This window comes from Arvicanthis niloticus, chromosome 20, assembly GCF_011762505.2.
Source record: "Arvicanthis niloticus isolate mArvNil1 chromosome 20, mArvNil1.pat.X, whole genome shotgun sequence".
Lineage (NCBI taxonomy): Eukaryota > Metazoa > Chordata > Mammalia > Rodentia > Muridae > Arvicanthis > Arvicanthis niloticus.
The window spans coordinates 45,738,196-45,799,143 of NC_047677.1; the positions used below are offsets into that span (position 1 = coordinate 45,738,196).

Consider the following 60,948-nt stretch of genomic DNA (forward strand, 5'->3'; position numbering starts at 1 on the left):
TGCCCCGGGCATGCTGGGTGTGGCCACTCTCGGGGAGTCACTGTGTACCCCGCCTTTACAGGGTACCTGAGGCAGAAGGGAAGACAGAAACTGGCAGCTGAGCACGAAACGCAAGGGTGACTCACTGGCTCCCCAAGGAGGACATGCACAGGCCTGAGATACCCAGGAGTCAGGATGAGGACACCCAGGCCGGTGTGTGTGCCTTGGGAGTATACTATGCTTTTATTGAGAAATTCAAACACTTCTTATTTCCTATTTATGTCTTCTGTGTGAGTGTACATGCGTGTGCGTGTGGGTGACTGTGGAGGCCAGGAAGGGGTGTTGCTGGAGTCTTCTGCAAGAGCACCAACCGCTCCTAAGGATCGAGCCACCACTCCTCTGTCTTGGTTTTTTTTTTTTTTTTTTTTTTTTTTTGAGACAGGGTTTCTCTGTATAGCCTTGGCTGTCCTGGAACTCACTCGGTAGACCAGGCTGGCCTCGAACTCAGAAATCCGCCTGCCTCTGCCTCCCAAGTGCTGGGATTAAAGGCGTGCGCCACCACCGCCCGGCCTCCTCTGTCTTTATTGAGAAAATTGTTTCAAATAATTACTAGATACTTATTTTCTCTTTATCAATCTCATTTGTTTTTCTGAGGCAGGGTATCATGTAGCCATGTTCCAGGCTGACCCAGAACTCACTATGTAGCCCAAGCTGACCCAGAACTCACTATGTAGCCCAGGCCGACCCAGAACTCACTATGTAGCCCAAGCTGACCCAGAACTCACTATGTAGCCCAGGCTGATCCAGAACTCACTATGTAGCCCAGGCTGATCCAGAACTCACTATGTAGCCCAGGCTGACCCAGAACTCACTATGTAGCCCAGGCTGACCCAGAACTCACTATGTAGCCCAAGCTGATCCAGAACTCACTATGTAGCCCAGACTGACCCAGAATTCACTATGTAGCCCAAGCTGACCCAGAACTCACTATGTAGCCCAGGCTGACCCAGAACTCACTATGTAGCCCAGGCTAAACTTCTGATCCTATTTCCTCCTTCCTCCTTCCTTCCTTCCATGTGCTGAGATTACACATATATACCAGTACATTTGGTGAGCATGTACAAGAATGTACGTACACACACATACACACACACACACACACACACACACACACGTATTATGGTATAGATGTGGAAGTTGGGATAACCTTAGAGGAATCAGGGCTTTTCCTTCCACTATATGAGTTCCAGGGGTTGAATCACTACCACCCCTGAGCCCTCTAGATGGCTCTTCATTGTACTTAAACGACTTTGAATGCTGGGCGCTTGCTCTGTAGCTCAAGCTGCCAATGACCTCATGGCCCTCCTGCTCCCATCTCACAAGATTATACTTTAGGACTCAGGAGGGAAACTGAGGCCTGCCCAAGAATCTGGAGTTTGCAACACATATAAGAAGAAGGGAGAGGGGATTAGCCAGGTACATACCAGGTAGTGGGGCTAGCAAATTTCAGGTGGGGGGTGAGTGCCCACCTGAGGATAGAGACCCTCTCCCTCAGCTCTGGGCAGGTGAACAGGAAGATCATGGAGGGAGGCTTCAGAGGCTGGTTCACTCCCTGAACACACCTCCCATCCCTGAAGCAGGAAGCTTCGTCACAGGTGGGAAATGTAAGGATGGTGGACACACCCAGGCCAGAGAGTCAGTCAGGACCAGGATCCAGCTTGAGCCTGATATTGGAGGCAGGAATGTCCTGAGCAAAGGTAGGTCCTGGGTCCACAGTCTCTGCACACATGTGTACTCACATAGCCGCAAGCCCGGCAGTGGTGGCGCCGTCGAGTCAGGGCATTGAAGGGCTCCTGGCAGCGCATACACATGGTCACCATCTTGTCTCGGACCCACTGAGGCGCTCGGAGACCCAGTTCCTCTACCTGTGGCTGAAGGAGGGGAGCAGCTGGCTGGGTAGGCAGTTCAAGGCATCTTGTATCTCTTGGAGGCCCTCCAGCCTCTGCTTAAGGTAGCTTACTGGCTACTATTCTTACTGTACAGGTGAGGAGACAGGCCTAGAGAGGTCACAAAACTGGGGAGCATCACCTAGAAAGTCTAGTTCAGAGCTGAGATCCGTAAGCCCACCTTCAACTCTCCCTGCCTCTCTGATCCGTTCAGATCCACTGGTCTAGCCTGGGCTATGCAGGGGGTCCTCCCTGGTCTTCACCCAGCTCCCCTCAAGGCTCCAATGGCAGAAATTTTTGCTTTATTTGTTTGTTTTGAAACAGAGACTCACTACATAGCTAAGGCTGGCCTGGAACTCACTATGTAGACTAGGCTGGCCTAGAACTCACTCTGTAGACCAGGCTGGCCTTGAACTCAGAGAGCTGGGATTAAAAGACCTGATGCCATGCTTAGCCAAAGGCAAAACATTTTGTTTCTATTTTTGGGGGTTCTTTTTGAGCTAGGATCTCATGAAGCCCCAGCTTGCCTTGAACTCACTAAATATCAGAGGGTGACCTTGAACTTCTGATCCTCCTGCCTCCACCCCCTGCGTGCTAGATCACAACACAAGACAGATACCGCTAACTAGGAAACTCTGGCCCTAGGTGACCCTAGGGTAATGTTGGGTGGAACAGCTTTCTTGGGTCCTTCAAGTAATGTCAGTCCTGGTTAGGGGACACGCTCTGTTCCTGAATCAGCCTTGGGGTGCAGAAGGGTCTATTACCTTGGGCTCCTGTGTGTCCGCGTGAGGTCCCTGGACAGCAGCCTTGAAGGTCTCATTCCGCTTCTCGACCTGGTCAATCGCTGCCTGACAGGCCTGCATGAAGGGGGAGGTTGGGGAGGTGGGGGGAGGTACCCAAGGCATCTTGCCCACATCCAATACAATTGGCTAAGTGTGGCCTGGAATCTTAAGGAAGTTGCAAGAGTTGCTCCAGACCATCCCACAACGCAGTGGGGCATAGCAGGATTCGAAGTCAGGGCTGGCTTCAAACTCTACAGAAAGACGAGGCAGCCAGGCACACTCTGGTATTGGAGCACTCACGTGCGCGCATGCGCAACCCCCATCCCCCGGCCCCCCCCCCCCCATCCTCTCACTCCTTCCTTTCAAGTAGGCTAGGCTCAGACTCCCCTGGAGTGTCCATACCTGCAGCCAGGAAACCATTTCCTCTCGGGACCTGCTCGGAAGGAAAGAGAACCGGATGCTGAGGACAGTACCAGCTGGTTGGCTCACCTGCTGGTGTCCCGCAGCCCCAGCCGGGTCAGCACCTACCGAGCCTGTAGCTCCAGCGTGCGCTGCTTTCCCGACACCAGGAAGGAGTGTGGGAACTCAGCGTCAGTCAGCTCCCTCACCTGCCATGGAGGAAGGAGCCATCAGACTCACACCCCAGCACCGAGGGCAGGGGCAGTCCTTCCCCGCCAGTCAGGTACCCACGCATCCAGCTCTGCACAAACGGGACTGAAGGCTTTGGAACCATGTCAGGAGCACCGACTCTGACCCGGTGTGAGGCGGAGGGATGGTTATGAAGAGGCACCAGAAATAGAAACTGGACCTCGAAATAACTTGAGTCTATGCAATCTTTTGGGGTTCTTTTCGTAGCTTAAGTGTTTCCATAGTAAGAAGCGCGGCCACTCTCACGGGAGTCCTGGGAAGTGGGCCTCATCACTGGATCTGGAAGCTCAGAACGGGCTTGAGACCTGCCTGAGGTCACATAGCTTTTAAGGGGCAAAATGAGGCACCTTGCATTGGGTTTCTGCCATTAAGACTGAGGTCGGAGTGCTGGAGAGATGGCTCAGCTGGTTAAGAGCACTGATTGCTCTTCCAGAGGTCCTGAGTTCAATTCCCAGCACCCACATGGTGGCTCATAACCATCTATAATGAGATCTGGTGCCCTCTTCTGGCCTGCAGGCATATATGCAAGCAGACTGCTGTATAAATAAATAAGTGAATCTTAAAAAAAAAAAAAAAAAAAAAAAAAAAAAGAATGAGGTTGAAGACTGTACTGTGTGCATAGAGACTGGCCCAAGGAACCTGGGACAGACCTTAAGCCCTAGACCCTTCCCCCTGAGGACTCTGCTTCTACAACCCTCAGTGGGCCCAGCTTCACACAGACTCATGTCAGGAAGGGCTGGGTGTGGTCTGGACCCAGTATCCAGCCGGGGGAGGGGGAGGCCTGTGAATGGTGGACGATGTGTGCAGCCACAGTGCACACGGAATGACAGGCAGAGCCTAGGTGACGTGGAGAGGAGCCGCCCAGGCCTGTGGGGCCTGCTGCAAAGGAAAGATGCCCTGGGAAGAGAGGGAGGACACTGAGGGAACAGCGTGGGGGACCTGGATGGACCGTTACCACCCCTGTCAGAGGAGGGATCGGAAAAAGCAGGCCGAGGCCTAAAGCTTGCAGGAGTTCAGACAGGAAGGGTGAGAGAGCTTTGAGAGGAAAAGGGAACCCCAGGGTGTCCCTGGCCTAAGTCAAGATACCCTGGGATCTCATTAGAGCCTCCAGGTTTTGGATCCCTGCTGAGCCGCTTCAACCACACTCTGCAGGCCTGGCTCAGTTCAGGGTCTTTCTATCCCACACAGTTCTTTGTGTTCATCACCGAAGGGTCCCCTGCTATAGAAGGCTCTCCTGACATCTGTGGCCAGCTGGCACATCTCCAGATCTTGTCAGAGATATTTGACTGCCACCTGCTGGCCAGCTCTCTCTGTAAATCTCTCTGTAAATCTGAAATCTGTGATATATCACAGTTAGCTACTGATGGCACACCTCTCTGCCATGAGGTACCCTCGTGCAGGGTACAACCCTCTGGGTTATATGTGAGGTTCCTGGGCAGCGTGCCTCTGTAACCTCTCCTTCTTTTTTTAGGCTGGGAAACACAAGGACCAGCTCAGACCACAGACACAATCGCCTCGTGCGGATGACGTGCTCCCAAGTGACGTGCTCCTAGCACCAGGTCATAGGTCATAGGCCGGTAGAACAACCAAGGTTGTTCAAGCCCCATTGTCCCTCAAACGTGACTCAAAAAAAATGGTTTCCATTTGTTGTAGACAGCTCTTCACCTGCCATGCCCAGCAATGTCCAGCAGAGGGTGCTATGGGGCCACCAGCAAGTGAGACAGGCTTGCCAAATGGTGGCAGCCAAGAACAGACACAGAAATGACATTAGTGGTCTTCTCACCTGGTCTCAGCTGGCGTTAACCTCACTATGTAGCCAAAGATGGTCTGGAACTACTGACACTTGCCAAGTGCTGAGATTATAGGTGTGTGCCACCACCTATTGGGTACTAGGGGTCTAATCCAGGCTCAGTAAGTGTTAAGCAAACCCTCTATCAAAGGAGTTACATTAGAAACCCTGGTGTGTGTGTGTGTGTGTGTGTGTGTGTGTGTGTGTGTGTGTGTGTGTGTTTGAGATGGTCTTTCTGTATATTCCCAGGCCGGCTCAGAATTCACTTCAATCCAGACTGTCCTGAATTTGCAGCAATCCTCCTGTCTCAGCCTCCTAAGCCAGGCTATGAATCAATCTTCTTTGGTTTATGTATATCATTTGTTTCCTCCTATCCTTCCCCTACTTCTGAGACAGAGTTGCACTCTGTGGCCCTGGCTAGCCTGTAACTCACTATATAGACCCGTCTAGCCTGAAACTCACTATGTAGAACCGTCTAGATTCAGGCTCACAGAGGTCTGCCTGCTTCCGCCTCCCAAGTACTGAGATCAAACTCACGCACCATCACATCCAGCCTTGGTTGTCTAATCTCTGCTATGGGCTGAGTCTGTTCTCCCAATGTCTTCTTCTCACCCATAGTTAGCTCTACCTCCTCCCTCAGTCTTGCTCACGAAGGGCCCCTCTCAGACACACCTGCTTACTCTCCGGCCTCTGGGACTCTCTGGCCATCTCAGGATGGAGGCTAGAAGTTGCACTGGTAAAACACTCCAGCTAACTCGAGCGAGACCCTACAAACTCACTCAGGTGGTATTCACACTCTGGAGACCTTCATGGGGTGTGGATGGGGGCTAGATCCTGGGCTCCAGCCTTCAGCGTAGTAGCCTTGAGCTTTTGCCTCTGGCTTGCGTACTCTTGCCAGGATCTGCCACCTGACTTCCAGGGTTCTCAGGGCTGGGATTGATGACAGGTGTGCCCCGCCCCGTGCGGTTTGTGCAGCGTCGGGGATGGAACCCAGGGCTTCATGCACGCTAGGCAAGTGCTCTACCGACTGAGATATATTCACAGCCCTACAACTGTCCTTGGAAAACAAAAACGACTAATGCAGGGATGACTGACAATACCCTGCAGCAGAGGGATGCGGAGAGGTTCTGCTGGGAGACCGCAGGGCTGGTCCCACTCATTTGAGCTCCACTCTAGGTGAAGACACAACCAGCCAGGGCCTGGACTAGCCTTGCTCTCCAGTCCTGTTCACATATTAGCACGTGGGCAGGAGTATCAGGGTCCCTTGGGGTTGCCTAGAAATGCAGAAGTCCAGGGACTGGTTAAGGCTCAACAGAGTGCTTGCAATGGGTCTATCCCCAGCAACATTGTAGAGGAACCCTTCATGGAAGAGCAAACTGGGGCTCCCCTCAACTGCTCCCCAACAACCCCCCCCAGCTGCTAGGCCCACCTGGACCTGCCGGCTTAGAACACTGACCACACATTACCATTTAAACCACAATGGTGCCAACAGCAAAGAAAGCACTGTGAGGTTGCCAGGGACGAGAACTGCTCCCGAGGAAGCCATGCCACCCTTGCAAGGACCTGCTCTGCCCCCTGCTGTCACCCACCCTAAGGCCTCTTTGGGGGATAGCTCACCTTCATGCCAGCCACATCGATACGGGTCCGCACCTGGAACTGGGCACCCACTTGGAGGACACGGGGTACACAATACAGAAGCATGTTGTTGAACTGGGAGGACACGGGGTGGTATGGGTGGCAGCTCAGGGTCCTTCCTGAGACCTGGCCACCACCCATCCCCCTCCCTTCTGGTTACATTCTAGGCTGGCTCACAGGTGATCTGGGATGAGGTGAGGATGTGGTTGTCTAACCCCCCCCCCACTTCAGTGATGGGCCCTAAAGGCGTTCCCAGGGTCAGCCCAGCAGATCTCCCAGGCATCTAACTTAATTCCCTCCTGCTACGATGTCTTTAGAGCACACAGAAGCAGCACACACTTTAAAATCAACCTGAGCTCAGACTCTGATTTCTGCTTCGGGGGGGGGGGGCCACACCTGTCTACAAAGGTGGCCCCTCAGCCACCAGCTGCCCGGCCACCCAGCGGCCCCTACCAAAAACAGGTAGCGCTCCATTGGATCGTTGCGACGGAAAGAGATCTTGAGAACAGGGCCCTCTCGGAGCAGCGTGTTGGAGGGGTCCACAATGTCGTCCTCCAGGCCCAGGCGCTGGTACACATCCCACAGGTCCTGCAGCCGCTCCTGGAGATGGGGCACACCTTCAGCCTAGGCTGGGCAGGGTCCCAGCTTCTTGATACTGTGCCTGAGGGAATGGGATGAGGGATCCAAAGGCAAGGAGGTAGCATGGGGCGGGTACCCTGGGCAGGATCAGTGGATACAAGGACCAAGAGACAGGGCGTGTCCAGGGATGCTCCCACGCCCATTCCCAGGGCAGGGTGCTCACCATCTCTGCGATGGCTTCGTTGGAGTGCTTTGCAGCTGAGAAGATCATGTCCAGCGCTCCTAGCAAGGGAGCAGAGCCCCAGTTACTCCTGAAGACCTGCAGCCTGGGGCTGGGCTCCACAATAGGACCTGGTGGGGGAGGGGGGACCCACCATAACTACCACTAGGCACAGCTCTGCCCATGCAGACCAGCATAGTGAGTGTCTAGAAGGTGGAAGCCACCCAGGATGGGGGTCACTGAAGCCACTGGGAAGCTGTGTAATCGATTAGACCTATGATTTCAGTGATTTTCTCTACTCCCAGAGCAAAGCCAGACCTAGAGTGTATGCCCTACAGGTGTAGGTTCAAATCCCAGTTCTGCTCTTCTCTGGACTGTGTGACCATGGGCAAGTCACTTAACGTCTCTGGGCTTCGCTCTCTTGTCTCATCTGTGGCTGTGATGTGGATACCATGGATCAAGGGCCAACGACTGATCAGCGTCAATCAATCAATCTTTGATCGGGTCATCAGAACCATTTTAGTAGGTCTGCAAGCCAGCCCTCCCCGGCTCCCTGGGCCCCAGGGTGTCCTCACTTTGGGCATCTTCGAGGTCTGGGGCCTGGGCTGGCAGCTTCTGCACATATTCTTTGAGCAGCAGTTCATACCGCGGGATTCTTTGCACAGGCTCCAACATGTGATGCTGCAGGGTCAGGCTGCCTGAGGCCTCGCTGCGCTTGGGGAGCAGGGAGCAGGGGCGGAAGTGTGAGAGCAGAGAAAACAGGGTGCCAGGCCTGAGGATGTCTAAACCACTTGGGGGGGGGGATGAGGCAGGCTCACCAGGTGGTTGTGCAGACTCCTCCCCTGTGCCCCTCACCTGGATGCGGGTGACCACCTCCTGGAAGGGCTGAGACTTGTCCATCCAGGTGGCCAGCAGATCCGCGGCCCGTTCAAAGTTCTTCACGTACTCGCTGTACATTTTCAGAAAGGGAGCCAGCTTCTGGATCACATCCCCAATGCGGGGTGTGGCTGTCCTGAGTTAGGAGGGGATGCTCTCAGTCTGGCCACCTCCTGTCTCAGCTCCCAACAGCCTTTCCAATACCTTTGGGGTAAATGTAGGAGAGCAGTATCCGGAAGGTCTACCTCCTCCTTACTCTGAGCCCCTGGTCCCTGGCTAGCCTCCCTGTGAGGCCCATTGAGGCCTGGCTGGCGAGACGGCAATGTGTAGCCGACAGTACTGGTTTTATGAAAGTATTACCCATAATGGCTGCCTGTCTCCGCTCTCATTATTCTAGCTGTGTGTCCTTGTGGAAGCTTCTCCGGAGTCTTGGTTTTCTCCTCAGAAAAGGTCGGTGTGATGTTGGGTGATCTTACAGGCTGGCGCCCCATCCCCACCTTGCTTCTTTTTGTTTGAGACAGGCCTTTTTGTAGCCCTGGCAGACTATTCCAGGCCCATGCAGACCAGACTGGCCTCTAACCCGCTCTGTCTCTTGTTTTTTTTTAAATTTCAGTTTACTTATTACCATTATGTGTGAGTGTGCATGTGTGTGTGCACTCCTGTGTTTGTGTGTGTGTGTGTGGGGGGGGGTGCTTGTAACATAGCACACATGTAGAGGTCAGAGGACAGTTTGGGGAGCTGATTCTCCTCTGTCACTGTGAGTCCCAACAATTAAAGCCGGGTCTGTGGGCTTGTCCAACAGGACTTTACTGACTGAGCCATCTCCCCTGCCCGCTGTCCCGTCTCTCTTTAGATTTGTTCATGTGTATCAATGTTTTGCCTGCACATATGTATGTATGTGCTCATGTGCCTGCCTGGTGTCCGCAGAGGCCACAAGAAGGCTATTGGACCCCTTCTAACTGAAGCTACACGTGGTTGGGAGCCAGCATGTGGGCGTTGGGATCGGGGCTTCTCATATAACAGTGACGTGAACATCACACCACCAGCTAGAAAACCAGCCTGTTAACAGATGCCAAGATCAAGGCCAGGGACCCACCCAGTCAGTACCATGACATCCCTGATCTCTTAAGTCACAGGGCCTAGGATGGCCCCGTCTTCCTCAGCTGTGCAAGAGGTAGAGGCCTGCAGGAGACAGCCACACGGCCAGAATTAAGCTCAAGCACACGAGCCTTACAGGCCCCTCCCCCTAGGTCCGTGACTATGACCTCACCAGTCATCCACGCGCCTCTGCAGCTCTGGAAGGAAGAACTGTGCGTGGAAACAGTAGATGGAGGAGATGTTGGAGAAGATGAGTTTTACTACGTCCTCAGGGAAGGCCTTGCTGCGGCCTGCCTCCCTCAGCAGCTCCTGGAAGAACACCTGCACAGGAAACCAGCGCCTACTCACACCCTACTCAAGAGGAAGCCACCGCCTGCCAGCCCTGCAGCCCCAGGGGGACAACACAACCCCAGCAGAGTCAGGCCTGCATCCTTGTCACACCGCTGGCAGAGATGACCAGGGAAGACTAGATTCAGGCCACCTTACAGATAGGCAGACAAGCCAGGAGTCCCTAGGGCTTGGCCAAGGGAACAAGGGAACAGCCTCATCTGTGTCCTCCTAGGCGTTGGCTGAAGTAAAGGGCAACCAGTGAGAAAGCCAAATGCGGCTGCCATATATAAAGCTGGCCAGGACTAATGGCAATGCATGAGGCTTTAAGGGGCTCAGTTCCGATGCTGCCCCAAAGCCACCCAATGATGTCCTGGGCTGGTGTCGGCACTCCTGATATGGTGGGTGTTGAGGAGTCCCAACTGGCCTGGTCAAGCAGGTGCAGGCGAGCCACATAGGCCTGCTCTGTCTCCAGAAGCTCCAGCACGACCCTCTTCTCCTCAGGTTCCTACAGGGGTTGAGGAGAAATGTGGACAACTTGGCTTGCCACTCCTCGGAAGACAACGTTGCTCAGCCTGGTGAGCATACCCTCTGGCATCCCTGCCTTCCTGGTATACCAGGTCTGGCACTGGACCAGCTTTCATAGAATACAGCCTAAAGAGATGCCCTGCTCCAGGGCTGAGCCTTAAGGTTAATCAGTCTCCACCCGGGGTTTCATGGAAACAGGGACCAAGAAGCCATTGTGGAAGAGACCTGGCTGCCTGACAGGGAGCTTCCCTAGGGACACACACACACACACACACACACACACACACACACGGGAAGACACATGGAGAAGAAAGGGTCTAGCATCCCAGCTGAGCCATTCTCTGGCCCCTCAGAGCTGGGGGAGCATCAAGGTTTCATGAGATCATAAGGATGGGGCCACAAATCAATGTGGTTGGCAACCTTATAAGGAGAGTTAGAGCGACTCTGTGACCCCAGCACTGGGGACATGGAAGCAGGTGAGTTTAAGGCCAATCCGGGCTACACTATAGGATTCTGTCTTGAATAGGAGGAAGAGGGAGAGGAGAGAAAAAGAGGAAGAGAGATGGAAGGCTGAAGGGTCCTCCAACCCAGTCCCCAGTCAGAGTCAGCAGTCCTGAGATCAAACCCTCACCTGAGTCTCTGGCCCTGGGCTGGCCCCAGGCTGGCAGGATTTCCTCCAAGCCCCACTTGATAGCTTATTCTTGAGGGAACTCAGATATGTCCTGCTGACTGGCCGGAACTCAGACTTCGAGGCCTCCCCGACAGGGGGTGCCTCCCAAGGCTCTGAGGACAGGGACAGCTTGTGTTCAGGGCTATGGGGCTGGTCCTCAAGGTTATGGGGTCCAGGTGCTGCTCCCGGAGTCCTGCTGTGAACAGACCACACTTGAGGGTCCCCTCGGGGTAACAGGTGTGAGCCACTGGGTGTTCATGGGCTCCCAAGTGCCTGGCACAGTGTAGAAACTTGTCATAACTTCTGAATCTTCCTCAGACCTCCTCCTCTTCCCTCTTTTTGAGCCAAGGTCTCACATACCACAGGCTAGCCCTGATCCCCTTTATAGTGGAAGATGACCTTAGACTTCTGGTGCTAGGATTACGTGCATGAACCACTATGTCTGGTTTACATGGTGTGTGTTGGGGGGTGGCAGGGTTTTGTGCATGCTAAGCAAGCCCTCTACCAGCTGAGACATGTCCCTGGTACCACCATCATCCTTCTGAGTCTCCTCTGGGAGGGAACTCCATCAGACCCTACAATCTCTAAATGAGTCATTATGGCCTATTTTATTCTCTGGGGAACTGTATACTTCCCTGTTTCAAATGCAAACTTATCTAGAGAGAACCCCTCCTTTGGCACACAGATTTTTCAGGGGCTCCTTCAGGATCACCCCCACTTTTGGTCTTCAGCCCTGCTTTCATGTCTGAGTCTCTCCTGATACATCAAGGGGAGGTGGGAGCCATAGAGTCATTCAGAACAGGGACACAGATGCTGAAGCTGGGGCTTTTCAGGGACACCTATGCCCTTTACGCCATTACGAGGGGGACAAAGTCAGCCTGGGGAGCAGGGTCCCTCTTCCCCAGGTTCAGCCCTCACAGATCAGTTTTGTTGTGTTGCATTTACCAGTCTTATAGGCCAGAGAAACACACTGGCAGAGCTATCCCTGCCAGGCAGGTGCAGGGAAATAGCCAGGGCGACAGTGCTGGGTAGGCATCCCCATGAGAAAGACAGACAAACAAACGGAGGCCAGACAGGTACCAAGCCTCCAAACCGAAGAGAAAGAATGTCCCTGTGTTCATGCTGCAGATGTGGAAACTGAGGCAGAAAGGATGGGAACCTGAAAGTGGGGCGGGTTGGAGGAGGCTGAGGTCCAGACCTCCATGCTAAGCTGTCTTTTCTCTTGATGTCAAGAACAGAGAGACCCAGAGAGCTAAGGCGATTGCTCTAGTCATGGGGCCTGGTGGGGAGAGAAGGAATATGGGGGCCAATTCCAGACACAGAAAATGGAGTGCCTTGGCCTCAGGGCCTGCAGCCAGGGAGGTGGGGGTGGGGTGGGGGTGGGGTGAGAGGGTGCTGAGTCTCAGGTTTTCTTCTGTACATTTGGTTTCAGCTTCTGCATTTCTAAGCACTCGGGCCTGTGCCTGTTTCCTCTCTAGCCCTCTGTTTCAGATCAGATAGGTGCCAAGGGCCCTACAGAGAGAAGCCTGCATGGTACCCCTCTCTCTGAATCTGACTCTCACATTCCTGATCATGCTTCTTGTGACTCCTCTGTATGGTTTCTCTACCTGCAAGGTGCATCCAGACACAGCTCAGTACCCCAAGGGCTGGCTGGCATCCACAAGAGGCTACCCGCCTTCCAGCACTCTGGGTATGGTGGCCCCCAGCATCTGGGGTGGTGGGCCAAGAAGGTGGCGTCAAAGAGCTGTCCCGGGTGCTGAACAGGATGTGCTCCTGGAGAGGCAGAATCAGGCTGCTCAGCTCCGGAAGTCTGCTGGGGTGAATGTGGGGTTCCACATGAAGGCCCCAGGCACTTCCCTTGTGTGGCCTGCAGGTCCACAACACAGTGTGGAGTCCTTCTCAGGGCATCTAAAGCCTTGTGTCTCAGAAGGATGGAACTTTGTGTCATAAGTAGAAATCTACACACGACGCCCCCCCCCCCATCCCCCAGCACATTCTCCACAGGCCCCTAGACACTTCACTGTGTTCTTGTGGCTCCCTAGGGTTGGGGACACTGGTGGCCGAGGGTTATTTATTGGCAGAGTCCCTTCTCTGGGAACTTCCCTTCAGGTAAGAGAGCTGCTAGAGCCAGCATCTAGCAGCTGGAGGCATGAGTACTCAGCTAGAACCACTGTGGTGTACCCAGATTCTGGAACTTTCTAGCACAAGCCAGGGCTCAGCCCCTCCCTCCACCCACCCCTCCACCTCCCCCCAACTCCCAGGTCCTCACAGCTCCCCCTAAGCCTCCTGAGGCCAACCTCTATCTGGCACGTGCTTCCAGAGGACAGTACCAAAGACACTCCCAAATCGCAGGCCTGCAGAGTGGCTTCACGTCTCACACTGACGCCCATCTAAGACCACCCAGGACCCCTTCCACCCTTGGTTTTGTCTTTTCCCTTCAGACACAAACCTCAGCACAGCCCCAAAGCCATGAAACTCAAAGGACCTAGTCCCTATGCCCCCTCTTTCTTCCCTATGATGGGAACAGAACAAGACACACCCTAGGGCCATCAGGGTAAGACCTGAGGTATAGAAGGGAACTTAGGAGAATGGTCTGGTGAGCATGGCTCTGCTTTGTCTGCGTCCTGCCCTCTTGTTCCCATTTGTATCCTGGTGTGAGTGGGATGTGTGTGCATGTATCGGAGATCTCCCCAATGCATGCTGCTTGCTCACCCTTGTCCAGCTTACTACCCAAGAGCAGTAGTCGCCTGTACTGCCAGGCACCCATGATGGAGGGACGGGGGAGGGGGGCTTCCCAAAGTACCAGGCCAGATAGAAGGGTTCGACCCCTCCCCCACCATCTGTACCTGCTGTTCTCAAACACAGCCACCAGGTTGCACACTGAGTCCTGCTTCTCACAGGCTTGCTCCATCCTGCTAGCCTTCAAGGTGGTCCTCAGCTACCCCAGAAGCAAGGACGGAGGCGACCGGCCAGCGCCCTCAGCACTCCCTGACCTGCAGGTGAAGCGGGGCTACCACAGCCTGGAGTCTGCCCATCTCTTCTGACCGCCCTAGGGCAGTTCCTATCTTCAGAGTGAAAAAAGAGGAAGTGGTCCCACTGGCATGGAAGAGAGGCTAGCACTCCTCCTTACAGTGGGAGGAGCCTGTCAAGCTCTCCCTCCTGTGGGAGGAGTCTGTAAAGTTCTGCCCTGCCCTCTTGGCATCCGACCTTTACCTCCCGAAGATGATGTCTACCCTACCCTGTTAGAAGAGGCACCAGCAGTGGCAACAAGGGCCGCAGGACGTTTCTGGAGCCAGATCCTGGTCTGAGCAGCTTCGTTGCACAGCCAATTCTCTGCACGGGTGCTCAGGGATTATTTTCCTTGGTACCATTCTCAGCATCTTCCCTGCATCTGGCGCTGTACACTGCTAAAGGAAACAGCTTCTAAGTTAAAAATGGACCCCAGGGCTGGGGATGTAGCTCAGCTGGTAGAGAATGTTTGCCCGGGAAGCGGAAAGCCCGGGGTTTTATTCTCAGCATCGTAGACCTGGGTATGGTGGTGCATGCCCGTGGCACCCACTTGAGAGGTGGAGGGAGAAGGAGCAGAGTCCAAGTTCTTCCTTGACAATGAAATGAGTGTAAGACCAGCCTGGGCTACATGAGACCTTGTCTCAAAAACCAGGTAGGTTGTGGTGGGTTTTGAGATGGTTCAGGGGTAAGAGTACTTGTAGCCAAGCCTGGCAGCTTGTCTAACCCTGGAGCCTCACATGGAGAACGGGGGGGGGGGGGGGGGAGACTTTTTCTTTCTTTTTGTTAGCTTTTATTTTTATGTGTATGAGTGTTTGGCCTGTGTGAGTCTATTATACCACATTGGTGCCTGGTGCCCACAGAGGTCAGAAGAGTGTGTTGTGGGTACGGAACCTAGGTCCTTTGTAAGTTCTAACCGCTGAACCAACTCTCCAGCCAAGAGCAGACTCAGGTTGCCTCTGGGCTCCGACCAACACACACTCTGTGTCTCCTGTCTCTAAAAAATTAAATGTTAAAAAAAAAAAAAAAATCAGAGGCAGGCAGATTTCTGAGTTCAAGGCCAGCCTGGTCTACAGAGTGAGTTTCAGGACAGCCAGGACTACACAGAGAAACCCTGTCTCGAAAAACCAAAAAAAAAAAAATCACAAGCTGGGCCAATGGTGGCACACACCTTTAATCCCAGCACTTGGGAGACAGAGGCAGACGGGTCTCTGAGTTTGAGGCCAGCCTGATCTACAGAGCAACCGCCATGACAGCTGGGGCTATACAAAGAAACCCTGTCTGGGAAAAAAACAAAAGCAAGCAAACAGATAAAACAAAAAACCCCCACAGTCCGTGAGGATATGCAAGGAGGGGGCCTGTGATCCCCTCATCTCTTCTTCTTCTTCTTCTTCTTCTTCTTCTTCTTCTTCTTCTTCTTCTTCTTCTTCTTCTTCTTCTTCTTCTTCTTCTTCTTTTTGTTGTTGTTGTTGTTTTTCGAGACAGGGTTTCTCTGTGTAGCCCTGGCTGTCCTGGACTCACTCTGTAGACCAGGCTGGCCTCGAACTCAGAAATCCGCCTGCCTCTGCCTCCCAAGTGCTGGGATTAAAGGTGTGTGCCACCACCGCCTGGCCCCTCATCTCTTTGGATGCTTTTATCTTAATGATGTTGATATCTCTAGTACCCCAGTGGGAGCAGCTGAAGAGGGCAACCACAAGCTCCAGGGTTAGAGCTAACAAGTCTCTTTCTTCTCTTTTCCCCCCAAAGCTGTGTTAAGCAGTGTGTCCCTTACTAGAAATGGAGGATCCTGGAGGTCACCCAGGAAGAACAGGGAAAGAATTGCCATTTCTGAAGCCCAGGTATGACTCCGGCAAAGACCTGGGGAACCTGGAGGATAACCTTCATGGGCTCAACCCTCCAGCACCCTAGAGAAATCTGTCTAGTCCTGAGCCTCTTGGTCACTCAGTGTTTCTAGAACATGTAACCAGAGCCTTTGCTCTGCTCATTGAAGCTAGAGGGCCATTCATTCATCATTCTCCCATGCATCCTGAGCCAGGACCCTCCACTGAAGTTAGTCTTTGTCCTAGGATCGAGTGTGAACCATCCTGGAGCCCAAAGCGCCTGGCACGGTTTCTGCTGTGGCAACTGTGAGCCTGGAGCCTCCTGTCCAGCAACCCTGCATCCCTGAGTTTCCCTCATCTGTGTTTTCCACCAGAGGCCAGCCCAGTCCTGAGGACTAAGTGTCACTGTACCTTCCCCCCCACCATGAGCAAGCCTGAAGAGACCTTGGTTACCACAACAAGGTCAAGTGACGGGATCTAGGTGGAGCTACCCACCTTGGCTGCCCGGAACACAGAAGCGGAACTGCCCCTGGGGCTTGCCCTAAGACATCTCCGGCCATGACCTGGAATGGACTATGGATTATCCCACCCATCTGGAACCAGGAGGGGTTGTGGGTTGGGTCTTCCCCTTTAAATTGAGAGCTGAACATTAAAGCTTTGGGCCTTGATCAGAGAACTTTGTCTTGGCCTCATCTCTTCTCGCCCTCCTTCCCCTTTCATTCCCAGCCCCCCTTTCAGGTGAATCCAGTTGACTTGTGGCCGCGGGCGGCTACAGATTGGCGCGCCATCGTGGGACTTGAAAACGGGGACCAGCTGAGGAAACACTGTCTTAGGTGGGGCCCCACGGGAAAAAGGTAATAAAAGAATGTATCCCGCGCACTTAGGAAGTAGCAAACAATATTGAATCTAGCGCTAGGTAAGTTTAGGAGGCCATGTTTGCAGGAAGTGCGTTGTGAGGGATACGGTATAGGTCTAGGTCAAATAGGTGTTGACCCGATGCCTACTTTGCCTAGGGGTGACAGTGAATTCGGGATAGGAGACCGGCAGATGCCCGCAGCCTTCAAGAGCTGCCTCAGACGAGAAAGAGCAGGGTTAGAAGAAATTGGAAAACTAAAAAAGCAGCCACAGCTACATACATCTCCTAAAGAAAGGGATAAAGTGTTAGATCCTAAACTTCAGAGAGAGAACGGGTTTTGAAAAGCAGTTGTTTTCTCTCTGGGTTATGCCAGCAAAAAGAATGGAAAGGCTGTTTCAGAGCTCTCCTAGGAACAAGAGAAAATTCAGGAGACGTTTTAGACTAAGAGAAACTAAGAGAAATCCTTAGTTCTGCTTTCTTTGTTTATTGTCTTGTCCTTGGTGCACCAATGTCCACGTGTGTCTCATTGTGTTTTCTGTCCACATGTCTCGTTGTATGAATGATTGGTCGTCTATGTTTTATGTTCTATGTTTAATGTTTAAAAGATTGTTAAAATTGCTTGATTCAACACTTGGTCTAGTTTAACTTGGTTTTCAAAGGCAGTTTTAATATGCAGAGCAGCAGCTAAGTTTGCTTAACACCTGTAGCTAAAAGTTTGGGAGCTGAGCTGAGCTGGAAAGGCTGCCTTTTTAAGGGACAGGCAGGTTTCTTGGATTAAATAAGGAAGTTAAGAGTTGTTTGTCCTGGAAGAATCTCTGTGACAAGGTGCTTTTATTTTAGAATTGTGGCTAGAAAAAGCGAGAAATTTTGTTTCGTTTAAATATATAAGATGTGTTGTTACTTCATTTTTGTTTGTAATTGTTTTTAAGGTACAAATATGTTCATGTCTTGGTTATAAATTATTGGCCTATAAGTTATTGGGTTTGATTAAAAATTTACAACTTTGGTAACAAAAAGTTGGCTCAAAACTGGTAACACAGGGTTAGTCATTCAAAGACCAGATGTATAAAAGATATCAAAGCAATGTCTATTTAGTGAGATATTAAAGACTGCACTATCGTGCATTCATATATAAGAACTGCAGCCAAACTTTGTAAGGTAATCCACTTGGTGTTGATTTTAGAGAAAATAGATTGCTTACATTGTTAAAAATTGGTTTTGTTTCCAAAAATTATGGTTATATACTAATATTGCAAAGGAAACTTAAAAATGTCGTTAACTGCCAACATTCCTTTGGCTACAGCTGACAGGCAGTTGAATCGTGAGCTTGAAATTTTTTGACTTGGTTATGTTTATAGTAGAAAGGCTATAGCAGGTAGAGTTAAATAAAAGAGTTAAAAAACAATTGTGGCACAATATGGGTCTAATGACCCCTTCACACAAGCTTTATTGGATACTGTGATAGAAGCAAATTTAATGCTCAAATATTGGAAAACTATATGTAAGGCTACTTTGTCAGGAGGAGATTACTTGCTTTGGAGCTCAAAATGGTGTGATACCAGTAAGAAAACCACCATGATGATTGCCCAGGTAGGCAATGCAGATTGGGATCTTAACATGCTTCTAGGAGAAGGTTAATGTGAAGGTAATGCTAAATCAGGTTAAACTGCCTACAGGATTGCATACATAGGTTGCAATGGTTGCCTGCTGTGCTTGAAACCTACTAAAGGGGATCTTAGTGGAAACTTATTCAGTATTAACCAGGGTTCTGAGGAACCATTCCAGAAATTCGTAGACAGGCTGCTGAAAGCAGCTGGTAGAATTTTTGGAGATCCTCAAACAGGAATTCCTTTTGTTACTCATTTGGCTTATGAGAATGCTAATGCAGCCTGTTGCACAAAGCAAAGACAGACTTACATGGATACTTTCGTCTTTGCGCTAAAATTGGGCCCTCTTACCATCAGGGTCTGTCTGCCTTACAAGGGACCACTGTACAAGCAATGCTTGCACAGAACCGATAAAAGATGTTTTTAAATGTGGAGATTCAAGTCATTTTTAATATGACTGTCCCAAAAACAGGCACCAGCAAATAATCCGGTCACATGACACATTTGTCCTTGGTGCAGGAAAGATAATCTCTGGGCCAGGCCTCAGGATATAGGCCAAGATTAAAAACATTTACATTTGAATTAAGTTGATATACAATGGGTGCAGCAGAAGTTTGTGTGACAAATACTCTTTTTGCCTAGGTCATCCTGACCAGCCCCTTGAAGGGTGTTTTCTGGAATTTGTTTATTGCCTTGTTTGTTCCTTGGAAGGGTCAGCTTCAGGGCCAAGAGTTGTAATGATTATGCTGGAGAAATTTAAATAATGGCTGCTCCGCCCATGGCATTGTAACTACCTGCTGGAAAAAGAATTGTTCAACTTGTTTTTTTGTTCCTTTGCATCTAGTTCCTTCCAAATTGTTAAGAAAGAGAAAGGACAAGATGGCTTTGGTTCCTCTAATATATATTGGGTTCAGTCTATCACTAGCAAGAGACCTAATCTTAAGTTCAGTAACAATTAGAAGATTGCCTTCAGCTTGACATTCATCTGATACTCTCACTCAGCTAAAAAAGATTGGTTATTGAATTAATCCAAAACAAAGTTTAAACTTAAGATTCATAAGACTAATGGGGCATTACAGCCTGACTTGCCTACTCCAGCTGCCATTTCAGTAAATATGTATATATTTATTATAGATCTAGAAGATTGTTTTTATACCATTCCTTTACATTTCTGGTAAGGCGTTAGGTTTGCATTTAGTAGATTTTCTGGTAATTGAGAATCCATGGTCCTCATCATTGGAAAGGTTTGCTTTTAATTTCATTTGCATTTAATGATTTTCAAAAGTTGTTAAGAGATATTATTTGGCTAAAACCTCATCTTAAGCTTACCGTAAGAGGATTTGAACCTATGTTTGATATTCTCAAGGGACATACAAGTCCTAATTCCCCTTGACAATTAACTAAAGGAAAAATAGCTTTGCGGAAAGTAGAGTAAGCTGTTAGTTATCAACAGATAAATTATATAGAGTATGAAAAACTGTTGGCTGTTTGTGTTATTATTACTCATGCCCACAGCAGCCCTTTGGCAAAAGAAACCATTTATGTAGATTCATCCTTCTTCATCTACAAGTAAAGTTTGTGTTAATAAAAGATTGTAAGATAGAATCCTAAAAACATTTTCAATAAAATGTTTATTCCTTATTCCAAATAGCAATTAAATTGGTTATTGAAAAATGATATTTGGCCTATTATGGCAAACATTTTAAGCAAATTTGGTGATCACTATCCAAAAGATAAGTTGTTACAGTTTTTCTCTGCATGCTTTTATATTTCCTGAAATTTACTACGCATGCAGCTCATAGAAAAGACATTTACTGTATTTACAGATGCCTCATCTATTGAGAAGGCAGTATATGTAATTAGATCACATATTTAGATCACATGTTTATTTTCTTGAGTTTTCTCTACTTGAGCACAAATAATTAAATTATGTGTTGTAGTCACTGTTTAAAATACTAGAAAATCAAGCTTTCAATTTATATACTTATAGCCAGTAAATGGCTCATAATTTATAATTGCTTAAAATTGTTCCTTTTTTAGGTATTGCTAATTCTCAAATTTTATAGTTATTTATAAAAATACAGCTTAACTTTTAAAACATGTACTGTCTCTGAACTTTTTAAGACATTTAAAAGCTCATTGGATTGCCTGAGCCCCAGGGCAATGCCAGAGCAGATTTGTATAATAGACAGATTATAGGCCTTGCAAATAATTGGCCATACTATCTTATTCTTTACAGCATCTTGATACAATAATTTGGCATTTCTAAAAAGTGTGCAAGTTAAATTGCAAAAACTTGTTTTTAGTATTTTTAATTTTTTTTTTTTCATAATGGTGTTAAACCTTGAGGACTTATGTAATTAATTTTGGCAAATAGATGTTACTCATTTTGATTTTTAAAAATTAAAATATGTACATGTGACTTGACACTTTTTAGACCTTTTAGTTGCAACTACTTTAACAAGAGAAGCAACTAAAAATATAATTAGTTATTACCTATATTATTTCCCTGTGCTTGGTGTTCCATACCAGACTAAGATAGGTAATGGAACTGGCTATTGCAGTTATTTGACTACAGTCAAACATTTGAGATGTTTTGTTGACAATTTAATATTGAAATTCCTTATTATCCTCAAAATTGTAAAAGAGAGGTTATGAGACTTTAATATCTTTATAACTCTCTGAGTGTGGGAAAAACAGCTATTGGTGCTTCTTCCCTGATTTTACAAATACTCTAAAAGGTTGGCTTTTTAAACTAAAAAGGGGGGGAGAATTATACCCTCCAAGATCACCAAAAGCACATCTTGCTTTTGTGTTATTTGTCTTAAATTTTCTGCAAACTGATGTTAAAGGTCAGTCTGCAGCAGATTGCCACTGGCATCCAGTCACTTCCAGGGTCTAATGGAGAGACCCCCTAACTAATTCTTGGAATGGTCCTGACCCTGTTTTAATTTGGGGTCGTGGATCAGTCTGTATTTTTTCAGAAAAAGAAAATGGAGCCCGATGGCTGCCTGAAAGATTGGTCCGTCAAGTAGACACAGATCTTGAGCCTAATAATTATGATTCTGATAATGAAGAATCTGATGACAAAATTTAGTCAGACACATTATCATGTGTTAGCCATGGAGGACCCAAGACTCTAGATAAGGTTGTTACTCTATCCAGGGTGTTCCCAAGTCTCATCTCCATCCAACCTAAAAGAGGGGGCTTCCGCCCCTAGACCAAGCAGAGAGGGGCCACCCAGAACCCCTCTGTCTGGCAATCTGAATTCTTGCTAAGGCTGCGAGGCTAAGCACTGCAAGGGAATATAAATAAAAGTTAAAAATATGTTTCTGGGTTCCCTGAGGGACAAGCCTGACTGCATAGGGGTTGATGTCGAAAGTATCCCCTCTCCAGGAAAAAGACATCAGGACGGGTATGACCTTCAGGCCTTACTGGACAACGACAGGAGGACTGGAGCCATTACAAGGTTCCCTTTAATTACTGGAGGTCAGGCCTCTATCCCCGCCTGGGTAAGATGAGAATTGCCACGGTCCTTCTATACTTGGAAAAGAGAGGAGACTTCAGGGACAGCCCTGCTTAACTCTGAAGGCCTAAAATCAGCTATAAGCCTAAAATTCAGCAATAGGCCTGGCTTATTTGCCCGCTCAAAGTCTTAGGTCTCCATGGAAAAACACTGAAACAGAGGGCTATAAAGTATTGTAAACAGACAGCTTTTGTTGAAATCTACCAGCCTGAGTAGTCATAGACTTTGTGTCTGATCCCTGTCAACCAGCAGTTGGATGAGATACTAAAACAGTTCCATTTTCAACCTTATTTCCTACTCGGCTTGGATAATTATATTGCTGTTAACGTTTGAACCTTGTGTCTCAAGCAGATAAGTTGCCTTCACACAAAGATCTCTCCCAACAAGCCCGGCTACTCGGTACCTCAGATGGGATGAAGTCGTGTACCCCACACAGCTGCTTCTACTGGACCCGTTCCTCCTGACCTATCCTCAGATGGGCTCCATAAACCCTGGACAGCAGGACACAGCCGACTCTCCTGCATCCTCCATACTCATTCTTCTAGGTTCCCCCTAGAGATACGTCGCCCCCAATGTCAGCAGGAAGTAGCCAGATATCACGACGACGACCCTATTCCTGTTTCACCTCTCTCTTTTCTTTTTAAGTTAACTAAAACGGGGGAAACTGTACCTTCCCCCCCACCATGAGCAAGCCTGAAGAGACCTTGGTTACCACAACAAGGTCAAGTGACGGGATCTAGGTGGAGCTACCCACCTTGGCTGCCCGGAACACAGAAGCGGAACTGCCCCTGGGGCTTGCCCTAAGACATCTCCGGCCATGACCTGGAATGGACTATGGATTATCCCACCCATCTGGAACCAGGAGGGGTTGTGGGTTGGGTCTTCCCCTTTAAATTGAGAGCTGAACATTAAAGCTTTGGGCCTTGATCAGAGAACTTTGTCTTGGCCTCATCTCTTCTCGCCCTCCTTCCCCTTTCATTCCCAGCCCCCCTTTCAGGTGAATCCAGTTGACTTGTGGCCGCGGGCGGCTACATGTCACTAATCCCAAACGCAGGTCCTCTGCAAGAGCAGCAAGTGCTCTTAACCACTGAACAACCTCTCCATTCCTTACGATGCCATTTATATTTTAAAGATTTATTTTATTTATTTTCTGTATATGAGTACACTGTAGCTGTCTTCAGATACACCAGAAGAAGGCATCAGAGCCCATTACAGATGGTCGTGAGCCACCATGTGGGTGCTGGGAATTGAACTCAGAACCTCTGGAAGAGCAGTCAGTGCTCTTAACCGTGAGCCATCTCACCAGCCCCCATTTATATTTTAAAAGATTTATTTATTTATTTTATGTATGAGTACCCTTGTAGCTATCTTCAGACACACCAGAAAAGGGCGTCAGATCCCATTACAGATGATTGTGAGCCACTGTATGGGTGCTGGGAATCGAACTCGTAACCATTGGAAGAACAGCCAGTGCTCTTAACCGCTGGGCTATCTCTCCAGCCCCACAATGCCAGTTTGAGGTCACGCTGAGGACACAGAGTGGCCAAGGTCTCTACCAACTGAACAGCATCCTTAGACCCGCTTGCATTTTTGTCATAAAAAACTTAGAACATACACTGGAGTAGACAGAATAGAATAATTCACCCCCATGAGCCCTTGAGCTCACACCCAAGTTCAGTCCCTAGCCAGTCCCAGCCTGTGTATGATTCTCTCCGTTTCCCATCTGTGTCCTGATTAAGCAAACCCAAAGGCCAGATGACATTATCTCTGTATGTATCTAAAAGCCAAGGGGACTCCTAGGTATCAACACACACCCATGTAAATGGACACATTTACATGTGTGTCTACACAATTACTATAGTAATATTGTTTTATTGACATGGATGTCTACACAATTACTATTGTGTAGACATCCATGTCAATAAAACAATATATAAAACAATATATAAAACTATAGTAATATTGTTTTATTGACATGGATGTTTATACAGGTGTGCATACCTATGAAACAAGGTTGCCACTGTTGAATCTCAAGAGATTGGCAACAATCTCTCTGTGTAACTGAGTATCCATTCAGTAAGCACAGGGCCAATAACAATTAACAAAAAGCATATGTGGGGGGAGGGGCGGGGCGGGACATTGAGGTACAGCTTGACACCCTGAGTTCCGTTCCTAGAACCCACCCATGGTGGAAGGAGAGAATTGGTTCCTCAATGTTGTCCTCTGACCGCCACCTGTATACCATGGAATATGTGTACATGCATACATACATGCATATGTACACACAAGAGGGTTGTTTTTTTTTTTAAAAAAGCCCTCTTGCTGCTCCCTGAGATGCTCCCTGGAACTGATAGTCACCAAGGGAGTGAGTGTTACTTTCTTTAAAGATGTAGCCAGTGACAAGCTGTCCACCCTCCAGTGAGTTCTCACTTCTGCTCCCACAAGCTACCCTAATTAAGCTCGGTGGGTCACATATATTCCTGAGATCCTAGTACTCAGGGGTTCAAGGTTATCCTTGGCTACATAGTCAGTTGAGGCCAGCCTGGGCTACATGAGACCCTATCTCCAAAAAACAGTAACAGAACAGAAAAATCCAGGTACAAGTCTGTTCCAAGGCGATGCCCTACCTTGCTCCAGAGCTCACTGTCTTGTTTTTGGGTGGTTGTCGAGGACACAGGCTTCTGCCTCACCGGGGCCCCCTTGCCCACAGGCAATCCCCTGCCTTGGGATGGGGCAGTATTTTTGTCACAAATTGAAGAGTCTGGGTCACTTTGATCCTTAAGGGTACTCCTTCCTCTGGGCACTCCTGGTCTTGGGGAGACCCCTCTTTGTTAGGGTTCATTCTCAGCCTCAGCAATGTGTGGCAGGACTTGGGCACTGATGTTCCCAGCCCTGTACCTCATTGTTTCCCCCGTCCCCCACATCCCAGAAGCCTGTGGGATAGAATGAACTGACATCATTCCCTCAGTCCAGAAAGACTGCCTCGTTGCTCAGTGAGGGCGGTGAGCTTCCAGAGAAGGCACCTGCCTGAAGGGTAGACAGCCTAGGAGGGCTCAGGGTGTGTATTCTAGTCCCCTCTTCCACCCTAACCCTGCGGTCAACCTCAGCTAGGCATACAGCAACCTGCAAAAAGACAGACTGACCCCAACAACCAGCGCAGCCAGCTCTCTCTGGCTTCAGCTCCATTGTTATCCCCCAAGGCCTCACCTTCTGCACTATGGGAGGCCCTGGGGGCTGGGCGGGCCTGGTTGGTCACGTGCAGGCAGAGGACCAGTTATGGCCATTGCTAGTGTGGGCGCCCAGGCGACCAGTCCCTGGCTGTTCAGGGAAGAAGAGGGGCGGGGAAAATTCCAGCCTATTTAATAAGTCTGTCTGAAGCTCACCCTGCCCGCCCCTCCCCCAGACAGACAGGCTATTTCTATTTGTTTCTTTGCCAGAATCTATTCCACCATTAGCTCAGGTTTTCCTGCGGAAGGGCTTGCAGCTGGGTGTCCCCTCAGCAGGCCAAAAGGTCCCTTTACCTTCCTGATGTCTCCCGCCTTTCCTAGGAACTTGCCTATGTTCTTTCTGGCTGCTGAGAGGCTGAGTGTTCCCGTCTTTTACTGTTAATCTGAGCAATGTCATTATTGGTTAGACAGCCGCGTGAGACCAAAGATGGGTGAAGCCCCTGAGTCAGGGCCGTGGCTTGGTGGAGGGCCCACTCTAGTCTCTGCAAGGACACAAAGCCAGAATGACCGCAAAGTACGTGGGCCGGCCTGACTTGACACCTGCAGCGCGAGTCAGTGGGCCACGTAAACAGCCTTTTACTCTTCCGCGTGCTAACTATCCAGTTTCAAAGCTGAGAGTTGGCAGGGACCTGGCGAGGCTGTCGCCAGATCCTCAGGAAGGCCTCAAGGTCATAAGAGGTGGCGCCTGGGCTGGCTGGAGGCCAGGCCTGGGCCTGGGGAATCACGTAGTGGGGCCAGACTGACAGAGACAATATGGAGCCTAAGAAAAGGGGGGAAGTAGAGAGGATTGTTTTTCCACGGGAGGAACCAGCCTGGAGAAGGCGGTGCCAGATGGGATCCCAGGGGAGGGTCCAGGCAGTGCCTGAGAAGGTCCCTGAGTTCCACACAGGGCCAGCCCTTGGGCCCATCAGGCCCATCTTGGGTTTCTCTGTATTTCAAGGCCCTGACTGCTTTAGCCCTTAACAGCTCAAGAAGAAATGGCTTGGAGAGGAGTGGCCAGGCTTTCAAGTGACAAAAGAACCTCTTGTTCCTGCCTGTCCGGCTACTCCGCCCACTGTTGCTATGTTGCTAGTGCGTTCTCTCTCTCTCTCTCTCTCTCTCTCTCTCTCTCTCTCTCTCTCTCTCTCTCTCTCTCTCTCCCTCCCTCCCTCCCTCCCTCTCCCTCCCTCCCTCCCTCCCTCTCCCTCCCATTCTCCCTCCCTCTCCCTCTCCTCTCTCTGCTACCCGCCCCCTTTCCAGGCTGCCCCCCTCCGCACTCCCGCGAGAGCACAACAGTAAGCAGAGAGTCCTCCCTCAGCCTGGCCCTGTTTTCCTTCCCACGTTCCTGTTGAGTGCTTGTGTGAGGACCTTCAGGGAGAGCCGTTAGATAAGCAAGCGCGACCATTTCTGGATCACAGCTCAGGGGTATGGAGCTTGCCTACCTTTCAAGAGGCCCTGGGCTTTAACGTCACTAGGAACTTTTCAAGTTTACAAAAGGACACTCACCTGTGGATTTAGTCCTCATAAAATCCCGAGAGGGTGGACATAGCTCATTTCTCCCTGTCCCCTGAGGCTAGGACAGAGCCTGCAGCAAAGAGCAAAGGCACCACAGAGCTCTCCCAGAAGGGGACAAAAAGGACTACCAGGGTTTGCTTCCCCTCCACCCCCCTCACTTTCTACCTCCAACCTAGGGTTGGGATGGGAAGTCACAGGTGACTTTTAAACCAAAAAACCAAGGACAGCATCCATCCCCAGACCCTCAGGTCAATCACCAGGTGCAAGCATTTCACAATCCCCAGCCTGAGGTCAGGCTGACTCCCGAAGCAGAATCACAAAGGGCTCAGTCAACTCTCTGAATGGAAACCCGAGCTTAGCTATTTATCTTTGGTGATTCAGTCTATGAGACAGGGTCTCTCTTATCCTTGGTCTCAGACTCACTGGGCACCTAAAGATGATCTTGAACTTCTAAATATCCTGTCTCCACCCGACAAGTGCTGGGATTGTAGGTGTGTATTGTAGAGTGAAAAATTATATATACAGGCTTTTCCTTTATCCTATACCTGAACAAGAATGTAAGTTCCAGAACAAGGAACTGAATGTAAGATTTTCACCACCCCAGGACACATTCCAGGTGAATGTGAATCTAGCCTCAAACAATAGGCCCACCTATGGGTGGGAGAGACCCAAGGCAGGAAGGCATTCCTGACTACAGATAAAGATGCTGCCACCTAGGTGGGGAAATGGCAGGATAGGGCACAATGGCATGGTAAAAACCACATTTTTGAGAAGAATGAGTGTGCAGAGTGATTTTCACATGACTCTAGATCATTTGGGCTAGATTCCTCTGAAATGTTCCACTGTTCTTGGTTACCCCTCCCTTGGTCTTCCCAGTGATATGTTCAAAATTTGTAAAACAACCAATCATGTGTAACTTCGAGAAAATGCAACCATTCATGTGTAAGCACGCAAAAATGCTTTCCTTTCCCTCACCCCATGCTATAAAAGACCCTTTAACCCACCACTCGGGGCCAAAACCTTGCTCTTGGAGCTAAAGAGCTTGTAGTTTTGACCGCCGGCTAATTTCCCTAATAAAGCCTCTGCTGATTGCATCCAGGTATGGTTTCTTTTTTTTTTTTTTTTTTTGGTTTTTTGAGACAGGGTTTCTCTGTGTAGTCCTGGCTGTCCTGGAACTCACTCTGTAGACCAGGCTAGCCTCGAACTCAGAAATCCGCCTGCCTCTGCCTCCCGAGTGCTGGGATTAAAGGCGTGCGCCACCACCCAGGCCCAGGTATGGTTTCTTGTGATCTTTGGGTGGTCGCGATTTCCAGAGACTTGAGGACGGGTCTCCCGAGTATGGGGGTCTTCATTATCAGCACACCTGATATCTGTGGTTCTGGGGGTTCTGGCTTTGTGTATGCTAGGCAAGCCCTCGATGGATGGCGCTACACCCCCAGCCTCCTTGTTTTTGAGACAGAGCCTTACTCTGTAGCTGAGTTTGGCCTGCAATCTACAATATAACCCAAATTGATCTAGAGTTCACGTGGATTGTGGATTTCCCTCCCCCTGCCTCAGTCTCCTGAGAGCTAAGGTTGCAGACAGACAGGAGCCACCACACCACACCACACCACACCGGCAAATACAAAGTTGTTGTTTTTAGACAGTCTCACTATGTCTCTCTGGCTGGCCAGAACATTCTATGTAGACCAGATTGGCCTTGAACCCTGCTTCTCCTTCTCCTGACCCAAAGCTTCTTGTTGTTTGGTTTTTTGTTTTGTTTTGTTTTTGTTTTTGTTTTGTTTTGTTTGAGACATGGTCCCCTGTGTACCCCTGGCTGTCCTGGAACTTGCTATGTATTCAGACTGGCCTCAAACTTGAGAGATCTACCTGTTTTTGCCTCCCCAGTGCTGGGATTAAAGGAGTGCATCATCACAGCCACAGGTTTGAAAATGTGTAACAACGGCTGTCTTGAACTCATGATTCTCCTGCCTCTGCCTCTGTCAGAAAATCCTACCAGTGTATGCCTATACAACTGGCCCAAAGATCCTTTTTAAAAAGTTTACTGGCTTATATTTATTTTATTTGTTTGTTTGTTTGTTTTTTTCGAGACAGGGTTTCTCTGTGTAGCCCTGGCTGTCCTGGAACTCACTCTGTAGACCAGGCTGGCCTCGAACTCAGAAATCCGCCTGTCTCTGCCTCCCAAGTGCTGGGATTAAAGGCGTGAGCCATCACTGCCCGGCGGATTTTCCTTTTTTTAAATTTAATTTTTTTTTTTTGTCACACTGAACCTGAGGTTTCAACCTGTTCTTCAAGTGTACGTTATTTCCTTTCATCCTTTGTTGACCCTAAAAATTAAGATCAGGAATGGGGCTGTCTAGACGGTGCCATGGCCAAGTAGTGACTTTTGGTGTCTTATGTCCCATCGAGCACCCGGAGTGAGCACAGGTACCCCAGGATGGCTAGTTCCCACTGGGGAACTTGTAAGAGTGGGATTCAGCTCACTCACCCCAGCTTGGAGTGTGTGGCTCAGGGGTAGACTGATCGCTTAGGATGTGTGCAGCCCTGGAGTTTATTAGAAATGCCGCCTTTAATCCCATCAGGAAGCAGAGGCTGGGGGATCTCTGTGACTTTGAGGCCAGCTTGGTCTACAGATGGAGTTCCAGGACAGCCAGGGTTCCGTCATCTCCAGTACTGCTAAAAACAAAACCAAAAAGAAAGAAAGGAAAAGAAAAAAATAGATCAGACCTTGCCCTTTCTAGTTCTCAGAGGTAGGAAATCTAAACAATGGCACTTGCTGATGCCAACTGAAACCACACAGGTAGCAGCACCAGCTTCAGAAAACAGGCTGTAAGCATGGACTTCTGGGGGGTGGGGGATGGAACTAGACAGGACAGGACAGGTTTTCTACTGCAATGATCCGTGGTTGTCAGGACCAGATGCCTGATTTCCTCCTGTTTCTCCCCTAAAGGTGCCCAAGACTCAGGGATGTTTGTTTGTTTGTTTGTTTGTTTTTCAAGACAGGGTTTCTCGCTGGGCAGTGGTGGCCCACGCCTTTAATTTCAGCACTTGGGAGGCAGAGGCAGGCAGATTTCTGAGTTCGAGGCCAGCCTGGTCTACAGAGTTAGTTCTAGGACAGCCAGGGCTACACAGAGAAACCCTGTCTCAAAAAAAAAAAAAAAAAAAAAAAAAAAAAAGACAGGGTTTCTCTGTGTAGTCCTGGCTGTCTGTCCTGGAACTCTCACTCTGTAGACCAGGCTGGCCTCGAACTCAGAAATCCACCTGCCTCTGCCTCTTAATCTTCTTTTTAAACGATTTTATTTTATTTATTTTATGTATATGACGAGTATGCTGTAGCTGTCTTCAGACACACTAGAAGAGGGCAGTGGATCCCATTACAGATGGTTGTAAGCCACCATGTGGTTGCTGGGAATTGAACTCAGGACCTCTGGAAGAGCAGTCAGTGCTCTTAACCACTGAGCCATCTCTCCAGCCCTAGACCTATCTTTTGACCACTCAGTGTATATATATACATCAAGAGGCAGAGGAACGGAGAACTCCTGTCAATCCCAGGGGCTTCATTTTAGCTAGGTTTCCAGTGTTTGATGAGGCCTGTTTGAATTACCATCCATCTGTCTGTCCATTTGCTCACCCTCCTGTACCCAATCCTTGGCAATGCCACTGGATTCTCTTGCTCTGCTAGTCCTGCAAATCCTTAGCAACTCTGCACTTCCTGAGCTGTTCTCCAGATGGGCTGGTTAATATCTAACCACAGAAGTGGCTTTCTCTGCCTCTGCCTTCAGTAAGAATTCTTTCAAATCTTTGAGATCTGTGGCCTTTGTAACCCTTTCAAGTCATTCTGTAACACACACACACACACACACACACACACACTTATAACCACAGTGTGATTTGTATCTTGAGTTAATATTAGTAACTAAGATGTGAATGGAAGGACTTGTGATTGCCAACGGTCAGCTATCAATTGCAGGCAAGGAAATTGATGTAGCTTAGTGCACAGTCCAGGCTGGCCTTGAACTCCTGATTCTGATGCCTCTGCTTCCTGAGTATTGGGCTTACTTTACAGGTGTGTGCCACCACACTGGATTGTTTGTATTTAAGTGTCTTTGGTTCATTCACTTAGAAATGGTTTCCCTGAAGACATTTTTTATATGCATCTCTATATTTGCAGTGGCGGAAGATAAGCTATTAAGCCATACAATACAGGAAATACAATACAGGACAATATAGTACCGTACACGGAGCCACATTTTGAAAGGGGCAGGCAAAAACAGAGTCCAATGGTGGACAAATACAGACCGGAAAAACAAGGCGTTGGGGAAAATATGGAGGAAAAGCCCACAGATGGAAAGGATTTTTTGTGGGGCAAGTGTCAGTAACATGAGGTAAATCCTTCTTTGGGGATATAGCACTGTGCTATGAACTTGACATTAAGGTCCCCACGAACGCCACAAAGAAGCTGAATCACAATCCAGGTAAGAGGAAGTCATTTAAAGTCTTTCTGAGAGAGGGTAGGAAGTTTGATGACCCAGGGAACTGAAACACACAGGTGTGTGTGGTGTGTGTGTGTGTGTGTGTATGCACGACACGTGCTGGTTTAGGGAACCCACTATGAGAGGAAACTGTAAGATTTTAAAGATGGCTTTCTTTCAGGGACAATCAGGGAGGGATGCAAATGTCTATTCCAAAGACCTTCCTCACGAACTAGCAACAGGACAAGGCCAGGCAAAGAGTCCTTGCTGTATCTAAGGCTCAGTACCAGAAAACTCTCTTACTGGGCGGTTTCAAGACCGGCAGAGAGCTGTTGTGCTTGCTCGGAGGTGGAAAAGGGTCACTGGCTGGAGTAAGCACCTTCCTGGAAGGTGGCCCAAAGAATTGCTCTCAAGGTGTGCTCCAGGCACTAGACTAGAGCTACCCCAGGCCTAGTTATTTAATAACTAAACGCATCCAGCACCAGGCCTGCAGAAGAGCACAGGCAAGGAATGCTCCCAACCCTCACCGGCTGTGAATTACTGAAATATTGAGGGGCTTCTACTCAGACCCGGGGAGCGCTGGAGGGGTGCAGAGGAAGGCCACAGAGACTGGCCCGTAGGCACGACTGCGATGACTGGCCTGATCCGCAAAGGGGCGGGCCCCGAGCTACAGAGAACCCGCCCTGGGCCGAGGGAGGCCGGGCCGGGAGCAGCACCGGATCCCGCTCGTCCGCCAGCCACGCCCCCTCGCCCGGCGGCGTGAGTGGTGCTGCCCGGATCCGCCCCTTGACGTTCTAGGGGCGTGGCCATGGGCACGTGACGGGGAGTGACCTCGACGCCTGGCGCCATGGGGGCTTCGGACCCGGAAGTGGCGCCTTGGGCTCCCGGCGGCGCCGCGGGGATGGCGGGAGCCGGAGCTGGTGCAGGAGCTCGGGGCGGCGCGCCGGCGGGAGTCGAGGCCCGCGCTCGGGACCCGCCACCCGCGCACCGCGCGCACCCTCGCCATCCTCGGCCGGCGGCTCAGCCGTCGGCGCGCAGGATGGACGGCGGCGCGGGCGCCCCGGGCTCGGGGGACAACGCCCCGACCACCGAGGCGCTGTTTGTGGCTCTGGGCGCGGGCGTGACGGCTCTCAGCCACCCGCTGCTCTACGTGAAGCTGCTGATCCAGGTGGGGCGGAGGGCGCTGCGGGAGGATGTGGATAGGGGTGTGTGGTGTGGGGGTGCAGGGAGGGGATTGAGGGACCTGAGTGATTGACGTGGGGAAGGAAGCGGTTTGGAAGTGCTGGGAGGGAGCGAAGGGACGTGAGTGACAGACGTGGGATAGGAAGGGATTTGGGGGTGCAGGGAAAGGCGATAAGATGTGGGAGATATATAGTCGGTGGCAGTGGGCTTGAGATTTGGAAGGGTAATGGATTTGGGGGTGCAGAAAGAAGCCACAGAATTGGGGGAGGGCCGAGAAGTTTTGGTGAAAGGGAGGAGGGCTGGCTGTGGCATGAAAGCGAAGTGCTTAGAAGGTGAGTACATTTGGGGCAGAGGACAGCGGGGCTCTGGATTTATAGAGATGGATAGAAACGCTTTGAGGGACAAAGGAGTGGGCACCAGGGCCAAAAATTTCGGAGGGAAAGAGTGCAGCCGGGAAGAGCTATCGGTTTACTTGAGAAAGGGCCTGTAGATTTGATGGCGACGACAGATTTGGTGGGAGGAGGGGCCTCTGCATTGATGTAGGGCGGGAGGGGGTACGGGGGGGGGGAGTGGAGCGGTGGTAGCGATGTGTCTGGAAAGGCGGCTTTTAGGGGGAAGGGGGGAACGGGATGACGCATTTAGGGGAGGAAGGAAGGAACTGAAGTAATTGTGTCTGCGTGGGTTGGGAATGGGCAGAAAGTAGGGTTAGGCACACTAGGTAAGGGTTGTCAAAAGCTGGAGCAAAGGTAGGGATGTCCGGATTCAAAGATGCTTGGGCACCTAAAGGTTTTTTGCTTGTCAGCAATTCGGTCCAAGAGAGGATGAGGGAAGGGTAAAGGGGGAGGAGGGATCGGGTTGGAAGGAGGTGTTGTGCGTTTGGCAGAATTAGGTGGGTGTGGGATGGAGGTGGGGAGAGTTTTGATTGGCGTGGTTTGGTCTCAGACTGATAATCAAAAGACGTAGCCTAGCATTTTCCAAAGGAGTGGAGGATGGGTGCTGAGAATTGAGAGATGGAGACCCAGTTAAGATTTGAGGTTTGATTTAAGGAGAGTGAGTGTGAGATTATTGTGCTGCCCTTGTCATAGAACGGAGAGAATTAGAAATACGTTTGGAATGAGAGGGCCTTAAGAACGGGGGGGGGGGGGGGAGGCCGAAGCCCTGGGGTCTGAGGAATGGGGGATAGTAGAATTTGGAGTTTGACTAGAAATAGGAGAAGGAACGAGAAGAAGATACCATCAGGGCCATTGGGTATCAAATTATGCCTGAGATTTGGGGACGGCTGATGGGGCAGTTGGAGACCAGCACCGATCTGCTGTAATGTGAATGTGTGTTTACAACACAGGGTTTCAGCTATAGCTAGCCTCAGCCTAGGAGAGACACTGCGCTGTGGCAGTATCTGAGTTGAGCAGTGAGGGTGGGTGAGAATTGAATGCCGGACCTTACGACGGCAGGCAGAGTGTCTGTGGGGTGGGTGGTGGGCCTCTGGGTGTGGCGTGGGAGGGCACAGGGGAAGTGGCTTATTGGGAGCACGGTGGCATTAGTGTGGGGGTCTGAAAAGAATTATTTGGAAGGGCTTTGGAGAGGGACAGGGAGATCGAGGGGGAGCCCAAAGGGTGATGGGAACTAGATGGCAGGGTGTGTGGGGGGGGTACGCAAACCTGAGATCTCCTTTGGGGGCGACAATGGCTATAGCTTAGTAATCAGTAACACTGAAAAATAAGTAACAGTAAGGACAGATTGCCTTTTGCAGGGAGCAGGTGTGCAGCACTAGGTGTTGAGCCTCAGTTCAGGACTCTTGGGCGGTAGGGCGGAGGCGGGGCGTTAGGAAGGAGGCGGGATAGAATTGAAGGTAGTGACCTGGCTCTGGAACTGGCTCTGCTGGTGTTAGGTACGGGGCGGGGGTGGGGGGGTGGGGGGGTCAGAGTGGCTCACAGTGTGCCTTTGATAACCCGGAGGACATCAGACGATAAACTCGAGGTTTGGGAGCCGTGAGGATGTGCGGTTGAGGGGACGGGTTCAGGGTCAGGCTGGAGTTGTGCTGATAAGACTTGGGAGGGCATCATAATAAAATAATACCTGGGACTTGAAGTTCTGAGCACAAAGGAAGGACCACCCACTTCTTAAAGAAGCAGAAAGCATCTTCTGACCTAGAAGAAGAACTCTGGAAGGGACAGCTGTTTGCCTGCACTTAACTCTTTTCTGGATAAGCCATTGTGAGCTCCATTTAAAAAAAAAAAAAAAAGACCTCATGATAAAGGGGTTTTAAGATTTATAGTCAGGGGCTGTGAGATGGGTTAGCAGCACACGGGCCACTTGCTGCTCCAGCCTGAGTATGTGAGTCCCATCCCTGAAACTTACAGCAAAGGTGGCCAGAGGAAACCTGACTCCAGAGTTGACCTCTGACCTCCCATCAGACACAACAACAACAATAAATAAGAATTAAGACATTTACAGTCAGACACCTTCAGTATGTCTCAGAGTCAGATCCAACGGAATAATGTGGACTTTGATGAAACACCTTCCTAAAGAAGGTGAAGAAAAAGCAGCTAGTAAGGGGCCCAGCCCAGCTGACAAGGCCAGGCCTCCTAACCGTGGGCCTTGTCCCCTACTGCATCTAGCAGGTGCTGTTTCTGTCTGTCCTGAGTGCCCAGAGGAGGTTGCCCTCACCCCACTTAGTTCCAGTCTGTACTCCCCACCCCTGCTCCTCCACAGGGGTCACATATGGCTATGGTGACTCAGCCCTCTAGCTGTCTGTGGGATTGACAGATACTCAGTTTTTTGGGTTTTTTTTGTTTTTGTTTTTTAAGATTTATTTTATGAGTACACCATTGCTCTCTTCAGAGACACCAGAAGAGGGCATCAGACCCCATTACAGACGGTTGTGAGCCACCATGTGGTTGCTGGGAATTGAACTCTGGAAGAGCATTCTCTTTACCGGCTGAGTCATCTCTCCAGCCCCAGATCCTCGGTTCTGACACTGCTTTACAGCGAAGGCTGTCGAGGCTGTGTGGAAATGTGGGTCATCTTGCCCCAGCGATGCAGGGCAGTTGAGATTTAAGCACAGCCATACAGGTGGGTTTAAGGCCATACTGGCTAAGCCTAGGACTGGCAGGGACAGGTCTGAGAGGTATTTACAGTAAGCTTAGAGGAATTTGGGGGTAGGTGGCAGTGCAGAGCCGTCTGAAGCCAGGGCCTGAGACCCCGGGCCACTGTCAGGATGTTGGGACTTAGGATGGAATGACGATGAGAATTAGCAGGTTTGTTCTCAGGAGAACGGAGAGTAAAACACATAAAAATGGATGCTTCTGGCCAGCGAATTGGCTCAGCAGCTGCCATCAGATGTGACAAATTTCCCGAGTTGAATCGCCAGAACCTACCGGATGGAATGAGACCCAGTTCCTGCAAATTGTCCTCTGACTTCCACATGTATTCCGCAACACACACATGTACACAAAAAATAGTGTTAAAAAAAATTAAATGTGTGTTTCTGGGCCAGTGAGATGACTCAGTCAGTAAAGATGCCTGTTGCCAAAGACACTTGAAGACCTGAATTGAATCCAAAGGGCCTACATGGTGAGAAGAGAGCACCAACTCGTGCGAGTTGTCCTCTGACCTCCACACACACTCCATGGATGTGCGTACACGTGTACAGACACACAGGGAGGCAAAATGTATAAAGCAACCTGAGTTCTAGCCCCGCTACCCACTGAAGGGTAGAAGGAGAGACTCAACTCCACAAAGTTGTCCCCTGACTACACGCGGACTGCACCATAGTCTATCATATACTGCGTCCTAGTCTCTCTTCCCATGATGCACTGTGCCTTATCCGCCCCTTCTCATCATGCACTGCGTTCTAGTCTTCCCATCACGTATATGACAATAACTGAGCAAACATGTAAAATGTAGTAAAAGGCTCTTAAAAAAATAAAAACAGGAGTTTGTGTACTGATACTGTCTAGCATTGAAATCATGACGGGTTTGTGATTTAGATTGGGGCCAGGGTGGGACCAAGGGTTGATAAAGGGACGCCAGCTGATATTCCCGGGAGATGGGACCAGCCATGTAGGAGTTGGAGCCAGGAAGCTGTGCGCTACCTTACAGTGACCCTTGCTTTTGTCTCTTGATTCTGAAGGTGGGTCATGAGCCGATGCCCCCCACCCTCGGGACCAATGTGCTGGGGAGGAAGGTCCTCTACCTGCCGAGCTTCTTCACCTATGGTGAGTGCCACAGGCCGGGTTGTACCTGGGAACCTGCTGTGCATTCTGGTACCAGGAGCCAGTGCCAGTCTAAGGAGGGGACCCGAGAGTAGCCCAAGGCATAGGGGTCGGGTGGGAGCCTGTGAGTGTTGCAGCCCAGGCTGCAGGGCACAGACTGGTTCTAGAACCACACGGGGAGGCATAGGTCCTGCCGATATACGAGTTTGTGCAGCAGCCTCTTGCCTGCTGCAGCCCCACTGTGCTGTGTGTAGAGGAAGACACACTAACTGTACTCAGATTCCTTATTGAATCCCTGTGGGGAGATCTCTCAGAACAGATGGCCCACCTTTCTGTCTTGGCTGTGGTCTCCAGCCAAGCTCCCCTGTGGATGACAGCTAGCTAGGGCATGGAAGGGTTTCTTTAGGTGTGACTCTTTGTCCCTCCTGTCGAATGTGCCTAAGGCACTCCCTAAAAGTGTCTTTCTGAGTTTGCTGCCCAAATCCCTTTTTGGACACATTCTGCTGTTTCCCCACCTCTCTTACCCATTTGGCTAGTCTAGAATATTCTCTGCAAGTCTCCTTGCTGCATAACCTGGTGCTTGACCTCTCTCTGAGCCACCTTCTCCGTTCTACACACTCACTGTTGGCAGAACCACAGGTCGGTTCCTTTCCAATTTTGCCTTCAGTTCTCCGTATACTCTAGGGCCAGGCAGAATGGGCCATTCTGGGGCGAAATGTGTTTGTGTTTATTTTAAGATTGTTGGTATAGGGGGAGAGGGAAACGACATAAGTAGACCACCCCCACCCACCATTGTACACAAAAATAGTGAGCACAAACCTGTGGCGAGCGGGCTTTCTCAGATCTGCCTACAGTGGCACCCATTAGGAAGGACTCGTGTCTGAGGTCATGCCTGTCCACATAGGACCATCCTGACATCATCCCAGGGCCTCTTGCAAGAGTGAGCCAGGTTCTGAGGTGCCCCCACCCAGGTCTTATAAATGTTTCAGAGCAGATGTCTGCTGGGCGCTTCTGGACACTGGCTGCTCCTCAGTCAGGAAGTGCCTGGCTGACTCGCCGTCTAGAACTGTCTGGCCAGTGTGTCCTCCTCCCCCGCACTGTGGTAGAGAGCCCCACAGCTGTGGACATTTTGTGGTGGAAGGCTAGAATCCTTGAGGGGTGTTGGGGGGGGTGGGGCGTTGCAGGTTCTACAGATAGGCTCTGGGGTGGTGGGATAGGAGCAGCTCCTGAGAGGGCCTCTGAACAGTCCTGTCTCCTTTTACTTGACAGCTCATAGAAGTGGGAAAACCCTGGAGCTGGCTCTGTGGGAGCCACGCAGAGGCTCTGTCTGAGCCCACTCCTCAGACTGGAGTAGGGCAGCCTTGCCCAGCCCTCAGGCCCCTCATGGCCTTCCCCAATCCTTTCTTCCCCGCCATTCCCCCACCCCCTTCTCAGGAAGCTGTCTGTGGTCCAGGTAACAGGTGCACTGCCCTGTCCCTGGAAACCCTCGCAGGCAGATCTGCTGCAGAGGAGAAAAGGGCACACGTGCGCGTCACTTCCTGTGTGTGGTGCTAGAGAGCTGAAGTCACAGGTCTGGAAGCAGATCAGCATTGAAGCAGATCACATTGAGGGAGTGCTGTGCTGGCTTCCAGGGTTGAGAGAAATGTATCACCTTCTTGAACGGGGTCAAATGTAAAGCAGGGAGTGCAAGACGTCACTTGCACTTGGATGTGCGATACAGCGGCGGAGCAGCAGGTCCCCAGTGCCACCTGACCCTCCAGGTCTCCCCCAGTGCCACTCTGTTTCTGTTTGTCCCTGTTTCTGCCTTGTCCCTTACTAACAGGAAGCAGCGGCTGCCAGGGCCATCGCAGGCATAGCACAGCACAGTGACAGGGACTGGGGTGTCCCAGCAGCAGCGTGCCCTGTAGACTTTCTCAGGTCTGCCTTCCCATCCCGTTTCTTCCCCGCTCCCTAAGGTGGGGACGATCATCCCTGCCTGTGGGCACCCCACCCCCACCCCAAGGAAACCACTCTATAAGCAGCTGAAATTGGTTTTGGGTTACAGCATTCCAGCTGCTGAGTTGAGAAACGACAGTTGAGTTTGCCAAGTAGTTTTCAAAGCTAAGAAAAAACAAGCAAGCAAGAAGTCCAGGGAGCTTATTTGTCAGAAGAACGTTGGAACGATTTACCAAAAGAGACAGGTCAGATGACACTTGGGATCGGAGTTGGCCTGTGTCGGGCCCTGGACACACACTCCCTCCCTCGGGCTGCATCCAGCCAAGATTGGGAAACCACTGGTCTGGGTGTGTGGTCTGGCAGTGGGTGTCCTGGGCTTGGTGTGACGCCCCGCCCCCACCCTTTACCTCCCTACAGCCAAGTACATTGTGCAGGTGGATGGGAAGATAGGGCTGTTCCGGGGCCTGAGCCCCCGCCTGATGTCCAACGCCTTGTCCACTGTGACCCGAGGCAGCATGAAGAAGGTAAGCAGTTGCCTATGGCTTCCCAGGCTCCGGTCACTACCAGGTACAGCCTGCAGGCCCTGGTCCCACTTCCTGTGCAGATCCCAGGACATGGCTCCTGGGTTTGTGCTTGGGAGGCCTCTCTCCTTCCCTCCCTTCCTCCCTCCCTCACACAACTATAGCAGCTGTGATTCTGGCTTTCCCACTCAGTATCCCAAGCCTGGTGGTTATGACAGCCCAGACAGTGGGTGCAGTGCCCAGTGTCCCTTAGGTGTGCATCTGAGTCTCACGGGGCGTTTGTGGTCAGGTTTTCCCTCCAGATGAGATGGAGCAGGTGTCCAACAAGGATGACATGAAGACTTCACTGAAGAAAGTTGTGAAGGAGGTGGGTGTCAAGGGTCAGAGAGGAGAGCTCTCATCCCTAGTTGGCTGGGACCTTACTTGCCTAAGGGGTCTTAGCCCAATACTACGAGGGACTTCCCTCCCTACAACATGTCTCTAGCTGCTCTGGCCCAGGATGGTAGCATACCTCAGGGAGGGATTAGGGTGGGGCTGGATAGCATCCTTGGCAGACTGAGACCTGAAGAATGAATCTGGTTTTCCCTGTATAGGCTTATAGTTCCCCATGGATCCCAGGCCTGATGGCATCCCCACCCCCCTCTCTTCCAGACATCCTATGAGATGATGATGCAGTGTGTATCACGCATGCTGGCCCATCCCTTACACGGTAAGGACACGGCAGCTGAGCCCACCATAAACCATGGATTATGACTGGGAAGAGGCAGGGGGTGACAGGAGACTAGCTTTCCGGAAGTCAGAGACAATGCTATAGCTGTGGGGTCCAAGACTCTCCTGTCCTTTCCTGTGTGGCACAGGGGCCACTCTGGCCAGGACACTACAGAGGTGGGGAGGGTGCTGAGCCATTGGTACTCCACGTCACGCAGAGCTTTCTCTCCCCTCAGTGATCTCGATGCGCTGCATGGTACAGTTTGTGGGACGTGAGGCCAAGTACAGGTAGGTGATGACTGGGTGTCTCTGTCCCTCCTCTCACTGGGAATGGCACCATTGCTGCCTCGCACCTGAGGTTCCTTTTTGCCCCTCCCTTACTTGATTCTCTAAAGGAGCCTTGCCTCCTCAAAGAGGCAGGTGCAGAGCCTCCATGCCCTGTGCTGCTGGAGTCTGCCCAGGTCAGCTGTGAGCGGGGGGACGCCTCCCAGACAGCTAACCTTCTGTGCCTTCCAAAACCTGGCCCTCCGTTCCTCTCATCCCCTACCGAGGGGCTGCCTGCTCCTCACATGCCAAGAGCTCAGCTCATCCCAGAGGCCTGTGGCCCAAGCACACAACTTTTTCCTCTGCTGTTTCCTGGCTTTGGTGGTTTTCTGCAGACTGAAATAGGAGGTTGGTAAATGACCAGAGGGGACAGCTTGGCTGAAACCCCAGTGGGTCAGGCTGCTGTCGTGAGAAGAACACAGGGTGTGGTGGGGTTGGAGCCCGGGACCAGCTCTAGCTGGCCAGGGTTATGTGCCTGGTGCTTCCACCTGGGCAGTGCAGCTCCTCTAAGGCCAGCTGCTGTTTCCAGTCACAGGTTACAGGGGGGAAGGGGCAGGAAGCCGCAGCCTGCCCTCTTCCTCTCCAGCAGGCTGCACTACAGGGTTCCAGACCCCGGGCATGCTGGGTGGGAGGGCTGGAGGTTTTTTTCCTGGGTTGACCCAAGGAATCCTCTGCTGCCCTGTGCAGGTGGTCCCTTCTGTCCTCCCCTTCCTGTTCTCACTGGTCTCAGGTCCTCTGCTTGGAGCTTGCTTGGCTCATGAAAGATGTGCATGAGGTGCAGGTGTGGGGATCCGAGGTCCTAGATCAGAACTACGAGTGGTGTGAATTCACTCCACCCCAAAAGCTCTTTTTTTCCCCCCATGGGGTCTTCTTGGTAATAGACTTGCCATCCTGGTTAGCACCGTCTGGTCTGAGTAAGGCTGCATGGTGGCCTTCTGCTGGGTGACCGTCTCCATGTTGCCTCCTTAGCGGTGTACTGAGTTCTATCGGGAAGATCTTCAAGGAGGAGGGGCTGCTGGGATTCTTCGTGTACGTGAGTTTACTCCCTGTAACGGCCATGCTTGGCCCCACTAACAGGTGTGTTCTCAGTCCCTTGGGTCACAGCTGCTGCCCTTGACTAACCACACGATCATGCCCCAGGGTGAGCAAGTAGCAGCAGTGTTTTTGCACTTTGTAGCATGTTGGGGACCAGAATACCCAGCCCTTTCAGGTCCCAGCTTTAATAAAAGTGGGCCTGGGCAAGGGCTGTAGCTTAGTGGTGGGATGTGTGCTTGGCATAACGAGGGCCTGGGGCTTTGCACCCAGCACACACACACACACACTCCCATGCTGAGGAGATGATCTAGCCAGCCTCTGCCAGGCCCCATCTGGGCCCTGGGGTTGCCAGGGACACAGAGCCGGTCTTCAGAAGCTGTATAGTCCTTGGTGCTGTTGCCAAAGGCGACTGTCAAGCTGGGACTTGGACTAAGAATTGGATGCTGGCAGTGCACCCACTGTCTCCAGCCAGTGGGCTCTGCTCTAACAATTACCGGACATTGAATGCTCGAGATAATTTGCACAGAAATCCATGTTTCTGTCTTCTCTTGCCAAGTCAGAAAAATCAGACCCTGTTGGGTCTGTGTTTCCACAGGTCAGCCATTAGCAGGGGGATCAGAGACGTGTGTCTCTGGGCACATGATCTCCTGAGGGCCACAGACCCCACAGTCTTGGCCTTGCGCCCAGCTTACCCACAAAGAAAGCTCAGATCATAAAGACTGTCCAGAAGGAATGAGCTTTGGACAACCGAGAAGCCAGGCTCACAAGTATGGTTTTGTTTCATCATTTGAAGGTCCAGGAAGTGGCCTCCAGTGGTCATGAGCATAGCTGCTGAGATGGGCTCCATGCTACTCTCGATCTGTGATTTCCCTGGCTGGTCAGATGGCTTTATGATACATATTTAGTCAGGAAATGACTCAGAATAGAGACAGACAGATTGTGTCTCTCAATAAAGGTGATTCTGCCCCTGGCGTCATTGGTGATGTCCAGGGGTGTCTTGTAGATTTCAGAGCTGGCACAGAGGACAGGTAGGTGTTGCTCAGCTCCAAACAGCCACAGAGCCAAGGTTGAGAAACCCATGTCGGTACACATCCATGTGTGAGAACATGGCTTCAGGTGCCAGGTACATCAGACCTTGACACACCGCCCAGCACTGGGCAGCTGTGTGACGGGTCACACCCAGTGCATACTTACTTTTGGAATATGGATACATAGATTATAGGCTCAGAAAGTACCCAATGGGGAAGGACAGGCATCCACCAGAAAGTTTGTTGACCATCCTGTGAGCACAGGTGTGTTGCTTAATACTTTCTTGTACTTTGATTTATAAGTTTAAGAAAAGGAAGATTTATGTATTTGTTGCTTTTGTGCATGTGGCTGTGTGAGTGTGTCTACTACAAATACACAGGAACCACGGAGGCCAAAGGAAGCCTCAGATCTCTCAACTATAGCCAAGCCAGGTCCTTTGCAAAAGGACCATCTCTCTGGCCACTGTCTCAGGGAACCTTCTGGTCCTGATTTGGAGAGTCATTTGCCCACAAGGCTGTCCCTGCACAGGGTAGCAGTCCTTGCAACACTTGCATGGCATGTTGTTGATGGAACATTCCAGAATGGAGAACAGAGACATTAAGCTACTCTCTGAGAACTGGTCTAGAATAGCTACCAAGAGCAGCGGCAACAGGCACTCCTTTGTGATCTGTATTTGCCTGGTGTGGCTGCTTTCACATTGTGACACCCGGGCTTCTGCAGACTGAAAACAGCTTGTGACACCACTAACTAGTTTGTGACACCTAAGACCTCTGTGTGGGAGGAGGACAGGCGCCTGCCCAGGGTGGCTGTGATACTTCCTGCAGACTCTGCTGAAAGGCTAGGTCTTGGGTGCTGTAGGTATAAGCTGGGTGCAGCAGGTGTAAGCTGGGCACTGCAGATGTAAGCTGGGCACAGCAGGTGTAAGCTGGGTGCAGCAGGTGTAAACTGGGCACTGCAGGTGTAAGCTGGGCGCTGCAGGTGTAAGCTGGGTGCTGCAGGTGTAAGCTGGGTGCTGCAGGTATAAGCTGGGTGCAGCAGGTGTAAGCTGGGTGCAGCAGGTGTAAGCTGGATGCTTCAGGTGTAAGCTGGGTGCTGCAGGTGTAAGCTGGGTGCTGCAGGTATAAGCTGGTGCTGCAGGTGTAAGATGGGTGCTTCAGGTGTAAGCTGGGTGCAGCAGGTGTAAGCTGGATGCTTCAGGTGTAAGCTGGGCACTGCAAGTGTAAGCTGGGTGCAGCCTGCCCCCTCCAGACCTCCTCCCTGCTTATCTCTGCTCACCTTATTTTTTTAGCGGCTTAATCCCTCACCTCCTGGGCGATGTGGTTTTCTTGTGGGGCTGTAACCTGCTGGCCCACTTCATCAATGCCTACTTGGTGGACGACAGCGTGAGTGACACCCCAGGGGGGCTGGGAAACGACCAGAATCCAGGTTCCCAGGTTGGTTGGAGCGAGGGCTCGCCTTTCTTTCTGTGTGCTGGTGCCCAGGGTCTGGGACAGGCTGGGACCTTGGGGTTTTCTCAACCTGGGAGTGAGAGGGGACCCCTATTTCAAGTGGGCCTGAAACTTCTCAGTAAATGAGCAAGGGTAGCTAATACCCGAGGCCTTTAACCTTCGTGGTTTGTGCTTTTAAAACCCACAGAGAGCCAGGTGGACGTGGTAGTGCACGCCTTTAATCCCAGCACTTGGGAGGTGGAGGCAGGAGGATCATGCAGTCAAGGCTCCATATGGAGACTGTTTTCAAAAGCAAAGCAACCTACCTGCCTTTCCATGAGCATCATGACCTGTCAGCTCTGCTCGTCAAGGGCAGCAGCACAGATGTAGCACCCTGGGCCAGGACAGTGCCATCTTGTTGGGCCTGCTTTGACTGCTGAAGTCTGTAGACCCCATCTGCATGGGTCAGAAGGCCTGGGCACCTGACGGGTTGATGGGTTGATGGGCTCTGCTCAACCCAGATAAGGATCAGGGACCTTCAATGGGTTAGGGTTCCTGGAAGCCAGGCATTCTGACATCAGGAATGGCCAGACCTGGAGGGGTCCAGGGTGTCATGGTCCACAGGGTGTCTGTTGGCTCAGGCTGGCAACTCTGGGGGAGAGGTGAGGAGACTGGCCCTGTAACCTGGGTGGGCAGCTCTTAATTGTCCTTTTGGTGCCTACAAATTTAAGTGGGTTTGTGGGGATGCACACTCATTTCCAGTGACATTGACACATGCCTGCAGATCTACCCTACCTTAGGGCCTGTGGGTGGGCAGGCACTTTGGTCACTCAGGGGCCAGTGGGTGGGCAGACACTGTGGTCACTCAGGGGTCTCTGGGTGGGCAGGCACTGTGGTCACTCAGGGGCCAGTGGGTGGGCAGACAGGTGCTGTGGTTTCATAAAGAACAAGGCTGGGACAGTTTGCTGTGTCCCACAACAAGGCCCTTGACTGGCTTTCTGGATCAGGGAGCACAGCCTGCCCAGGTTGCTTAAACACTTTCCTGAGCAGTCAGCTCTGGCATGGAGGGCACGTTCTGTACGGACTTGCAGGCTAAAAGAGGCTGCCCGACTTGCAAGGCCAGCAGGCATATCTTCTGTAGGGGCTCTGGGGCATCCTGTAGTGGATGACCACTTGGGAAGACACCAAGGGCCAGGCAACAGTTTTCTTAGTGAGAGCTGTTTTCTGGGGAAAGTCAAGCTTTAGGGGAGGCTTGGCGAGATGGGTTGGCAGCAGCCCAGAGGGACCATGTGCTTCATGCCCAGAGCCAGGCTCTGTCCAGTACGCTGGGTGGAACCAGGCTCTGTCCAGGATGCTGGGTGGAAGCTTGTCCTTTTACTGGAAGTCCCTCAGCAGCTGTAACTGCTGAGCTAGGGCAGCTATCCCGCAGACGTGGGCCACACCAGGAGCTCCAGGGCCTGTGGGGTTACCACACAAGGTGGTAAATAAGCCTGATGCCCTACAATCCTTACAGGCCCTTCAGCCCAGTAGCCTAGTGGGTAAGTCACAGGAGGAGCTGTCCTGGAAAGGGTGGCGTGGAGGGTGAGCTAAGGCAAGGTCAGGGTCCCACAGAACTTCAGTCTGCCCTGACAACCCTGAGGGTAAAGCCTGCTTCCTTTCTGTCCTACAGTTCAGCCAGGCCCTGGCCATCCGGAGCTACACCAAGTTTGTGATGGGGGTAAGTTCTGCCTACTGCCCTTAAGGGCCACAGTGGGCTGGAGGCAGCTCTCACAGTGTGGTGTCTCACTGCCGGCACTGAAGCCCGTGTGCTCTTCAGATTGCAGTGAGCATGCTGACCTACCCCTTCCTGCTCGTTGGAGATCTCATGGCGGTGAACAACTGTGGGTACGTGTGTACCCTTCCACCTGGCCCCCACCAAGGCTGCTGGGACATCCAGATGAGCCCTTCCGGCCCCTCCACCTACACATAATTTCCCGTGGGGTTAGCATGGTGTTGGGATGGCCGTGGGACGCAGTTCCTTTACATTTTCTGGTCCTGACTGTCAGTGTGTCTGAGGACCCCTGTGTTCTCCACAGGCTGCAGGCTGGACTCCCTCCATATTCCCCTGTGTTCAAGTCCTGGATCCACTGTTGGAGGTACCTGAGTGTGCAGGTGAGCGTGCAGGACTGGGGGCTCTTGGCCGCTGGGGGGCGGGGGAGGGGAGATGGGCGGCACCTTTCAGAAAAGCTGCCTGGTACTAAGTAGGTCCTATGTAGCCCTGGCTCTGGCTGAGGGGAGAAAGTCAGATGAGGCCGAAGCTTGGTCCTCTGCAACCGTGTGGAATTAAACAAAGGCTGGATTGCCTTTGGAGGAATAGGTGGCAGAGCCCAAGAACTCACTCCTCCAGTACCAAGGGTGCCTGGGATGTACTCAGCCAGACTCCTCCATTGGACCCTTCTAGCCCTGGGGGATCTTCAGGGTTCATCTGGATCTGGTGTGAGCCTGGCAGAGCAGCCATGGCTTCTGGGGGGCTATACTGAAGCCCCTTGCTGGCTGTAGCTATGGGGGGTGGGGGCAGTGGTCAGGAACCAGGCTCATGGCTAGGGGCAAGTGCTTGCCTTTTCCTGGCCTTGCTATGCCACCCGTCAAGTGAGGTACTAGCTTGGGGAACCAAGAGTAATGAGTGTCCTTTAGGTGGAGAATGGGTTTACTGGGGGCCAGCGGGGTGGGTGGCCCAGTGGGTAAAAGTGCTTGCCACAGAAGCCCGACCACCTGAGTCTGATCTTAGAACTCGCACAAGCCCTCACGTGCACACCTCACCCTCACCATGGACACAGTAAAAGGTAGAGTCCCCTCCAGCACCACTGACGGCTGCTCTTCCCCACCAGGGCCAGCTGTTCCGCGGCTCTAGCCTGCTTTTCCGCCGGGTGTCATCAGGGTCATGCTTTGCCCTGGAGTAACCGAAGCCGCCCAACCAAACATTTATGGGGTCTTGGCCTACCCCTGGTGAGGACCCATCATCTCAGATGCCCGAGGGTGACTCCAGCCCAGCCTGGCTTCATGTCCTTATTTGCCATGTGTCTGTCCAGATGTGGGCTGGTGGGGGTGGGTCACCTGGGACCTGGGGAAGCCTGGGGGAGCAGTGTTGGGGTGGCATCCCCTTCCGGCCCAGAGGTACTTGAGTCCATCTTGTACATGGGCAGAGGAAGGCTGCAGAGGCAGAGGTCACTGGCAAGGCTTCCCTCCACCTCCAGCCAGCTCATCCTGCTAAGCAGCCGGAAGTACCCCCTCCTGCTTTGTAAATAGAGCACCATCATGCCTGGGCCTTGCTGAGGGCACGGTGTTCTGCCCTTGTTCCCAACACTACTTTTCTGATACAAGGGTGGTGCCTTCTCCTGATTAGGAAATCATGTGACTCCTCAGAATCTCCCCCTCATCCGCTTGTCTGTGATGGTGTCACCAGGTGTGAGGGTTCAGTCACCTGTGCTGTGTGTGAATACGGACAGGTCCCATAGGCCAACACCTAGTCCTCCCCTCGTGGTAACATAGACCCATCTCCTTGAATAAATGTATTGGTGGTGATTTGGATTTTGGGGAGCCTCTTATTTGTGTGAGTTTCGCCAGCCCCTGTGCTGGTGTCTCAGGTCTGTGGGTGGCCAGCCCGGGCCAAAGGGTGTGACATGGTTGAGTCCTTTGTCCTTGGGGTTGAGCCTAAGTGCCTCTTCACAGAGCAGCAACTGGCACTTGGGCCTTCTGCCACAGAGACAGCAGCTGTTACAGAGTCCCACCGAGGTTGCCAGGTGGCACCTTAGCACCTTTTGAAGACAACTCTCCAGGCCTTCAGAGCCTTTCGCCACAGCAGACAGACATATCAGTGTAGCAGAAGGAAGTGAAGTGGCCAGCCATCTTCTAACCTGACAGACCTAGTTGCTAGGACTCGGTGGGGACAGAATGACATGGTCCCTGCCCCTGGGACAGGACCAGTGGGAGGTAGGCCTCCAGGAGTGATGGCCACCATGAGCATAACTCTTGTCTGTATGCTAATGTACATATTTACCCTCCTCCATGGAATGCCCTCCCTGCTCATAAGACTCCGTGCTAATCAGAGACAGCGTGAGTCTGGGAAGCAAAGGTGTTGGCTAATGTCTCAGCTAAATGGTAAACACTGGGACCTTCAGGACAGCCCTCAAGGCTGTGGAAAAGAACTCTGAAGACATATAAAAATATATAATTTCTCAACTATGCAAAAAATAAGGATGTGGTATGAGGAGCTTCACGAATCTAAAGGAACAAAGGCAGCTGCATTAATGACCCAGCTTGTCAGAAAAATGCAAAGGCAAGCTGATTCCTGAGTTCAAGGTCAGCCTGGGACACAGTGAGTCCAGGCTCAGGTGTGGGCAATTTCATGACTGTGTCCACACAGCTAGCTTCCCTGTGCTTAACAGAGGCAGGCAGATCTCCGAACTCTTTTACAATGTTAAGAGAAAATGTGTGCATGCCGTCTCCTAAGAATTAAGCAGCTGGGGTCCCAGGATGCTGATTCACTCACTACATAGTCAAAAGGAAACCTGAAGTAAATGACTGGACTCATATGTAAAATAAAGGACTGGACGCAAGATCTGCAAGAGATGATCTATCCGGAGAAAGTGTTTAGAACAGCAAGAGAATTGTCTTCAGCAGAACGCAGAGAGAATAGCTGTCTAGAGATCTCCAGAGAAAGCAGATCAGAGCAAGAGGGAAAGCAGGCTGGAAAGCTGTCTCTAGCAGAGCATAGACTGTCAGCTTGCGGTCAGGATTTGACTTTCGAGCTTGTTTTCGCTGTTCCCAGACACTCCTCTCAGAACCCCTCTCCAAGCAGAGGCTGGTCCTTGGCACTTCATACTCTCCCCTACTGTTGATCTCTGCAGGGACCCTGAAAGAGTTGCAGTTTGGTGGTTTTTCATTCCCCAGGAGGAAGGCTTTGGTAGTCTGTTTCCCAGTGGTCTATTGACAGGGATGCGGGGAGGGTGGTCCAGTTTTACCTTATGTCTCTCATGCCAGCAGCGAGGCTTGGTGGACCCCGTGCCCTTCTGTTTAGTTCATTTTCCCTATGCTAGAGAGCCTTGCCCCAGAAAGGTGCACTCTGGGAAATTGCCCACATTGTGAGCAGGCCAGGCTGGCTCACATCATCCAGACCAATGTCCAGAGGATGTCAGCCTAGTATACCCCTGCTACATTGACCATACTCCTGGGGTAACTTTTCTCCCTATGCTCCCTCAAATCCTGTCTTTGTACTGTTCCTTCCAGTACCCCCCCCCCCCCCCCAGATTTAGGGACACTTGTATTTCACAACTGAGCAGAGCTTAGCTGTTGCTAAAGAAATACCTCTGTCCCTGAGCCATGACCTCCCATTGGCTTGTAAGAGGCCTAAAGTGGAAGGCTTTGATTGGTCTGACTGTCCAGCATGAGGCCCTGCTGTTCCCAGGTATTATCCTCTTATCTGTTAAGAGGTTTAGGCTTGAGCAGGGTAGGAGCTGAGCTATCTCAAGGGAACCAGTGATTTCTCTCATGGGTAACCTTACTCTTCGGGAAAGTTGGAAAGGCCTAAGCAGGTCTTTGAGGCTTTCTGATAAGGAGACAGTGGTAGCCTGAGCTGACCCTCCTTGTCACTGCCAGTTGCCAAAATGCTCAGAAGCCACAGCTCAGAAAGTCAGGGAAGACTTTCAGGTCCTCAAGGCCTCTGGGTACCAGCCTCTGTATCTTCTATTGATCATAGTTCAGCTTTGTTGGCAGGTCCCCCACCCTGCCCATCTGTTAGTGCCCGTGCTCTTGACAGCTCCTTGATCCCACACTCCTCATCTTCGGCAGGCACATTCACAGGACAGATCTGCAGACTGCCAGCAGATGCCCTTGCTGGCTAAGAGTCAGAAAGAGACATAGAACCCAGGACAGGTTTGGCCCAGAGGCCCCCATCCCTGACCACTCAGGCCCAACACACTAGTTCAAGAGAACAGACCTTCCCAGGGATGCAGTTGCTTTAGCATCTGAAGATCAGTTAATGTCATATACTCTAATCACATGACCATCTCAATTGGGACAGAAAAGGCCTTTGAGAAAAGTCAACACGCTTACACAATAAAACCTTTCACCAGATGAGGAACAAAATGACCTTCAGGAAAAAAGACCTCAGCCGGGCGGTAATGGCGCACACATGCCTTTAATCCCAGCACTTGGGAGGCAGAGGCAAGTGGATTTCTGAGTTCAAGGCCAGCCTGGTCTACAGAGTGAGTTCCAGGACAGCCAGGGCTACACAGAAATCTTGTCTCAGAAAGAAAAAGAAAAAGAAAGACCTCAACAGTTGGGGTCTGGGGAGAAGGAAAACACTTGCCACTCTAGCAGGAGGATCTGAGTTTGATCTAGCACCCACATCAAAGCTAGGTGCAGTGATGCAGGCCTGTAACCCCAGCATTGGGAATAGTGGTGGGTGGGATGTGGAGACAGATCCCTGAAGCTCACTGGACCATCCTAGGCAAACTGAGCCTCAGCGTTGGTGAGAGACACTGTCTCACAAAAACGAGGTGATGCCGGAGATTGGCCTCTGGCCTGCACCTGCACACACACTCGTGAGCAAGGGCGCACAAGCTCATAGGCACAGTGCGACTTCGTAGTAAAGAGAACAGTCATGCTACAAGATGGGTGGGCCTTGAAGGTATGTTAGCTAGTCGCAAAACATATTTGTGAAGGATTAATATGAAAGTCAAAGACCAGCAAATGAGGGTCCATGAACTGGCTCAGCGGGTGAAGGTGTTTGTTATCAAGTCTGACTTGTATGGTAGAGGAAGAGGAGGTCCTCCAATCTCCACACAAGTTCAGTGGCATGAGCTCTGTCCCCCCACCCCCCAAAACCAAGGAAGGAACAGGTAATGTACACACCAGATAGAAAATAAAGGGGTGTGTGGGAGCCGGTGCCAGTGGGTGAGGTGCTTCTACTACGGTAATGAAAAAGTCCACTGTTGGTATTAGGGATAACTACACAGTCCCCACATGAATATACTAAAAAATGTCAAGTTGGGGCTGGCCAGTTGGCTCAGTAATGGCACTTGCCATCAAGCCTGACAACCTGAGTTTGGGAGAAGAGCTATCCCTGCAGGCTTGCTGACCTCTGTGTGCTCATCACTGTGATTAACCCCGCCCTACACAGACACTGAATAAATAAATACATCTCCAAAACATTGAGTTGTATGCTTCAATGTTTTTTTTTTTTTTTTCAGCCTGGTGTGGTGGTGCACTCTTTTAATCCCAGCACTTATGAGGAGAAACAGGTGGATCTCTGAGTTGGAGGCCAGCCTGGCCTACATAGAGTGTTCCAGGACAGCCAGGGCTACACAGAGACTTGATCTCAAAGCAAACAAATACACCCAAATAAAGATGCTGGGGACATGGTACATGTGTGCCATTGCACGTGAGTGTAGGTTGGAGGACTACTTGCCTTTACCCATGAACCTTTGCACTGGCCCTAAGTTGTATAGTTTAAATGGGTGACTTCTGTGTCTTTACTGAGAGGAGTAGCCTTAATGTACTAGCCTGGCCAAGACCCCTTCCTTTTTGTCCCTTGTGTTTCTGACCCACAAAACTTCTGGACCACTCTTCTCTGATCCCCAGAGAGGTTTCTGTGCCCTGGGGCTCTGTCTCAGGGTTCTTTTGAAGGACCAAAGTTGCCCCAAACCTTGAAACTTGTGCCCAGGACAGACCTGAGCATCAAGTTCCCTTGTGGGAATGTCCCAACCCCCAAAGCCACTGAAGTAAGCCCCACTGATAACTTCCGGTCCTTCCTTCTGCTCTTTCTCCTTCCTGCCAGGCTACCTGTGGCTTGGGTGGAGTGGAAGTTACCAGAAGGAAAGGGATGTCTCAGAGAGCTGGGGGGTGGGGGAGGGGAGAGGAAGAGAGAAGATGGGTGGGCAGACCAGCTTTCTCACACCGTCCCACCTCATGCAGAGCACTGAGCCAGGGCTCTCAGACAGGTTTTATTCAGGAGTCAAGGCTGTCTTCCTGCTCCCTATCTCCCCACCCACAGAACCCCACTTGGTTGGGGCTTGTTCTTTATCTTCCCCAAGGGTCTGCTGTCCAAGCCACATGGGCACTCAGAGATGGGGAGCCCTAGAGCCTGCAGGCAGACAGCACCCCCCAACCCCACTCTGTGGAGCAGACAAGTATCCTCAGAATCAATCCAATCGTGTCCTCTGGAGAACTCCACTGCGAGGGGCAGGAAGGGCCCTGGTGTGCAGTTACTGATGACCTGGACCCCACAGCCTTTCCCTTCCAGAGGGGCTTTAGCCAGGCAGGGACAGGATAGCAGGACCCCACAGCTGACCTCTTCTCTTTGGGAAGGCAGTAGGCACTTCAGATATTCCTCGACTCAGATGGCTCAAGAAAGAGTTCAGGGGCTAAGATCCTCTGTCCTTAAGAAACTAATGGTCACTAGAACACAGCTCAGAACAGCTTGCAGCTGATCAAGGGCAGCACCCCACCCCCACCCTCGAGGAAGAAGCACGGGGGGGAGGGGGGGCGGGTATTGTGTCATGCACAGGGAAAGCATGACCTGCTCCAGAAGCTCTGACTTCTAACTTGGAAAAAGAATCCAGAATGGGCATGAGGCCAGTCTCCTCACCAGGCCTTCGGGCGTCCCCCTCCCCCCTCAGAATATGCCAGCCAACAGCAGGGGAGGCAGCAGCAGTCCAAGGAAAGGGCCCCACACATGAGCAGAATTCTTCAAATCCCAGTCGGCCTTTTCAGGGTCCTCTGCACCTGCAGAAAAGGAAGGTGTTGGACTTCAGCTTGAAAACAGCCCAGGCTGACTCTCCACAAACTCCATGCAAGGTGCAGGCAGGTGGCAGGGAGGAAGCATCTTCCAGATGGTGCATGCTTTACCATGCCCCAAACACTGGGTCCACAGCACAGGATACCAGCATTCTGGAGCCAGGAAGGAAAAATAAGGGCGTCGGGCCTTACCTGTCCAGGATGATTGTAGGGCCAGGGTGCGCCCACCTGTGGCATTACCCGAGGCACTAGGCAAGTTGGGTAGGGATGTGGAGGCAGGGCCGTCCGAGTGTTCCAGTGAGGCCTGCCCGTCGTGCTCCTGTGCTGGAAGAACTGGGACCAGAGCCTCACTGGAAACAACCAACTCGGCCTCAGGCAGCTCGGCCTCTGCCTCGGGCGACTCGGCCTCAGGCTCAGCCTCCTCCTGGGTTTGGGGTAGGGACTCTCCTGTCTCTGTCAGGGACATCTTGGAGTGCAGAGATTTCTCTGGGCTCACAGAGGTTGCGCTCGACTTGCTGGCTTCTTTGTCCGTAGATTTGGGGATGGGGCTATGAGTTGATGTGAGGAAGTTAACTGGCCCTTCATCCAGTGAGGGTTGCATGTGCGTTGCAGAAACCGAGGGGACCTCAGTTAGAAAAGACTGAGCCTCTGTTGCCATGGAGGAGGGGCCTTCGGTTGCTAAGGAAGATGGGGCCTTTGTTTCTACCGCAGGTGAGGACTCGGTTGCCAGGGAGTCCGAGACCTTTGTTACCGAGGAGAAATGTAGAGTCTCAGAGGTTGCTAGGGATGAAGTAGCGGTTTCCCTGGAGCCTGGGGTTTCAGTTGCCCGGGTGGAAAGGACCTCGGTCACCCTTGGAGGCGAATCCTGCGCCTTTTCCAGGTTTCTCATGGGCTCTGTTTGGCAAGGCCACGCATTAGTGCCGCAAACGGGACCCCACCCGGCCGCACGATATCCCACCGGGATGCTGGAGCCATACTCCTCTGCAGCGGGTGTGCCCTCTGGTAATGTAACTTCTTGTCATTGACACAACTAACTCCTCCACCCACCACCTTGTCCAATCTTCGCAGGCCCCGCCCATTCGACAACAGACCACGCCCACCACCCAGATCTTCCCTCTTGGCCACGCCCCCTCGCGCAGCACTCCAAAGCCGCTGGATCTCAACTCTCTGTAGGGATTTAAGGATGAAATCTGTCACTTGGAGTTAACAAGTTGCCAAAGTGGCTATGCAGGAAAGGCAGAAAGTCACAGAAGGTCTCCACCATCGCATCCCGAAGGCCCTTCTCCTGTTTCTCAGGGCGAAGAGTCCTGAGACTCTAAGTCACCCACTGGGGGAGGGGGTGTAGAGGGGGATACCCCACCCCATTTCAGCTCTCGCCTGCCACTCACCACAGAGAGAGTTCTCGCAGCTGTAGCCAAGAGGGCACTGGGAGCAGGGAGTCCCCTCCTGGTAGGGCTTACGGCCCTTCACGTTCCCCCTAAATGAGAAGGCATTGCTGCAGGAAAGGCCTTCCTACCGGTCCCCACGTTCCCAAGACGCACAACAGATCCGTCCGTCCACAGGAGCCCACGGGGCTACTGTCCCCCACGAGTTGCTTCCCGGGGAACACGGGCTCCCTCCCCACCTTCTCTAGCTAACCAAATTAGACCCCCTATGGGACCATCACAGTTGCTAGAAGGGACAGGGCCCACATTAGCAGCCCATAGCTTCCTTGAGCTGTGCCCAGATCCCTCCTCCCCTACGCATCTGGTCCCGCGGCACGGCACTTACGGGGGCTCATAGTTGCATACGAGCAAATGGATGTTAGCTTCTTCCACTCCCTGGAGCGTCTCACAGAAGTGGGACCCACAGCCGATCCTCTCAGTCTTGCTCCACACTACCTAAAGGAGGGAAAGCCCAGCAGGTTAGCACCAGGCTGGGTAACATAGTCCATCCCCACGGGACCCTATAGCCTCAGGGCAAACATGGGGCTTAGAGGCAGGGGATGACAGCAGCTACCCTCTCTGCCAAACACAGAAGTCACCAGGCCTCTTTCAGTCTCAAGCCTCTGATACACCCTGTCCACTCTCCCATAGCCTCTTTCTAGAGATTCTTAGGGTTTTTTGGTTATTTGGTTGGTTGCTTTGGTTTAGGTTTTTCAAGACAGGGTTTCTCTGTGTGGCCCTGGCTTGTCCTTGGAACTTGCTCTGTAGACCAGGTTGGACTGAACTCGCAGAGATCCACCAGGCAGAGATCCACCAGCCTCTGTGATTCAGAGTGCTGGGATCAAAGGTGTGTGTGCCACCTCCAACCAGCTTGATCCCTTTGAACAAACTTTTGTTTTATGAATTATTTATTCATTTGATGTATATGAGCACACTGTAGCTGTCTTCAGACACACCAGAAGAGGGCATCGGATCCCATGACAGTTGGTTGTGAGCCACCATGTGGTTGCTGGGAATTGAACTCAGGTCCTCTGGAAGAACAGTCAGTGCTCTTAACCACTGAACCATCTCAGCCCCTAAACAAGGTTTTAAACGGGAAGTCTATGGAAAGGATCAGAGACGGTGGAGAGCTTCAGCCACGAGGAAAGTCCAAGGAGGAGTTATTTTGAAACTTTCCCTGTTCCAACCAACACCTTAGCGAGCTTTTATTCTGCCTCTTTGGGGGCTTGGCTGGGCTGCTAGAATAATTTCTTTCTACATACAAAAACAGAACTGTTCATTCCAGCACTCTAGGCAGAAGCAGGCAGATCTCTGTGGGAGTTCCAGGCCAGCCAAGGCTGCCTAGTGACACCACCCCCTCCCCATCTCAACCAGAGCAATAACAAAACAAAAACGTGTGCCCTGCCACAGGGTGGAGATGCCATGTTTTCCTAAATTTCTAGGCTCAGGTTGTGTGTGTGTGTGCGTGCGTGCGTGTGTGTGTGTGTGTGTGTGTGTGTGTGTGTAATCCTGCTTGCAATAGCTGTGGCTCCTCAGATTCCCAGGTGAGTTTGGGATAGAAATGGCTCCTAGCTTAGGACAGAGCTACAGATGGCTTGCTCAGTCTGGCAGTAGTGTGTTGGCTGAGGGGGAGGGGGGGCAGGGATATCCCAGTAGGGAGGGTGCCGGGACCTTCAACTTCCCAACTTGGGTGGGTGCTTGTATTTCCTTAAGATTAGGGCTAAAAATACCAGCTCAAAAGGGCACTGGAAGTGGAAGGGAGGGATGAGGGTGGGACTGTTTTTCCCCACTTTGGTTTCTTGTGTAATCGTTCGTACAATAAGCATTGGGAAGAGAAAACAATCCCTTAATACCAAGGCTAGCGTCACTCCTCACTCTGCAAGACTAAACTTTCCAAAACCATCGGGAACTGAGTGGAGAGGGAAGGTTATATGAGAGAGTCGAGAAACACTGTCAGAAGGCTCCAGAAATCTTTCTCCAGTGAGCATGTGCGTTCTGCCTATACAGTGTTTTTAGAAAGTTTTTTTTTTTTAATTGGATCGAGGGGGATACTACTCCGTCAGGCTTGGTGATGGGGTAGTATCCCCTGCCCATACCCACCCACTGGGCCATCTCGCCCGCCCTCTTATTTATTTATTTATTTATTTATTTATTTATTTTATGTATGTGAGTCCACTGTAGCTGTCTTCAGACACATCAGAAGCATCAGATCCCTTTAAAGATGGTTGTGAGCCTCCATGTGGTTGCTGGGAATCGAACTCAGGACCTCTGGAAAAGCAGTCAGTGTTCTCAACCACTGAGACATCTCTCCAGCCCTCGCCCCCCCCCCCTTTTAAACATTTTTTTCTAACGCAAAAATTAATCAAGTTTGTCTATTTGCTTTATCAGTTTGGCAGATTAGAAACGTTAGTGCCAAGAGCGACAGTGGCAGGAAAGGGGACGTGAGGGGGAGGGGCATCTGCGGCTGAGGCAAAAGCTTTGGACCACTCAAGGTTCACCGTCACCCAGGACAATCACTACATTCAGGAAATAGGTGCTGTGACACCTTCCTTCTCAGAAGGATAAAACGGGTGACCTAGGCTTTCAAAAGATGAGCCTTTTTGAAAAAATGAGTTTGAGTAGACTCTGACTGCGCGCTAACTGCTGTGCAGATTATTAAGGATGCTATAAAGGGGAGGACCGGTTTGAAGAGAGGCTGCTCTGAGTGGAGCGGCACTCAACCTGGCTCAACAACGTGGCTCCACCCATCTGGAGATCCTGCCGGCCCCGCCCACGGGCCAAGTGGCTCCACCCAACACCAGAAGGGCCCAGCTTGCTCTGCCCAATGTGCACGTGGCCCCACCCGTCACCTCCAGGTCCAGACCAAACGGTGCACTCGGGTTCGCACGCACTCACGTGGCTTATCAGAACACCTGAAGCCCCCTCCCCACCCTTTTCACACACGTGGCCCCAGTCCGTCCCTGCTCAATCCTGCAGGTGACCAAACCCAACGTCAAGAGCCCCCGCCCCGTCCCGACTCCATCACAAGGCTCATCCAATAATCAGAGGTCAGCCCAACATCTGGATTCTTCAGCCCTCAGGCAACGTGAGGAGACCTCACACCGGAGCTCACCGCCCCACCCTCTGCCCGCCGCACAGCGGAGGCTGTCACCTGAGTGTAGTGGCCGCACATCTGGCCCGGGTCGCAGGTGGCCGTGCTGAGGTTGTAATGCTCGTGCTCTTCGTGCCAGTTCCCCACGGCCAGCGGCACGTCCATGCCCTCGCCCGTGATGGCAAACAAGTTCTCTCCGCGCCGCCCGCGCTCTTTGTTGTGGCCCCACACACACTTCTGAGCGTAGGCCTTGGCGAAGGCGGCCAGCTCGTCGTCCCACCTCTGCAGGGACGCAAGGGAGGCAAGACAGGGAGGTGAGGGTGGATAAAGTAGGCTGGGGTGTCTTGAAACCTCAGTAGGCCAGAGACGGGCTTGGGGCTTGCCGTACCACGCTCTCCCCTAGCAAGGTGACTCCTGGCTTGTCACGGGAATCTGCTGCCCGTGGGTTTCAGTGGGATGGGGGAGTGCCACCTCAGACCCTGGGGTTCGTCTCTTACCCTTCACAGGGCATGGGAGGTGGGGACAGAGGATTGATGTCAGTTGTGATCTTTGTGTGTCCTGTGTTAGCTGGGGGTGGGGAGGAGATGCACACTGGGCTGTTTGAAAAGCTCCGGCATCTGAAGCTGTCCAGGGAAACGTTGGTGGACCTGTGCATCAACACCTGGCTGCCTCCCTATTGCCTAGGCTCTCCCTCAGTGCTCAATTCACTTCATCGGTCCCTCCTCCCGGAGGAAGCTGTCTCACTTCCAGACATCAGAGGCCTGCCTAAAACAACGCCATCAAACCCCAACTCCAGAGTCTCCAGTCTGTCTCATCGCAGGTGAGACTGGGGAAGGGCAGTTTTGCTTAGAGAACCTCCATGGCTGGGAGAAGGTGGGGCACGGGAGGAGGAACTTAAGGCATCTGACCCCAAAGACTAAGGAGGAAGACCTGGATCCCATTAAACCCTGTGGGCCTCTCCTGGATGCCTGCCGTGGCTCTTGTTCCACCCTCTGCGTGTGCCCCTCTAACAGCCCCCAGCCTGACAGCTCCACCAAAAGCAGCAGCAGGAGCTTGGGGTGAATTGTATGACCACGTCCACTTCCCCCTTACTCAGTGCTATAGCTTCCTGGAACCCTCGGTGGGACCTGAACTGGGCCTTGATGAGTCTTTCCCTTTCTCTCTCTGGTCACTTTTTAAAAATTTAATTATGCACTCACTTTGATGTGTGAATGCCGGCGGGCGCCTAACCTGTCAAGAGGACAGCTTTCTGGAGCCTATTCTTCCTCTTCCTCAACAGCCTCTGGGGAGGGAACTCAATTCATCAGATTTGCTTGATGAACACCTGGCTGGCCCCGCTCTGGCTACTTTGTTTCAGATCAGTGGTCTGGCGGGCCCCTAGACTGACAATAGTGGGCAGTTGGGAGCAGAAACAGGGCTCCGGGAGTCTAGGGCGATACACAGGGCTCCGGGATAGACAGATAGGCTGCATTCTAGGACAGGAAGCAGCATACTCTCTATCTGTCACAATGCTCGGTGTTTTTTGTTTGTTTGTTTGTTTGTTTGTTTGTTTTGTTTTTTTTGTTTTTTTGTTTTTCAAGACAGGGTTTCTCTGTGTAGTCTTGGCTGTCCTGTCCTGGAACTCACTCTGTAGACCAGGCTGGCGTTGCGGGTACTTTTAATAGATAGTTATGGCTGAGAGACCAGCTCAAAGAAGCTCCAGCCCTGACCTCCAAGCTGCGTCTACACCTTAGGGCTTCTCAGTCTGTGGTGTTGCAACCGCCATAATCCTCTCTCCCTGGAAGTAGGTCGGTCCGCTCGGTCATTCAGTAGTCCTGGTTAGTAGGCCAAAACGAGAACAAGAACCAAGAATCCCAAGTTCACGTGGTCGGTCATAAGTCACTTGGGAAGCATGGCCACTGTGGTCAGTGCCACAGGTAACTGGGTCCTGTGGGACATGGGAAGGCTGTATAGTCCAGACTGAGGGTGGAGAAAGAGACAGGATGCCGGGCAGTGGTGGCACACGCCTGTAATCCCAGCACTTGGGAGGCAGAGGCAGGCAGATTTCTGAGTTCGAGGCCAGCCTGGTCTACAGAGTGAGTTCCAGGACAGCCAGGGCTATACAGAGAAATCCTGTCTCAAAAACAAACAAACAAACAAACAAACAAAAAAGACAAGGTGCTAGCCAGGTGGGGGACACCTTGAACAAAATCACCCTGGGCAGCAGAACTACTAACTAATATCTAGGGGCAAGCAGAACTTCCAACTAGTATCCTAGCTTCTGATTTGTCTGCAGTTCCTGGTTGCCAAGGACAACGGGTGTGGTGCTGTGAACATTTCTCAACAGTCTGACCTGCAGGGCAGGGATGTCGGTACCTAACTGTCCACCAGGAAAAGGTTCCCCTCAGAGTCACCAAACCACAGGGGACAAGCTGAGGCTACAAGCTAAATGTCGGGACCCCAGGTTCCCTGTTGTATTTCTCAGGTGTGACTTGACTCTTAGCTCAAGGGTTCCTGGCCACTGGAGGGTGTCTGGGGATAGGGTGGGGGTAGGGGTGTGGGTGGGGTGGACCAGTCAGACTTCAGAGAGGACAGAAAGGGAGGGATTCTAACTCTATCAGCTGAAACCGGAGCAGACATCCTGCCTCAACCCTGTCATCTGATAATATTCTTTCCGCCAGATTGGCCACCGGCACCCAGCCTTGGCCTCCGTTGTCTGTGTGTTCCCCCTACTGCTGTGTAGATAGTGGTTGTGTGATAGTGTATGTGTGGTTTTTATATTCTACCGCATGTAGTATTACATGAGACTGAGACAGAGAGTCCACATGGTTATAGGATGCGACCCAATTAAGACCGGGTGTTAGAGGGAGCACCTGAATTGTGGGCCCCAAAGCCCTTCTGAGGTCTGTTCTTCCCCTCTCCAGTGTTTTCTGGGCTCATCTGTCTTTTCCTCTTCTCTTCCAGGCCAGCCCATGTTGAGAAGAGATGAGAAGGAGGCCACTGGTGTGGGGAGCCAGGGTTTAATCCTGAGCAAGTTCCCTCAGAGCCTCAGTTTCCTCATCTAGTAAATGAGGCTGATTATGGGGACCAGTGCATTATACAGCACCAGGGACTCTGTCACTGACCAGAGGAAGGAGTCTTGAGAGAGCATCCCCATGGGGAGGTGAGGAAAAGGGCTTGTGGCAGACCTAGCCTTGCATCCCCCTTCAGACCCAGGAGGTGGGCACCCGGTCACACTTACCATCTGCAGCATGTCTGAGGCTGGTGGGGACACCCGGGCACGGTAGTAGTTGTGAAGCCCCACCATGTTCTGCTGCTCATCCTCTGTGAGGGCTGAGGTGGGTCCAGCGGCAGTCAGCAGCAGCAGCAGCAGCAGCAGGAGCAGCGGCTGCGGAGGCAGCATCACCCACGAGCTGCAGGAGCTGTGCATGGTGGCCAGCCCTCTCTGCCTCTCCAGATCAGGGGTCTGGCAGCCGGACTTAAAGTCCTCCCCACAGAAGCACCACCCTGGCTGGGGTGGGGCGTCAGGGGCTGTGTCTGGAGGCCCAGCCCGGCTCGCACAATGTCTCCAGGAGGGCTGGGTGCCTTGGGTCTGGACCAGAGTAGAATCCACTCCCCTGGAGTCCTTGGCCACAGCCTCCTTTTCTGTCAGTAATGGGGGCTCAGGCCAAAGGCTATATGAGTTCCACAGTCCCTCCTGAGGTGGACAGATCCTCAGGGGGGACACAATCCCAGAAGCAGCTGCAGAGCTGGGCTGTGGCACCCAGCTCACACCCACCAAGTGTAGAGAGGACAGGACAAAGAAGGAAGCTTACAGATCTGCTTCTACAGGATTGGGTAAGATGAGGAAGCTGCCAGTACCACAGAAAGAGCAAGGAAGGGAGAGATGATGTGTCCAGATGCCTGGTTCGTAGGTCACGCCCGCTGCAGTGTTTGCGGTAAGCTGAGTAGTGACAGCAACATTAAATGCTCACCCCAGGTCCTCTGCAAGGGGAGCAGGCACCCTTAATTGCTGAGCAGTCTCTCCAGCCCCTGTAGAGCCTTCTCAATAAGACTAGGACTAGCCACAGGAACAAGAAAGAAGCTGGGGGCTCGAGGGGAGTATGGAGGTCCCTCGTTCACCTCAGACGAGATCTTCTTCATTATGCTGCCCAAGTTGGCTGTTCTCTGTTATCCTTCCGACATTATATTTTATTTATTTATTTATTTGTTTTCTTAA

At 51.6% G+C, this 60,948-nt stretch overlaps 3 protein-coding genes across 9 annotated transcripts in view; 1 reads left to right on the forward strand and 2 right to left on the reverse strand.

Annotated features, from left to right (window-relative positions):
- Fgd2 (FYVE, RhoGEF and PH domain containing 2) overlaps nucleotides 1–25,089 on the reverse strand; it is a 28,579-nt gene extending 3,490 nt beyond the window's left edge. The window contains exons 1-15 of one of the 5 annotated variants that reach the window (XM_076917167.1): nucleotides 25,036–25,089; nucleotides 14,316–14,484; nucleotides 13,924–14,142; nucleotides 11,039–11,273; nucleotides 10,307–10,387; nucleotides 9,725–9,873; nucleotides 8,434–8,527; nucleotides 8,154–8,292; nucleotides 7,582–7,709; nucleotides 7,233–7,379; nucleotides 6,762–6,854; nucleotides 3,236–3,315; nucleotides 3,110–3,140; nucleotides 2,690–2,782; nucleotides 1,779–1,910 (exon numbers count right to left, since the gene is read on the reverse strand). In XM_076917167.1, the coding sequence (XP_076773282.1) occupies nucleotides 1,779–1,910; nucleotides 2,690–2,782; nucleotides 3,110–3,140; nucleotides 3,236–3,315; nucleotides 6,762–6,854; nucleotides 7,233–7,379; nucleotides 7,582–7,709; nucleotides 8,154–8,292; nucleotides 8,434–8,527; nucleotides 9,725–9,873; nucleotides 10,307–10,387; nucleotides 11,039–11,273; nucleotides 13,924–13,988 (1,467 nt within the window). In that variant the 5' untranslated portion in view covers nucleotides 13,989–14,142; nucleotides 14,316–14,484; nucleotides 25,036–25,089. Of the gene's footprint in view, nucleotides 1–1,778; nucleotides 1,911–2,689; nucleotides 2,783–3,109; nucleotides 3,141–3,235; nucleotides 3,316–6,761; nucleotides 6,855–7,232; nucleotides 7,380–7,581; nucleotides 7,710–8,153; nucleotides 8,293–8,433; nucleotides 8,591–9,724; nucleotides 9,874–10,306; nucleotides 10,388–11,038; nucleotides 11,274–13,923; nucleotides 14,143–14,315; nucleotides 14,485–25,035 lie in introns of those variants that run through there. The other 4 variants (XM_076917165.1, XM_076917166.1, XM_034524454.2 and 1 more) reach the window with 4 other exon arrangements.
- Nucleotides 25,090–31,908: 6,819 nt separating this feature from the next.
- On the forward strand, nucleotides 31,909–47,027 carry Mtch1 (mitochondrial carrier 1). Of its 2 annotated transcripts, none has more exons than XM_034523776.2 (12): nucleotides 31,909–32,253; nucleotides 36,400–36,484; nucleotides 38,834–38,940; nucleotides 39,227–39,304; nucleotides 39,589–39,646; nucleotides 39,882–39,933; nucleotides 40,939–40,998; nucleotides 43,322–43,466; nucleotides 45,130–45,177; nucleotides 45,277–45,344; nucleotides 45,536–45,611; nucleotides 46,328–47,027. In XM_034523776.2, exons 1-12 carry the CDS (start codon nucleotides 31,933–31,935, stop codon nucleotides 46,397–46,399), a joined length of 1,170 nt encoding a protein of 389 aa, XP_034379667.1. In that variant the 5' UTR covers nucleotides 31,909–31,932; the 3' UTR covers nucleotides 46,400–47,027. The 2 variants fall into 2 exon arrangements, with proteins under 2 accessions (XP_034379667.1, XP_034379668.1); XM_034523777.2 differs by having other exon boundaries at nucleotides 31,911–32,253; nucleotides 43,322–43,415.
- Nucleotides 47,028–51,429: 4,402 nt separating this feature from the next.
- On the reverse strand, nucleotides 51,430–60,491 carry Pi16 (peptidase inhibitor 16). Of its 2 annotated transcripts, XM_034524741.2 has the most exons (6): nucleotides 59,971–60,491; nucleotides 56,811–57,032; nucleotides 54,006–54,115; nucleotides 53,624–53,712; nucleotides 52,428–53,129; nucleotides 51,430–52,223 (listed from the first exon to the last, which is right to left on the reverse strand). In XM_034524741.2, the coding sequence occupies exons 1-6, from the start codon at nucleotides 60,157–60,159 to the stop codon at nucleotides 52,114–52,116; spliced, it is 1,422 nt and encodes a 473-aa protein (XP_034380632.1). In that variant the 5' UTR covers nucleotides 60,160–60,491; the 3' UTR covers nucleotides 51,430–52,113. The 2 variants fall into 2 exon arrangements, with proteins under 2 accessions (XP_034380632.1, XP_076773225.1); XM_076917110.1 differs by lacking the exon at nucleotides 52,428–53,129 and having other exon boundaries at nucleotides 51,931–52,223; nucleotides 59,971–60,254.
- Nucleotides 60,492–60,948: the final 457 nt, after the last annotated feature.

Bases quoted from the DNA above. Each gene is read 5' to 3' on its own strand.
- Mtch1 (XM_034523776.2), top strand. From the start codon at position 31,933: ATGGGGGCTTCGGACCCGGAAGTGGCGCCTTGGGCTCCCGGCGGCGCC. The intron at 39,934-40,938 runs GTAGGTGATGAC...TTGCCTCCTTAG, and splicing joins GGACGTGAGGCCAAGTACAG to CGGTGTACTGAGTTCTATCG. The intron at 45,345-45,535 runs GTACGTGTGTAC...TGTTCTCCACAG, and splicing joins ATGGCGGTGAACAACTGTGG to GCTGCAGGCTGGACTCCCTC.
- Pi16 (XM_034524741.2), bottom strand. From the start codon at position 60,159: ATGCACAGCTCCTGCAGCTCGTGGGTGATGCTGCCTCCGCAGCCGCTG. The intron at 54,116-56,810 runs GTGACAGCCTCC...TCCCTCCTTTAG, and splicing joins TGTGCGGCCACTACACTCAG to GTAGTGTGGAGCAAGACTGA. The intron at 52,224-52,427 runs GTAAGGCCCGAC...CCTTTTCTGCAG, and splicing joins CCTACAATCATCCTGGACAG to GTGCAGAGGACCCTGAAAAG.